At 39.1% G+C, this 72,089-nt stretch overlaps 1 pseudogene; it reads left to right on the forward strand.

Moving 5' to 3' along the window:
• Positions 1 to 41,927: 41,927 nt before the first annotated feature.
• LOC116862903 lies at positions 41,928 to 42,166 on the forward strand (annotated as a pseudogene).
• The last annotated feature ends 29,923 nt before the right edge of the window (positions 42,167 to 72,089 follow it).

Below are 72,089 nucleotides of genomic sequence, written 5' to 3' on the forward strand. Positions count from 1 at the left end.
AAATTGTCTTTCTTTCCAGGTTTCTATTTATATATTGATTAGTCATTACCATTTTTTTCCTGGATAATTCAGTGCAACACTCCAATCAACGATAATTCACAAGAGGGAAAAGGGAAGGCACTTTTGCGTGGTTTGGGTGATCTGAATAATTCATGAGAGACTAAGAGATATGGGGATCAGTTTGGGATGGGTTGCGGTTTCTGAGTTGACATTATGGGAAGGGAACGAACCAGGGATTGAGTACCATTATGTGGTGAGGGTAGCTTAGCAATAGATACACTCAGTAATAGATAGATATAGAAATATAGGTCTGGGATCATCACTGATAACAAAACACTCATCAGTCAAAGAGGGGATTGTTTTAGCATTCTTCAGCTGCAACACAACTTGCCTTTGGGGAAAACAGTATTTCCTGTTAACTTTGCAGCTGGCTTTATCTGTGTGTGTCCTCACAGACTGATTAATTACAGTGCTGCTCTTCTCTCCTTCCTCTCCAACGTGCTCTTTCTCTCTTTCAGTCTGGAGAGTTCTTGACTCTCTCGTGACTAAAATTCTACATGGTGAGGACTGTTGCCAAATATCCTTAGTTCATGGTGCCCGACAATCACCATAGATGTGTTTCTTCATGAATCATGTTCCTTTAAACTCTCCTTAAAGCAGTGTTTGTTTCTGTTTTTAATCCTCTAATGCCTTTTGCTGCTGTTGGTTTGGGTTGGTTTGGGGAAGAGAGTTAAGAAATATGATACTCCTCCATACTTTACTCAAGTGAAGAAATTATTTTTATTTTAAGTCAAATAAGTATATGAAGTGGAATCCTAGTATTTATTCAACACAGAATGAGTCTGATACCGATGCAACTATGCAATGATAATATGGTCATTTAGCAACTACAGTGAAAAAATAAACTGCAGAATGGGTGCCTGGGTGGTTCAATGGGTTAAGCCGCTGCCTTCGGCTCAGGTCATGATCTCAGGGTCCTGGGATCGAGTCCCGCATCAGGCTCTCTGCTTAGCAGGGAGCCTGCTTCCCTCTGCCTACTTGTCATCTCTATCAAGTAAATAAAATCTTTAAAAAAAATGAAAATAAATAAATAAACTGCAGAATGGATAACCTAAGTATTTTGTTGATGTGTGTATGCAATTTCTGATTAACCCAGAAGATTATGTCTAACTACAAACAACACCTTTTTGGAAAATAATCACCTACTCAGTCAATTTTATACAAGTTATTTTACCACAAGTAGGAAAGTTAGTATTATTCCATATATTGCCCTAAGAAGATCCCCCCATTCAAAACTGGAATTTTAAACAAAAACAAATATAAAAAATTATCAGTTGTAGAGGAATGTCAAGGAGATGGATATAGATCATTTTAAGATTTTGGTGGTACATAAAAATATGGAAATTGACTTTATGAAGGACATTTTAAGTACACAGCAGTATGATGCTTTAATAATAATTTTGAAACAATGATTTAAATTTTTTTTAAAAAGGTCTTTAAAGCTAAGTGGAAATTATTAGTATTTGGAAAAATTGAATAATTTTAAAGGGGGGTACAAAAAACCCCACATACCTCTAAAACCATACCTGGCAAGTCAAAACATTTCACTTCATTTATATTTGTGAAATTCACTTTCTGGTACATACATAAAAGAAACATTTTTTTTTTTAATTTAATGAACTTCTTTGAACTGACATCTCGTTTCTGGGAAAGGCTGCGGTTGTCACATACACTTGTCACAAAAGCAATTACTCTGAGCGCATTTTCAAGTAACAAATATTAAAGAAGTACGCAGTCATGATACTGTCTAAATGTTAACTCATACAAAATTAAAACAGCAGTAGCAAGAAGTAAAACAATCCTGTCAATGAAATGAAATTAAGGCCAGTCTGGGGAAGATGCTTAGTGAAGAAACTAGGGGAAAAAAAAAAAAAGTACTCTTAAAAATAGAGGGCCATGGGGCCCCTGGGTGGCTCAATGGGTTAAAGCCTCTGCCTTTGGCTCAGGTCATGGTCCCAGGGTCCTGGGATGGAGCCCTGCATCCGGCTCTCTGCTCAGGAGAGAGCCTGCTTCCTCCTCTCTCTGCCTGCCTCTCTGCCTACTTGTGATCTCTCTCACTCTCTGTCAAATAAATAAAATCTTAAAAAAAAAAAAAAGCTGATGGAATATAATTAAGGACATTTTCAATAATTTTAATTGTAAAAAAAATATTTTCCAGTTTTAAACTATTTTAGTTTAAATTATTTTTTATTTAAACTATTTATTTAAACTAATATTTATTTATACTTATTTATATTATTTATTTATACTAACAAACCATTATTTATTTAAACTATTGTAGCTCATTGTGTTACCAATATTTAAAACAAATTAAACTAAGGTATTTTACGAGGTATGGGTGTCTATTGGGAGAAAATCAGAAAGGTCTCATTACACCATTCGAGGTCAACCAAACATTATTACCTTTGTTCTCCCTTTCATGAAATAAATATTAAACCCCCTTTGGTTTAAAAATCAACAAATTTTTTCATTTTTATAACTTACCTTTTAATACATTTGCAGTTCAGTTTTATGTATTTTGAGTGAGATCTGTCTTTTTTGAAAATGCAGAATTGAGCCGTAAGGCGTATATATGACTAGAAATTTCAGATGCCATGTCCTCTGGCAAAATAAAATAAATCTCTAAATCATTCTAATATTTAATTTAAGCCTGGCACAACTTTTTCTTCCATGGAATGATAAGTCACACAGGTTTTCTAAACTACAAATAAAGTGTATCACCAGAGAACAGTTAATCTAAAGAAAATCATAGTTGCTTCAAAATATTTTTTTTTTCCCTGTCTGTATTCTCTCCATCATTACTGGGCTTTTTACCTTCAGCCTGTCAAGCAAGAACATCAAGAGAGGTAGATGGATCTTGGAGTACAGCTTCTTGAATCTATAAGGAGCATCCACAGGACTGATGAGGCTGTTTACATTCATAGATCGATGGTGGCCTGGAAACAGTCCACAGATGCAGGATACAGCCTAGAACATTCCTTAGGCAAACTCCATTCTAAAACTGTTTTGTCGTTACTAACTCTCTTCAGAAATCAGTTTCATCTTGAATAATGTCAGACAATCTTCTTAATCTGGCCACAGGTTTAGGTAAGACTGAGAAATTACTCACTGCCTATAGAAGGTAAAGCCTAAGGACAGGCTCAGGAATAGGCAACTTTATAGCATTAATGAAGTGGACACTACACCGGTTTGGAGGGCTCTGGCCCATGAATGTTGGTTTACTTCAAGAATTTTGGATATTATGTACGGGTATCACTTCAATAATAAACTTTGTTAGTACAGTGACTTTGCGACTTCCATCACGAAATGTTTTCTAAATGTCATTAGAGTTGTCAATTAACATTACTATTAGTCTTTTAAATCTTTTTAACTTTTCTGCTTACTTCTCAGTTATTGAAAGAAGACTGCTGATGTATCACCAACTATAATTACGAATGTATTTCTTTTTCCACTTTTGCCAATTTTTGCCTCACATATTTGGAAGTTGAATTTTTGACTGAAGATAGATACCTTTATGATGTAACTTTCTGATAAATGCATTCTTTGGTCATTATGAAATGTCCTTCCTCCTGTTAATAGTATTCTTTGTCCTGAATTTTATCATTATCATGTGCTGATAATTTTTTTTTTTTTTTTAACTTTTAACCAAAGTTGTATCTTTAAGGGTGTCTCAGTCTGGGGCATCTGGGTGGTTTAGTCAGTTAAGCGTCTGCTTTTGGTTCAGGTCATGTCCTCGGGGTCTTGGGATACAGTTGGGCTCCCTGCTCAGCAAGAAGTTTGCTTCTCCCTCTCTCTGCTCATGCTCTCTTTCTCTCTCTCTGAATCTCTTAAATAATGAATAAACAAATAAACAAACAAATAAAATCTTTAAAAAAAACCCACAAAGATGACAATCCGAGGATTATCAGGGAGAACTTGGGACTCTGTGTTCTGAGCTGATACGTCATCACGGATCTTCTGGCAGAGTGAGCAGCTTTCAGAAAACTGAGCAACCTGCCCTATTTTTCAGTGAATTCAGTGAATAGCCCTGGATACAGCATAGCCTGTAGTCAGCCTAGTCTCTCAACGCAAACCATGCTTGTTTTTTCAATCACCCTGGGAAAAGAGACAAGTTCTGGACTCCATTTAAAATGGGACTAAAATCTCACTCTCACCCTTGGTGATTCCTTCCATCATTCCACCTCTCCACATGGAACATTCTTCTTCATCATTTCTCCAACAAGGAAAGATGGCACAGAGAGACTAACTGATGTAACTGAGGTAAGAAGCCAGACACTGGTTGAATATCAGACTCCTGCTCTCTGTCCAGCACACTTCCCTCTAAGACCGTTACTTTTCTTGTGTATCCCACCTGAAAAATGTTTCCAGTCTGTTACTAAAACATCCCACTGTCCCTCCCCAAACCATGAAACACACAGAAAACACATCTTTACTCATTCTTACTCTTTTACTTATTCTACTCTTATTTTGCAAGAAGTTCAAGTAAGTCATTCCAGATATAATCACTCTCGGTGAAACTGATCTCCCAGAAACTGATCTCCCAGCTTGTCACTGGTCATGTTTGTTTAGGATGGAGACGAAATTCAGATTTTAATTTGCCTAATGGTTTCACATTAGAAAGTCACAGCTCTGAATTCTTGTGTCAGATAGATAGGACTATGTGTGGGTGTGCGCACACGCATGCACATGTGTGTTTGTATGTGTGTGAGAGAGAGACAGAGAGAGAAAGAAGGAGAGAGAGTTGATTGTCTTCTAATGTATTGCCAAACAGATGTGCATATACTCCTAAAGTGATATATAAGATTTTTTTTTTTTTTTGTCATCACTGTTGGACAGAAAGCACTCTGTTTGTTATTGTTGAAGATACAACATTAGCAATACGTAGTTTCCACAGAGTATAAAATTCAACATTGATATTGCAGTAAAACTACCATGTAAAAATTACAATTCAAAGAAGGGTCTTCCACAGATAAGTGTAAAAAATGAGATGCCTGGGTGGCTTAGTTGGTTGGGCAACCGACTCTTGATTTCAGCTCAGGTCATGATCTCAGGGTCATGAGATCTAGCCCCTTAACTGGCTCTGCACTGAGAGGGGAACCTGCTAGGGATTCTCTTTCTGTCTCTCCCTCTGCCCCTCCCCCCCTTAAAAATATTAAATATTAAAAAAAATTGGGGGTGCCTGGGTGGCTCAGTCCTTAGGCTTCTGCCTTCAGCTCAGATCATGATCATAGGATCCTGGAATCGAGCCCCACATCAGGCTTCCTGCTAAGCGGGAGACAGCCTCTCCCTCTCCCACTCCCTTTGCTTGTTTTCCTTCTCTCACTGTGTCACTCCCTGCCAAATAAATACATAAAATCTTTAAAAAAGAAAATGGTAAACAATGCCAGAAGCATGAAGAATGCCTTCATGAAGAATCTTTATTCCTTGCTTTTCTCCATGCAATCTTGCAAGATCCACACTAGAGAGGTGACTATTATCCTCACTTTACATATGCTCTCAACATCCATTTACTTAGTCCACATTCATCAGGCTAAGAGGTAATAGAATAATTATTCTAACTTAAGTCATCAAAATTCAAACATGCAGGGAACCATGAATTCTACTTTAGGGCACTGCCCTCTATTTCTAACTGGCGAAATGATCGAAACTATCATTTTTTAAAATACACTATGGTCACTGCTCTGTGTGGCGTAAAGCCAGATATTTTAATATTGATGATCTTAAGTCAGTTATCATGTCCTTTAAAGTTGTGACATATGGCATAAACCAAAATAATTTCAGGACTCCCTATTGCCAAATTACAGAGGAAGCAAATAGGAAGTGTAAGTTTCCAGAAAGAATATGTGAAACCCTATTTCCTAGGTAATCTATGACTCAGAAAATCATATTCAAGTAAATCATTCTTGAAAGACCTATATTAGATAAATAATAGCCCACGTGGGAAGGAATCCAAGAGTGGATAAATGGTCATGTGATCTTTTTTTTTCTTTTTCCTTCTTTTAATATAGTGCTTTATTTGGAACTCCTTCTTCCAGTTTGTAATAAGAACTTGATGCTTTGGCTTCATTCCTCCCATGTGTGGGTGATTATGGGGGAGGATGGCTGTCTGTCAAAAAGCGGATGACTCCCACAGAATGTCTGAAGATATAAAACTGCTTATTGCAAAGTGATCACTTGGGTTTATCTGCCACGCACAGACTGTCTGGTTGGTAGACAATGTAATTTGAGGGAGACAGTTGTGTTTACACGTAGTATTGAAAACAACCCTTTAATTCTTAATTAGCAGCATTAACTGAATTTTCTTAATTTTTTGAAGGAGGCGCCTGAAAACCAATCACTAATTACATAACACTGCTTATATTTAACATTATGTCATTATTAGCAAATAAAGCACTTGTCACTCACTTTGTCACTATCTTTAAATATCATAAAACTCCATCTGTGCTTCACTGTAAGACTTTTAAATTCTAAGATGTTAATATTCCCTTTCCTTAGTCGTTTATGCAGACAGATGTTATTGACATTTATTTTTGAAAAATCTGTCCTTCAAAGGCTAGGAGTATTGTGGTAAAATTACATCTAATCACAAAAATTCTAAAATTAATCAATGAAATGTAAACGTTATAATTTAGAGGAACTGCAGAAGAAGATGGATGAATGTGATAAATATATATTCTGGCTAAACTCCATGTAGAATTGATAGGACTACCAAAATTTTCTTTGTAATTCAAATGGTATACGAAATGAACAGAGAAATATAATTAGCACTGACCACCCTCCCTGTATTCCTGTTTAAAAGAGCCTTTAGAAAGATCAGTAAATGAAATGATTAGCTGAAAACAACACAAAGCATGCTCAATTGCTACAATCCACACTAAAATTTTTATTCCCCATTCTTTTCTTAAGTTTTTTTCTTTGGTTTAAAAAAAGAGCTCAATATTTTAGGGAAATTCTCCCAGCCATATGGATTTTTTTCACTTTTGGAAATATATAAGATTAAGGTAATGAATACATTATAGCTAGTTATGCCAGTATTTTCCTTGATAGGATGGATTTTTTAAAACTTGAATTCTTTGGGGGCATGTGGGTGGTGCAGTGCATTAAGCATCCAACTCTTGGTTTGGGCTCAGGTTGTGATCTTGCTCTGAGCAGAGTCTGCTTGGGATCCTCTCCTTCTGCCCTTCTCCCCACCCCACGTGCACCAGCTCGATCTCCCTCTCTCTCTAAAATAAATAAATAAATCTAACAAAACCCACAAAATTTGAACTCCTTCATCTATTCTTCTGCTGAAATGACTAAGAATGTTACTTAAGCTTGCTGGAAGGATCTACATTAACAATGCATTAATCACCTTGTGTTCAATGGCTGAAAAGATTCACAGTACTAAAACACAGGGAAGAGCTCGGTTAGAAGAAGATACAGTGTGACAACAACAGGAGAAACATGAATCCCAAGGCATCCAAGGTCACAGGTGTAGCCTTCTCTGTCCTCTCAGTCCTGGGCCCTATAGGACACACTTGGTCTCTTCCAGTAGAGAAGCACACCTATGTGATTGTAAACATGCTAATATCAAGAAGTGTAGCATCTGCTCATGGTGGAGAGAGGGTCTGTTGTGGTGAGCTGGTCATGACGCATATTCTAGGCACATTCAAGCTATGGGACCATCTGTGATATATTTTCCAACATCAACAACCAATTCTCTAATTCTCCAATACCGGGTAGCTGTCCAACAATTCAATTCTGACACTAACTATCCAGAGCCAGCATAGACGCCACAGGTTAAAGGTACAGTCCCATGAGACTGCCTTAAGATATTAGCTGTATCTTAGGGTACTCAAGCGACCTGCCCATCTCCCTTGCTGACTACAAGTCTGGAGGTTCCCATGACCCCCTCCATTCAGGCTCCATAATTAGCTAGCACAATTTACAGAACTCAGAGATGTGCTATCCTTACAATTTCAGGTTTATTATAAAGGATACAACTCTGGGCACCTGGGAGGCTCAGTTGCTTAGGCATTTGCCTCCAGCTCGGATCATAATCTCAGGGTGTTGGGATCCAGCCCTATATGGGATTTCGCTCAGCAGGGAGTCTGCTTCTCCATCTCCTGTGGTTTCTCTCTCTTTCTCTCTCTCAAATAAAAAAATAAAATCTTTTTAAAAACAAAAAAAGGGTACAACTCAGGAACATCTAAATGGAGGTGATGCATAGTGCAAGGTATGGAGGCAAAAGTGATACAGAACATCCATGGTCTTTCCAGGCCACCATACCTGCATGTAGAGATGGTCAGCAATCTGGAAGTTCTCCAAACCCAAATTGTTTTAGAGTTTGTTTTTTGTCCAAGAGTTTTTATAACCCAATCTCCAACCTCTTTCTCCACCCCAAAAATCAGAGAGTGGGGGAGCTGAAGGATTCAATGCTCTCACTGTATGGTTGTTGCCCTTGGTGACCTATACCCATCTTGAAGGGTCATCTCATTAGTAAAATGAAACAAAACAAACAAAAAACCTCATTACTCAGGAAATTCCAAAGTTTTGACATATATATAATCTTATCCCTTCTCTAACTGCTGAAACCCTTCATACCCCCATGGAAACAAGGTACAAATCAAAAACCCAATCATTATTAGCAAATAATACTGATGGGCTGATACATGCTGTCCCAGAAATGAATTACAAAACCATGGTTATAAAACATCATTTATCTCTAGTTACTTTATTTTATAACGGTGGCCAAACATCACCATCATGCTCTAGGTAACTTTGAAGCCAAGAATGTGATCAACCCAGATGGGGGAGATTAACCTGTACTCTGTGGGATCTGCAATGAGAAGGCTAGCAACAGATGTCCATTTACTCAGAATACATAGACTTAGTATCCTTGGATAATGTTAGAAAGATTCCTCTTTCTATTAGAAGGTACAAACTTTACTCAGTAGATCAAAGCTAAAAGCACAATTCACAGTTCATGTCTGTGACAAAGAACCCTAGGTTAGAATGTATAGTTTCCATGGCATGTCAGCTCGTAGTGTGACTGGGAACTAGAGGCACCTCTGAGGTGAGAAATAGTAAGAAAGGCTATGCTTGCTTTCCCATTTAATTGAATGGAAGTGTGCCCACACAAGGAACTCAGCATATATTGATCGTGTACAAATGAATGGCTGCAAAAAGAACAGTTATTTACATGTGTAGGTCTTGTTCAGTCATATTAACTGAACAGCCACGAAGGGCAGAATACTAGGCTAGAGAATTCAATATTGTGAGAAAGCTTTACAAATTGCTTTAACCTTATCAGAACTAACTGTTTTATAATTGGAAAGCATTTATTTGTTGTGGGTTAAGAGTAAGCTTAGCTACATATGAAAGCCATGGTTTTAAGCAAAATCAGGGACTGTGGAAATTATTTGCAGAAAACTAGGAGACATCCTTTACTCAAAATATCTTCACCATCAGTCTGTTTTATGACCACCAGTTTCTACCATAATTCTCCTCCTCCCTGTCCTCCTCTTCCTCTTTCTTATTTTTTCCCATTAATGTTAAATATGGTTCTTAAATTTCAAACATTAGCTGAGAGAGGTACTTTATTAACCCAAATGAACTCCTTAAAGTACTTCAATACTCCCCTCTAGAAAGGATGAAAATAGTGGCTTGGTATGTTCAGTTATTTTCAGAAGAAAATAGAGAAGGTCAGTAATAGGACATTGCAAAGCCAGAAGCTGGTGATGACAGGAGAGCTAGAGTAAGAAAAAGGGCAAGGGTGGGTGATAGAGATGTAATTTACCCACTTCATTTTATCACCCAAAGGTATATCGTATATTTGAAAAATATGACTCTATCCCAATCAGAGGATTTTCAAATGTGATGGAATGTTCCAAGTCAAGTGAAATCATTGGTTTCCTCCTTGGATTCTTGTGCAAGAGACACTGTGGGTTGCTTCCCTGTCTACCCCTACACCCTCTCTCCTTCTTTAAAGAACTATGATTTTTTCCATGGTTCCACTCTGATCCTGACATTTCTGGGAAGTCTAGAACAATCTGCAGCCCCAAGAAATGGACCCTCAATCTTATAAGTCAGTCTCAGTCACCACATTACCCTTGACAACTGGCTTAGGGTATGATAAATATAAATAAAAAATTTATTGATAATAAATAAAAAAATACATAAGCTTAGATTTGTGATGTGATTCTGGCCAATACAAGCTGAGTGCTAAGACTGGTGTGGGATTCTGGGAAAAGTGTTCTTGTAGAAGCAGATGTCGTCTCTTTCCTTCCACACTACTGTATGGCAGTCTGAGCCCTGGAAGTGTGGCAAATTGGAATCTGGCCTGAAGACAAAGCCCGTATGACAAGAACTGGAGAGGGGAAAGCTGATTATTCCAGGGCACCACTGTCTTACACAGCCTGAACTCAGCTCTGACTGCCCTGAACTTGTGGGGGGAAGAAACCCCACTACTCTTTACAGCCACTTGCAGCCAATGATTTCTCTGCTGTCAAAACCCAGGTTCACCTTGCAGTTCTTCTCTCGAGTAGAATTTATAAAAGCTTTGACACATTTATCGATTTTTCTTCCTTCTTAAAATATTTCACTGAAACTAGAATCTCCTAATTTTTCTTTTCCTTCGGCATCACAAGATGCTTCCAGATCTCCCTCTCCTCTGTGTTAACTGCTAAATTTGGAGTTGCTCAGGGCTTAGACCTTGGGCCTCTTTTCTTTTTTCCTATACTTTCTCCATAGTTGATCTTCTTTTTCCTTGTCTTTTAATATGACCTATACCCTGATTATCCCCACATGTCCATCTCTGCTACAAACCTGCGGTATGTATTTCTGACTACCTTCCTGAGATAGCCACTTCCATATTCCATTTCTCTCATGCTGAGAGAGTTCCAAATTGATTCGTAGATGATTCCAACTAAACTGTTCCCTCTAGAGAGCCCCCAACATGCTGAAACAATGTTTTTAGTTATTGGTCCGTCAATTCAGAAATGGAGGAGTCAGCCTTGACCCATTTTTCACATCCCACCTACCAGCAATGTATCGTTGAGTCCATCTACCTCTGTCTCTCTAACACCGTTACCATCTCCTTCGTTGAGATCAGCAATACCTTTAGTCTACACAATACAACAGCCTCCTACCTGAGGTCCCCACTTTAGGTTTCCTATGGTCCATTTCCTATGCAGCAGCTAGAGTATTCTCTCACTATTTATTTATTTATCTATTTAGAGAAAGAGTGCGAGCTGAAGTGGACGAGGGGGGCAGCAGGAAAGGGAGAGAGAGACTCTTAAGGAGGCTCCACACCCAGCATGGAGCCTGACATGGGCCTGATCTCATGACGCTGAGACCATGACCAGAGGTGAAATCAAGAGTTGGAGCCTTAACTGACTGATCTACCCAGGCGCCTCTCGAGTGTTCTTTTAAAAATGAAATTAATCCATTGTGTGTGTGTGTGTGTGTATCACCTTCTTTGTCCTTAAAAAAGAATGAAATCTTGCCATTTGCAACAAAGTGGATGGATATAGAAGTTATAATACTAAGCGAAATCAATCAGAGAAAAACAATACCATATGATTTTACTCATATGTCGAATTTGAGAAACAAAACAAATGAGCATGGGGAAAAAACGAAAGAATGAGGTAAACCAAGAAACAGATTCTTCACTGTAGAGAACAAACTAATGAATAGCAGAGGAGAGGTGGGTGGGAGGATGGGTGAAATAGGTGATGGAGATTAAGGAGATTAGATTAGATTAGATCAGATTAGATTAATGAGTGCCTGGGGTTGTATGAAAGTGTTGAATCACTATATTGCCCTGAGACTAATATCACACTGTATGTTAACTAACTGGAATTTAAATAAAAACTGAAAAAAAGGAAGATTAAAAAAATGAAATTAGATCATCTGTTAAAAGCCTTTCTTTTCAATGCCACTCTAGTCTACTTACACCTAAATCACCAGTGTTTTTTGTTTTGTTTTGTTTTTTAAAGATTTTATTTATTTAGTTGTCAGAGAGGATGAGCATAGGCAGAGGCAGAGAGAGAATCAGGCTCCCTGCTGAGCAAAGATGTGGGACACGATCCCAGGACACTGGAATCATGACCTGAGCCGAAGGCAGCCGCTTAACCAACTGAGGCACCCAGGTGTCCCAAATCTCCAGTGTTTTAAGGAGCTGAGCTCTAGCACATAATCTAGACCAGTTGACCTCCCCAATATCATGTCATGAGTCCTTGACACATTCACCACAGTCCAGACACAGTGGTTTCTTATAATACTTTCAGAGGCGACTGACCTTTCTCCTCCTTTTTCACTGGGTTAATTCGTGTTCCTTTTTTTTTTCTTTAAGATTTTATTTATTAATTTGACAGAGATCACAAGTAGGCAGAGAGGCAGGCAGAGTGGGGTGGGGAAGCAGGCTCCCTGCTGAGCAGAGAGCCTGATGCAGGGCTCGATTCCAGGACCCTGAGATGGTGACTTGAGACGAAGGCAGAGGCTTAACCCACTGAGCCACCTAGGTACCCTCGTGTTCATCTTTTAAGTTTCACTCTAAATACTACTTCAAAGTGATGAGTGCCAGAACCACCCCATCTAAATTATATCCCCACCTTTTATTCTCTCCCATGGAACTATTTCACTTTAACTTTACTGCACCGATGAACACATCTATACAAATGTGTATATATACACACACACACACACACACACACACACACACACACGTGTCAGGCATCTGGGTGGCTCAGTCGGTTATGCATCTGACTCTTGGTTTCAGACCAAGTCATGAACTCAGGGTGATGAGAAGCAGCCCTGGAGTTCGGCTTCCTGCTCACTGGGGAGCCTGATTCCCCCTCTCCCTCTGTCCTGCCTGTGCACTCTCTCTCTCTCTCTCATTAATAAATAAATAAATAAACATTTTTGGAAATACATATATATGTGCATGTACACATGTACATATAATACACATCCATGTATGTGTGTATGTAAAGAATGCATATGTATACACACAAACAACATCAGTGTATTTAAAATCTGCATCTCCTTCTAGGGAATAAACTTGAAGATGACAAGACATTTTCGATTTTGTCCGTCTAGCACCTAACACTGACTTTGGAACTCAGTCAAGGAGAAGGAGCCCAGTTTTCAAAAAGTTCAAGGCAGGTGCGTGTGGTCACAGATAGGAAAATAAGCAGGTCCTATTAGCTACAGCGAGGCAAGCAGTACTTAGACTGCAAAAATGGTGTTAGTGAACAGGGCTGCCCTATGCTAAAGCTAAGGCAGAGCAAAAAGCTTTTATATTATTTCTATATTGCCTTATTGATATGAATATCCCTTATTCTTCAGTTATAAGATATAATGAGTTACAAGATATAATTCAGTTAGATATCCCCAAACAAAATACATGTCATGTTTCTAATTTTTATTTCTGATGTCTTATAGCTACTATAACATTACAATTAAGTGTACTTTTTAAAGATTTTATTTATATTTTGATTGAGAGAGAGAGAGCAGGAGTGCAGGAGATGAACAAAGAGAGAGGGAGAAGCAGGCTCCCTGCTGAGCCGGGAGCCCAACACGGGACTGGATCCCAGAACCCCAGGATCATGACCTGAGCAGAAGGCAGACGCTTAACTGACTGAGCCATCTAGGCGCCCCAAAATTAAGTGTGTTGTTACTAAATATTGATTTGCTATAAATCAATGGAATGATCGATTCCTATAGACTATTTAAATGATGCTGCTGGGAATAAAAAGTGTAGAAACAATAGCATGACGCAGCCTTTCAGAGCTGCAATTGAAACTCACTTCTGACAATTACTAGTTACAGATTTGGGGGAAGGTTACTTATTTTTTAGTACTTGTTTTCTCATTTATCACAACTAGGCTGGATTTCCTTCTGGCAGGGCTTCTTAGGGAGTTTATAAAAGAATATACATGATGGTAAACATCGCAAATCCCGGCACAGTATCAGGAGCTACAATGCTACAAATGATCAAAAGCTAATGATGTGTATTTTGTAACCTAATTTGTCAACGAAGAAGCCAATGTATGTAATGTTTTCAAGACAGAGCACAGCTAGATATATTGACTAATGAGCTATTTGTGTGGACATGAAATTGGGGCTAAAACAGTAGATGAAATCCATGAAAAAGCCAAAAGAAGAAGGAGAACTTCCAGGCTAATGACTAACTTTCAAGTATGACTATATGATCCATTTGTTGAAAAAATATATTCCCCCCACATTTATGAATATCATTGAATCTATCAATAGCTTATCCAAGTTTATACTGTATTACATTCTCACTTTTTTTATATTGCAATATCCATGAAACAATGTTTTCCTTCCATTACTATAGTCTAATGAGCCATCTAGATGCAAAGTCATGCTCAAATCTATTGGCAAGTTGCTTTACTACCAAAGAATAATGCTATCACTCATCTGTGCATCAGCAAGGATTACCATGCCCTGAAAATTTGTTTCAAAAACCAGGATTGAACAGTAAGACTTTGTTTCATACTGAAGAGCCACGTGGAAAGTGATCTCATCTCTTAGGCTTCTTTAAAGGCTTGTTCGATCTTTGGAGTCAAGCAGCAATAATCTACCCTTGCCATTTCTGATTATTTCCTTCAAAATGGCATAAAACTATCAGTATAAGAAATGCCATCCATGGTACCTATGCAAAAGGAAGCATGACAGTTTAAATACACGTGTTCACTTTCCCAACCATACTCTGGTGCATACATCATTCATGTGCCACTCTGATGCTTACGGAATGTGCTAGGGACAATGGAAAAACAAACCAAATATATCCACTTCTTTACCTACTCTCGGTTCAACTATGAAACCCTCAACGCCAAATCTCAAACTCAAATTATTGCAAATCTTCTTTTTTATGTGCCAAGCTCTGTGTCAATCGGGCTTGCCGTAAATTCTAGCCACCCCATTTTCTATAATACCACCTCCCCCAATCACACTCTCTGGAAAAGTAATTTTTAAAACTCTAAACTTCCTGTTTGCTGGTTTTTTTGCTTCTTTATGAATTCTTAGCCTTGGAAAACAAATCTTTATATAGATAAACCACAGAAAACCCATTAGTCATACATGGAAACAAACCTTCATTCCTTTTATCTTGCTCTGCTGCAACCATTTTATCCTTGGGAATATTTTCAGTAACACTCTCAATATAAAGTTTTTATTTTCCCCTATAAAATGTAATTAAAGATTTGACTCCCTCAAAAATGATTCATCAGATGAATTTTAACCTTTATATAATGGAACATGCAAACATACACACCAGAAGAAAAAAATAGGAAAAGTAAAATATGCTTAATGGTATTTAGGCTAAATCCTTTTAGGCAAATCCTACCATGGCTGGATACAAATCCATACTCTGCGTACTTGGTGGGGATTCAATAATTACGTAGACGATTTTAACTACTAAGCTGCTTAGACCAGCTACTATAAACTTTAAACATCTGTTGCTCCTGCTAACCTACACAGAATACCCTTACTGTTTGCCTTTCTTAAACACAGTTTTAATCCTAATGTCATGCACAATTTTCCTAAACCATTTTAGGTAAAAATTTTGTAAGAATATGCTGCCTCTCCCATTTTCACAAAGCTGCACAATCCCGCACCCAGATCACGTTCAAAACTCAATTGGATTTAAGTAGGAGTTAGCCACAGCTCACCAACCACTTCATCACATTATCTGATTGCATTTAAATTGTTTTTAGGTAATTTAAGGAGCAGATGATTTGAAGGGACTCTGGAAATAACAACACTTTCCCACAACAACAGTCAAATTCCCCTGATCATCTGTTTTTAAAAGTCAAATCCCTCTCATCCCAGTGCGAAATTTTTTTCAACAAAGTCTCATTTGCTGTTAAAGATTGTGCACAATGCTACAAAATTCCCCTTGACACCCAAGCCAGGAAGGAGAGTGGAATGCTAATCTCAGCCCCAGCCCTCCTAGCTCTTTCCAGTCCCTACACAGGAATTTCAGATACCAAAATAGTTTCATAGTCTCCCTCCTCTCATCCTTTAAAATATTCTTTAAAAAGTATGACTAATCATACTTTTTAATCATAACCATTCATTATGCTCATAGCCTCAGGAGTAGATGGCTTCAATCAAACAAAGTGGGGAACGTCTGAGAATTCTTACCCCCAAAGTAAAAGAAGTTCATATTCAACCAACAGCTTTAGTAGCTTTTATGGAAAGGCTGGGTGAAATTTGTCTTTGTTGCTTCATTAAACACCCTTTGGTCAATTGTGACACCATCTGCCATGAAGCACCATTTCACAACACATTCCACAGCATACGAAATTGACAAAAAGTTAATAGATTTTACAAGTGAAAGAGTCATGATGTGGTCAAGTACATTTGGGAAAGCTGAGTTGAGTACAAGGAAACAGGTGTCCTCCCACAATTTCCCTAAGCTTTACATACATCCATTCGAATTAGGAACCCCCAAGAATGAGAGTGTAAACACACAGTTTCTGCAGGCAGATGGAGGAGGAAGGAGGCACACCATAGAAAGAGACAACCTTGGGCACAAACCCAGGTTTATCTGCTTGTCACTCTCCATGTTTAGGTAGTGAAAATCTCTCCAAGCCTGAGCTTCCTCATCTGCCATATGATGCCAAGGATAAGAGACAATCTCTGGAGATGGACTCATGAATGCTCTGATCCCAGGACTGTCCCTTACTTGCCTGAGTTCTCAGGCAACTGAAATTTCGAACTTCCCTTTTGAAAAATAAACATAAGGACTCAGAACCACTGTGTTGCCACCTGGTTACCATGTTCTTTCCCATTTTCCTTTTTTTTTTTTTTTTTGGCCTGGTGGGACATCACAACACATACTTTTTGTCTCCTCATTCAATTTGCAGGTTATTTCCTGAATTGGCCACCTTATTTTGTCAACCGCTAGTATTCCGATAAACTGAACCTTATCGGATTTCACAGGCAACCCCTCCAAGGTCACCTGCTGTTAAGAGAGACCTTAACTAATCATGTAAGAAAATTCAGACACCGCACTAGCCAACAGAGTAAAGGGTGTCCCCAGCAAACTACCAGCTCTGTTTGGTGAGGCTAACCTTGCCCTTGGCTGCTCCTCTGACATTGTGATTTCCTCTGGGAGCAGGTAACTTACATACACCAAGTGCCATCAGAGGAAACAGAATGGAATGAAACTAAGGCATTAAAGCTCTGTTTTGGCTCCACGATGTCAGGCCTCCATCCTTACCTTTGCCAAAATGAAAAGTTAAGCCAAGTTTTCTCCGTGTCATAAAATGTCATCAATGTCTACATATGGTAGACGAAGTGGAAAGAAAGGGTTCTTTTAATGGTAACACATTCGTTTTTTAGAAAGTATCTGGATAAGCTATATCACAACCATTTAAAATCTGCTGAAGCCCAACATCTCCATCACTTCATCTGTTTTATACGCTTGTTATCTGTATATCCCTCCTACATCAAACAGACATACTTTAGCTCTTAGGATTCTTGATCTCTCTGTAACTTTGACAGTTGGTTATTGATTGCTTCCTTGTGACATTCTCTTCTCCTTTAGCAAACATGCCATGCTCCTGGCCTAATTTACTTTTAACCCTCAAGTCATTCCTCTCTCGGTGCAGCCACATACTCTACCTAGCCTGTCCCACCTCTATCTGCAGACTCAACCACCACCAATACATAGATTCATTCATGCATCCAACATCGTTTCAACGCCTGCATATATTTGATGCCCTATGATTGGCCCAGGAAGAAGAACTGAAAGAAATGGGCATAATCTGTGAAATCATAAAACACACTCATACACACACACACATGCTAAATTGCAGTAAATACCAGAAACAAATGGAAATGGCATTGTGTCAAAACTAAGTAGACTGGAATGACATGGAGAGCTAGCTTACACTGATTAGAAAGGCTAATGGAGAAAAACGGGTCGAGGGAAGGATATCATACATCAAAAATTATGAGCCATAAAGCAAGTTTCAAAAGTTTCACATATATAAAATTATATAGACCATGTTCTCTTACTGCAGGATAATTCAGCTACAAATCGATAGCAATAAGTAATGGAAAATAGCCATATATTATTTACACCAAGTACTGAGCTGTCAAATACCCACTAGTCCATTAGTGAAAGAAAAAACCAAAATGGAAATCACAAAACAGTTTGGACCGAATGACACTGGGAAGATAGCATTAAATAATTTCTGATATATAGCAAAAGCTAGGCTTCCAGGGAAATATACAGCATAGACATTATTTGAGGAGGACATGTAGAAAATCCAAAATCTAGGGGAGCCTGGGTACCTCCGTTGGTTAAGCATCTGTTTTCAGCTCAGGTCATGATCTCAGGGTCCTGGGATCCAGCCCCATGTCAGGCTCTCTGCTCAGCCAGGAGTCTATTTCTTCCCCTTCCTCTCACTCTGTGTGCACTCTCTCACTCTCTCTCAAATAACTAAATTAAATTAAATTAAATTAAAAAGAAAATCCAAAATCTAGCTATACCTAAATTATTAGAATTGGGAAGCTAATTAAACTTTCTAAATATAAAAATCAATATAAATAATAAGTACATTTTTCTATGTCAGAACTAATTCTTAGGAAATAAATCTTTAAAAGTAATAACATTTGTGGGGTGTCTGGGTGGCTCAGTCGGCTAAGTGTCTGACTCTTGGTTTCAGCTCAGGTCATGATCTCATGGGTCATGGGATTGAGCCCCCTACCAGCTCCTGGTTCAGTGGAGAATCTGCTTGGAGATTCTCTCTGTTTAACCATAAAATAAATCTTAAAAAAAAAAAAAAAGATAGCATTTATAATAGCATCAAAAAACCAAAATACTAAAGAGTAGATCTGACAACACATATGCAAAACCCCTTGCCCTAGGAAAATGTAAAACTTAATTGAAAAATAAAGAATATCTTAGTAAAAAAATGAAAATTCCATGTCCAGGGATTGGAAGTCTGTCCAAATTGATGTATAGATTCAATGTTATCCCAATAAAAACCCAAGTAGCATTGTTGTGGAAATTGGCAAGCTGATTCTAAAATTAACACAGATATACAAAGGGCCAAAATTTGCCAGAAACAAAGTATGGAAAAACTTAACATACCAAGAATTGTTATAGAACTACAGTAACTGACACAGTATGTATTGGTGCAAGGAGAGATAAGCAAGCCAATGAAACTAAAATTGTCCAGAACTACAACCACATAGGAATGGAGCCCTGATTTTGACAAAACTTTGCACTATGGAACAGTGATGAACAAGCAGTCTTTTTTATAATGATGCTTGATAAATTAACTAACAATGGACTGAATAAGCTAATAACAAAAAGTATAATTCCTACTAGACAACATACACAATTATCAACCCCAAGTGGATGCTCTATATGCAAAAAGTTAAAAATAAAAATGCCAAAAATAAATAAATAAATAAATAAAAATAAAAATGCCAGAGTAAATATAAGTTTGAATTTGTGGCATGGGATGGTCCATTAAATAGGAAAAAAAAATGATCTAACACCAAGAAAACATAAATAAAACCATTAATATTCATAACTCTTTTTATCAAAAAATATACAGAAAGAATGAAAAAGCAAATTGTATTTGCAAGACATATAACTGACAATGGTTCTCATATTAAATAATAAAGACCTTTCATTAACTAAAAAGGCAATTCTTTAAGTAGGTAAGAAATTTGAACCAGCACTTTATAAAAGAAGGGAGCCAAATGGGGAAAAGAAAAAAAAAAAAACTTTGATATTGCTCAAGGAACTACAGATTGAAACTTACAGGATACCACTGTATAACCCATCAACAAGGGTGAAATGTAAATACATACACCAGACAATATTAGATAATGGCAAAGTTGCTGAACAACTGGAAGCTCATTCAGTTAATTAAAGTATAAATGTAAATAGGGACAATCACTTTAAAATCTGTTTGACATAATCCACTGACTTTGAACATGATACTTCTAGATTTGTAACAAACAGAAAAAGATTTACATGACTCAGAAGTTATGTCCAATAATGTTCACAGGAGCATTCTATATTAGCTCCAGATTAGAAAAATGCTTAATGTTTATCAAGAGTTGAAAGGTTATATAAATTGTGGTATAGTACGGAGTGTCACTATATAATAGAATACCAGACAGAAATAAAATTAATGAACAGCTACCATACCAATTGGATAAATCTAAGAAGAAAAGGAAATTTTGAGTGAAAAAAAAAGAGGAAGATGAATACTTGGATGATCCCATTTGTATAACATTTTAAAAATGTACAGCATTTGGGGCACCTGGGTGGCTCAGTGGGTTAAGCCTCTGCCTTTGACTCAGGTCATGATCTCAGGGTCCTGGGATCAAGCCCAGCACTGGGCTCTTTGCTCATCAGGGAATCTGCTTCCCCCTCTCTCTGCCTGCTTCTCTGCCTACTTGTGATTTCTCTCTGTGTGTCAAATAAATAAATAAAATCTTTAGGAAAAAAATATATAGCACTTGAAGTTAAAGTAGTGGGTACCTTGGGGTGGGGGGGGACGGGGTAAGGTTATAAAGGAAAATAAGAAGAGGTTCTAATTTTAAGCTATTATTTTAATGTCTTGACCTGTGTAAAGTTCACTTTGAAGTAATTTACTCACTGAGCTGCTTGGGTCATGATCCCGGTGTCCTGGGATCGAGCCCCACATTGGGGTCTCTGCTCCGCAGAGAGCCTGCTTCCTCCTCTCTCTCTCTGCCTGCCTCCCTGCCTACTTGTGATCTCTGTCAAATAAATAAAATCTTGAAAAAAAATAATTTAAATAATTTGAAGTAATTTACTGGGCTATGATCTTTTGGTACATATACTTCTGTATCTAGTTTTTATACTTCAATAACAAAAAATATCTTGCCTAGAAATTCCAATGCTATCACATCTTCCCACAACATAAAACCTTTTAATGGCTCCTCATGCCTTTGGGATTAAACCAAGAATTCACAAGACACTTCAAACTGTCTTCTTAGTCTCATTTCTCCTCCTTGCCATAGAGATACCCTGTCTTCCAACCACACAAAATTGCTTGTGGTTCCAGGAATAGTCTCTTTTGTGACTTGGCTTTTGGTGTGCTATTTGGAATGTATAAAATGGTCTTTCCTTGCCCATTTAAACAACCCCTCCCCCCATTAATTGCTACTTCCTCCAGAAAGCTGCATATGAACCTGGAGCCTCAGTTAAATTTCTTGACTTTGTATTCTGTTAGGACCTTGTCATGCGACTTGGGAAGAGCTCTTGCAACTACTATGATTACCAGTCTATGTGTCTATCTTTTCTGGAAAATTATGGGTCTCACTCCATTCTATGTTTCCAGTGCCAAGAGCAATTCTTGGCACATACTAGGTGCCTGGTAAATATTGTTGAATGAAATTGTCTGTCAATTGGTTTAAAAAAAAACAAACAAACAGAAAGCTTCAGTTGTAAAAAGAAAGAAGAGTCAGCTTGTTTCTACATCTTCATCACTTGTGCTGTGCTTGGGTAGAAAGGGCTGGAAAGGAGACATTAACTAAAAATTATACTAGAAACACACATCGTATTTACACTATATGGTCACTGAAAATGAGGGCAATTTTTTCTAGTTCACTCAGATCACTTTCTAATCACTCCTTCCCCAGCTAGATCTAAATGGTTTGTAATAAAACCAACATTTTTTGTTGGTAAGGGGATTTAGAGGATATCTTTTTTTTTTTAAGATTCTATTTATTTATTTGACAGAGAGAGAAATCACAAGTAGGCAGAGAGGCAGGCAGTGGGTGGGGTGGGGGGTGTGTGTGTAGCAGGCTCCCCACTGAGCAGAGAGCCGGATGTGGGGCTGGATCCCAGGACCCTGAGATCATGACCTGAGCCAAAGGCAGAGGCTTCAGCCACTGAGCCACCCACGTGCCCCCAGGATATCTTATTACTCACCATAGGCAATATGGGATTTACCTATCTGGAATGCAAATTAATACTACCTGTTTTCTGCAGGATTTCAGAAATCAAATCACAAGTAAATGTGAATCAAATCAGCAGATTTCTTACCATGGTCTTAATTTCTCTCTTTCTCTCTCTCTCTTTTTTTAGAGTTTATTTATTTGTCAGAGTGAGAGAGAGAGAGAGAGCACAGGCAGGAGAAGCAGGAGAGGGAGAGGGAGAAGCAGGCTCCCCACTGAGCAGGAGCCCTATGTGGGGCTTGATCCCAGGACACTGGGATCAAGACCTGAGCTGATGGCAGAGGCTGAGCCACCCAGGCATCCCTCAAGATCTTAATTTCTTAATAATTTTGGTCAGGGCGTTTTTCACATGGCTATTTATACATAATAAACATTAATATCTAGTTTAAAAAGCTCTTGTGTTCTATCTCTGTCAAAGCGAAGTTTCCAAAACGTTCCTTCCATTTTTGGAGAAAAGCCAATTAAGGAGAAAAACCGGGAACAAATCCTCTTACTACAGAGACGGACTCTGGCCGTAAACCTATGGAAACGACAATGCCATAGATTTTACTGAGCCTATCAGAGAGCAATGATCCCCAACAGTTAGTTATCTCTGTGGCTCATTAGAAGCGGCTTTGATGAAAACATTTTCACACTAGTCAGACGTCTTGAAATGTCACGCAAAGCCGAGCACATAAAGCCTTTCTCCCTGGACCCAAAATGCACTCTATTTTCTTTAGCAGAAGCATTCTGAAGCACGTAAAGAGATAAAACATCTTGAGAATAACTCGTTATTTGTCCTTTACGCAATGTTTTTCTTCCCAAATCTGTTAGCTAGGACTCTTTGATTTTATGTAGAGACAGCTCGTACAAAAAAGAAAAGGTCTGTTGAAAGGTTACAAGACTACCTTCTCAGAACGTAATGACTTTCAGGCATGGCAGGGAAGGTAGCAGAGGCTCCGGACTGCACAAATGTCAATCTAAATGCTGCTGGAGACCCAAGAGCAAGAGTCTTACTTCTGCTCCATCACACATCTCCTTCTATTGTATTTCTTCCTGCAGACTGGCTTCTGCTGCACCCCATTCCACGTGATGGAAAATATCTCCTCAAAGCTTCTGACATTATTACAGATACCATTACACAAAGAGGCTGACTCTGTTTCCTTCCCTCTCTGTATAAGTATGTGGGTGTGTGGTGATACATACAATATGCATATAAGACATATATATATACACACACATGCATAAATAGTCTGTAACATGCTTACAATATTATGATTACATTCAAATTTAAATAATTTAAAATTTATATTTAAATTTTAAATATACCAAAAAATTTTAAATAATTCTATTTATATTATTTATATATTTAACATGAAGCATCATTTACTATCTGTATCTGTAATGCTTATCAAGGCACATCTCTTAGGGTACACAGGGGATTTTATTTCAACTCAAAAAGTATGTATGTTTTGTTATGGTGAGTGCTGTGAAGTGTGTAAGCCTGACGATTCACAGACCTGTACCCCTGGGGCAAATAATAACATTACATCTCAATTTTAAAAAGTATATACATTATACATATATATACATATATATATTACACATACACACACACACATATATATAAACTCAAAAAGTATACACACACGTATATAATGAATATCACAGATACATTCATACCCATCTACCACGAGAAAGAAAAGCTAACTTGAACTTGAACTGCTTGCACAGAATGTACAATTTTTTTTTAAAGATTTTATTTATTTATTTGACAGAGAGGGAAATCATAAGTAGGCAGAGAGTCAGGCAGAGAGAGAAGGGGAAGCAGGCTCCCTGCTGAGCAGAGAGCCCGATGCGGGACTCGATCCCAGGACCCTGAGATCATGACCTCAGCCGAAGGCAGCAGCTTAACCCACTGAGCCACCCAGGCACCCCAGCGTATTTCTTTGTCCTGAATATGGGACATTCCTTGTCTTCTTTCATCTTACAGATGACCTTTTGGTTGAGACCAATTCAGCAAGACCTCCAATCACAAACAATGTATTTTCTTTGTCCTAAGAAGGAATTAAATAGCAATTATAATGGGAAGCCTACATTTTAAAATCTATGTTTCACCTGACTGATATCATATCCAGCTTATTTCAAAGAAACTGTATTTTATTCAGAAACAGGACACTCAGTTCCTGCAGTATCAAGAAATTTCAGTAATTCAGAAGTCAGTTTCATAGATTTTTGTAAAATATTTATCTAATTACAGAAAATGACACTAAAATTCTTACACTCTTTCAAGGATAGTGAGAAGAAACTGAAAGCAGTAGCAGTAACAAGAGTTCAGACAAATTTATATCTGCAACAGAAATAATAATAAAGCATTGAAAATAGATATTAATCCCAATAACTTAATATTCAACAGTTAAGTGGCCAAATTTATTAGACAAACTCATCCTATAATTTTAACCTACAGGTTGACAAATCAGTTATTTAAATATCTAGTAAGTTTCATATTATTTATATATGGTAAAATCAAACACCAGTTTGAGCTCCTGAATGAAAAATTGAATATAATAATTGGTTATTAAAGTAGGATATTTGGAAAGCAGTGAGAGAAATTGAAAGGATCTCATGAATAGCTGGTTTGTTTTTTTGTTTTGTTTTGTTTTATTTGAGAGAGAGAGACTGCGAGAGAGCGTGTTAGGGGAGAATGTCAGTGGGAGAAGTAGACTCCCCATGGAGCTGGGAGTCTAATGTAGGACTCCATCCTGGTACTCTGGGATCAGGACCTGAGCTGAAGGCAGCTGTTTAACCAACTGAGCCACCCAGGTGCCCAATAGCTGGTATTTTTTTTTTAAGATTTTATTTATTTATTTGGCAGAGAGAGATCACAAGTAGGCAGAGAGGCAGGCAGAGAGGCAGGCAGAGAGAGAGGAAGGGAAGCAGGCTCCCTGCTGAGCAGAGAGCCTGATGTGGGGCTCAATCCCAGGACACTGAGATCATGACCTGAGCCGAAGGCAGAAGCTTAACCCACTGAGCCACCCAGGTGCCCCAATAGCTGGTATTTTTAACAACATCTATTGAACTTATTAATAGACACAGAGTGAAAGAGTCCAGGTGAGTACAAATATCAAATAACACAAATTGTTTCACTTTGGGAAACTGAAGTTTTGAGTTTATATTACAACAAACAATTTTATTAAGAAAAATAAAATGAGGGCGCTTGGGTGGCTCAGTGGGTTAAGCCGCTGCCTTCGGCTGAGGTCATGATCTCAGGGTCCTGGAATCGAGTCCCGCATCGGGCTCTCTGCTCAGCAGGGAGCCTGCTTCCCTCTCTCTCTCTCTCTCTCTGCCTGCCTCTCTGTCTACTTGTAATCTCTCTCTGTAAAAAAAATAAATAAAATCTTAAAAAAAAAAAGAAAAAAGAAAATGAATAAAATAAAATAAAAAGCAACAACGCCCCCCCAATTTTACGTATTGGACCTGTTGAAATGTCCTAGGATCTATAAGTTTCTTGGTTTATGTCATATTTTTAAAAAAAATAATAAATTTGCAACATTTTCTTTGTTTATATATGGATATAATAATATACATATATATAAGAAAGACTATTAATTGACAAGGAATACATATAAATACATAATAAACAACCATTATGTATATTATTTAGACATTTAACATGATAGATCATTTGATATCTATCTATAATGCTTTGGAGACACATCTTTTCTGGTTTAAAAGAGGACTTACTGCATCTAAAAGTATTCAGGAGTGTTTGAGGGGCTCAGTCGGTTGATTGTCTGCCTTCGGCTCGGGTCATGATCTCGGGATCCTGGGATCAGGTCCCACATCGGGCTCTCTGCTCAATGGGGAGTCTGATTATCCCTCTCACTCTCCCTCTGTACTTTCTTTCTCTCTCTCAAATAAATACAGAAAATCTTTAAAAAAATAAATAAAAGTATTCAAATAACAGAAAATGATTTATTACCATGATTTTTTATTTATTTTTATTTTTTTTCACAGACTTATGAAGTTATATATATATATGAAGAAATTTCTAGAAACAGACGGGTGGGTGAACAGATGGGTGAATGATCATAGGTGTTGCACTGTTTAAAAGTCTATTTGTCTTAGCTAACAGAAGAAGAATCACTACAGACAGAAACATATTTTTAAGTGTTAAAAATTGGAAATAATTATATGAAGAATTTTATGTAAAACAAGATAATAAGTATTTAATACATAATCTCCCATGCATAAAATAGGGCTAATTAAGCAATTTTTTTTTAATAAGGACAACCCTCATCTCCTTGAAACTGTTTTTTTTTTTTTAAATCTGTTTTCTATTTCTTTGGTTCCTTCTATAAGTAAGGAAATAAATGAATTATTGCATTTAACTTTAACAAATTTAAATCCAAACAGACACACATAGTTATTTATATAGTTACAGCATGATCAGTGCAAGATCAGATTATCTCTAGTCTGCAAACCATGCAAGCATCAGAGATATTCTGTCTAGAAATGTACTATACTATGTGTACAAATATGTCCAAGCCTGGCTTGTTGCTCCCTCTCCAATGTTAGATTTCTCCACTTAACTGTGATTTTTTTCTCTCGACATGATTCCTTAACACAAAACAATGAATTACTTATATATACTTATAGCTGTTTAAATGAAAAGAGAAGCGATTTAAAACGTGTGAGCATGCTTCCTGAAATGCTATCTAACATTTATATTAGGAGAGCTAGCTAGAAGTTGGCATTTGCAAAGATTTCCCAGGATGTTATTAACATTAACTATTTCAGATTGGCTTTATATAGTGTTTTTAAAAAGGTGATTTATCTACTCTTTGAGACAAAAAGAAACTGGTCTTACTTAGTAAAAAAAAAAAAACAAGCAAACAAAAAACAACAAAGAGGGCAGGTCTCAAGTCTGCCTCCTCTGCTCTCATCCATCAAAAATAAATAATTCTCATACAGAATTAAATAGCATTTCGTGCAAAGTCTGTCTCCCCACCTGCCCTAAGTGATACCACGGCGTGGAACCAGCCACCAGGATCCCTCCAAGTGCAGGCTGCTTGGGCTAATACGAAGGAGCACTGGTTGCAGACACAGAGGCTGAAGAGGAGAAAGATCTCACCATTTAGTTCTCTGCTCTTCAATCTGCTTTTCTGCTGTGGCACCTTCTTCTTGGCCCACTGCCCTTACTCAGGCCATGGACTCACAAGGGAGTTTGTCTAGGGTGTGACAGAACCGAAGTGCTCTTGGTGGGCGAGGGTGGATCTTGTGGACAGTTGTGCCTTCCCTGGTTCATCTGGAATTTTGTATTTGGAAGGCCAGGTACAATGCTACCATTAACTGTATGGGCCATGGAATTAAACAAGTGGCCTTGGGGGCTTAGATATTTATTTACCATCATCTTGAGTGAATTATTTAAACGTTCTATGTCCAAATTACCCCACTTGTAAAGCCCGAATATTATTAATAGCTGCATTAGGGAATGGTTATTGGTTTTGTTGTTGTTGTTGTTGTTGTTTTTAAGATTTTATTTATTTATTTGACAGAGACAGAGATCCCAAGTAGGCAGAGAGGCAGGCAGAGAGAGGAAGGAAAGCAGGCTCCCCACTGAGCAGAGAGCCCGATGAGGGGCTCGATCCCAGGACCCTGAGATCATGACCCGAGCTGAAGGCAGAGGCTTTAACCCATTGAGCCACCCAGGCGCCCCGGGTTATTGGGAAAAATTAAGTAACACATGTGAATTTGTTCCCTGGTTCCCAAAATGGCCGCAACTACAATTTTTAGAAGGACAAAATTAAGTAAAAGGGTAATTTAATAAGTGATCTTAAGAAGTGTTTATCATTCAGTTTTGCTTTCTGACTCAACATCCTGTATTTGATTCCACTCTCCGTTGACACCGTAAGCCATCTTTATTTTTATTTTTTTAAAGATTTTTGACAGAGAGCGGAAGAGAAAGTGAAAAGAACAACAACAACAACAACACACCAGCAGAGGGAGTATCCTGGGATCATGACCTGAACCGAAGGCACTTAACCAACTGAGCCACCCAGGGGACCTGTAAGCCATGTTTAAACACAAATTACTTTTACCCCACTTTCTCTCTGACTGATTCCTCACTGAAGGAACACCTCAATCTGAACATCACTGCAATTGTCCTTTTTTTCCCCCCCTTCAAATATAACACTACTTCTGGGATTCCCTTTATGGATCAAATACTGGCATTCATTTGTCACTAAAGTAACCTTTCACTCCTCCCTTTCACAGAATCAGTGTCCAATTCACATAAGTTCCACAACATTGACATGTCTTAAATGAAATTTCTTCTTTCCATCCCCATAACTACTACCTTACTAGACACTTAACGTCCCATACTAAAGTCATTCTCATAGTCTTCTAAGGGAGCCCCTCTGCCTTCATTTAAAAACCCTTCAAAGCACCCAACTGACTTTCATACAATGTAATCTGATCATGTCACTCTCTTGCTTGGAGGACCTCAGTGATTTCAATTTTTCTGTTATAAAACTCAAACTTCTCATCATAGCTACAAAACTGTCTATGTCATGGCCCTGTCTTGCTTTTCAGACTCTTCTCTACTGTATTCTACTTTCAAGTTTTACAAAACTACCTAGACACCCTCCAACATCCCGTGTTGTATCCATTTTGGATATGAGCAGCAAAAAGCCACTCAAAACATCGAGAGCCCAAAAAGGCAAGGGATCCCAGTGATAAACACATGAAAAATTCATAGATTGTGATGTGGGTTAGGAGTACAGTTCAGGCCATAGGGAGTGAAATTCTGAATTAGAAAGTCTCTATGAAGTTGCTAGTTATGAGTGGCGTCTAATCTGTGTGTCCCTAAGTCTGCCCCATTCTTTTTTTTTTTTTAAGATTTTATTTATTTATTTGACAGAGAGAGAGATCACAAGTAGGCAAAGAGGCAGGCAGAGAGAGAATGGGAAGCAGGCTCCCCGCTGAGCAGAGAGCCCGATGCGGGGCTCCATCCCAGGACCCAAGGATCATGACCTGAGCCAAAGGCAGAGGCTTAACCCACTGAGTCACCCAGGTGCCCCAGTCTGCCCCATTTTTTACAGGTTCTCAGCATGGTTTCCTTCCAGTTGCCTCCTAGCTCCAAAACCAACAGATGATTCTGCTCTGTATCACTGAGTTAAAAATCTAGCTCAACTTACCACTACTTAGGCAAAACCTTTGATTATCAGACCATAAATTGATTTCTTAAGTTTTTATGTCCTCCACTCACAAACCAGTCTTTCTCTATCGGAAAAAAAATGAACTGAAATATTAAGTATTATTTAAGTACAGGTGGGGTGGAAGGAGTTCTAGCGGTTTAAGACACAAGTGGCAGATGAGTATGGAAAGTACACTGTACTGCCTCTGTATTTCCATTTCCACCTGGGACATAGTTTTGTCCCCCTTGTCTTCTGCTGATTAACTATCCACCTTTAAAAATGCTACCATCTTCCAAAGGACAGGGACTGTGCCTTGCTTCTTGTTTTATTGCCAGCCTGGAAAATACTAGACAACCTATAAATAAATGGCTGTTGAACTAATGAATACATATATTCTTGTCGTTTCCCTTTAAGGTTTTCCTATTATTTGCAAAAAAAAAATTAATTAAATAAGTCCTCTCCCTCCCTTATAGCCCATTATAGCACCTTCGACATACACCTTTATTAGAAACTGTAATACTGATGTTTTTATTTGATTCCCTCCCTTTACTGGACTGCAAGATCCTTGAGGAAACATCATGATTTATTAATTCTAATAGTATTTCTGACCTGTTGTAGTTGCTGAGAAATGCCTGTTGAATGCATGAATGAAAACATGGGGCTAGTATAACAAGCTCATCATAGCTACAAAGCTACATAGCTATATACACCCCAGTATCCTTTCTGATGGATTCGTCCTTTATGACAGCATTGCTTTACAGAAGGTGATGTGGTTCAGCAGGAAGCAGAAATAAGTAAATGTGCGCAAAACTTGTCATTGTGCGGAACATTCCTCACATCCACAAGCAAAAACATTTCAGTCTACTGCTGTTCCTGGGTTGGGTGGCCTCCCACCAAAGAGAATGGTCTTCATAACACCCAGTCTTGGAAGCACACTCGGGAGGCTTTGCTAAAGGTCCTGATACAAAACTTGGACTGATTTTCCCAAGGACCCAATTATAAAAAAGTCCCTGGGGAATATACTAATTGGCTCTGTTTAAATATGCTTTTATCAGGGCATACACAATTCTTTTGTTTGGAGATCATCTAAAGGGTGGCTCACATGCCAAAAATAATCAGATGTATTGTTCTTCCATTTCCCTAATGAACTCTACCACACTTTGTCTTTTCCAGTAAACTGCAAGTGAGTCACAATTTGGAAATTAATTCTAAAAGAAAGCAACTTTCCAAGCAAGGAAATGGTAAGTATTAAGTTGAGTGTAGGACCATCTGTCAGAGTTAATGCCCATTAGGGATTTCTTCCCTAATGATTGGTTTCTGCAGCTAATGAAAAACAGAATTTTTGAACATTGAATAGTGACCAATTCTTTGTATATTTACCAACTTGTTTTCAAAGTTAATTAATGCTCTTCAAGCTATAAACATTGGTATCTTTTTTTTTTTTTAAAAATTGTCCCTATCAAATAAAACAGAAGGTAAAATTCCCTAAATTCCTATTGTCTGGAAGTAACGCTAATGAACACAATTTTTTGAACAACTTGTTTTTAACATCATTTAGCGTTGCCCAACATCTTTAGATTTGCTTGATGTTATTAAGGTTGCCTCAAGGTTTTAAGCAAATTGGGTGAATAAGTTGAAAGTAGTATTTTTCAAAAGTATCAAAATAGTTATCTCTAATCTGCCTGCGTTGATGCAAGGTCATCTTAAATGTCCAGTATAGACAAGAGTTCTCTTACAGTAACTTCAAATAATTATAAAGACTGACCTCTAATTTGTATGAATTTTGTCTTTTCTGCTCTCATATGACACTGAAGTGGCTAATTGCCCTCTAAAGTAGCCAATTACATCCACAGTTAATTAACTGCATTAATTATCTACAAGACTTCTTGTATAATAGAAAGTTTCAGGTATTACAAATGAAATTTGCTTCATCTTTTAAAGTATGTGGGGATATTACATTCAGTAAATATGCAGTATTACTTGTGGTAAATCCACTCTGTTATGATTACCAAACGGAGCCATGGGAGAGAGAGAGAAATCATTTGGGAACAATTTACTAACTTTCCATCGTAACAATAGCCAACTTCATCACATTCTCCTTTGGAAAAGTGGTGTGTACCTACAAGCCATTTTAGTATGAAAGTGAAAAGAAAGAATAGCCAGAACCAGCAGTACAAGTAGAATTTAGTGGCTCCTCTTTGTCTCAGGAGAACCCTGCAGGAGATCAGTGTGGACAGAGCAAAGCCCACCACTGCCTTCAACACCCCCACACATGTAAAAGGCCATTTCCTTTTTTTTTTTATTTTATTTACCTATTTATCTGTCATAGAGAGAGAGCAAGCAGGAGCACAAGCAGCGGGAACAGGCAGAGGGAGAAGCATGTTCCCAGCTGAGCAGGGAGCCTGAGGTAGGACTTGATCCCCAGGACTCTGGGATGATCACCTGAGCCAAAGGCAGACCCTTAACTGACTGAGCCACCCAGGCGTCCCTAAAAGGCCATTTCCAAAGCTAGGATTCCCTCACTTTTCACTTGTGGCCCACCAAATCTGGGTCACATAAATAACCAGAAACAGTCCGATTTCCATTACTACCTTTGTAATCATAGGCGCAGCCTTATCTCGGGCTCTAATTGGTTGAGGTCTGCGTGAAAGAGAAGATATTCAAGAGATATAATTAAAGACATAGAAAAGAGTCATCAGAATAGAAGGAGACAATTTGTCTCCCCTTTCTGGGAGGAATATTAATCTCAATAAGTAGGCAGATCCGTTTCTGACTAAAAGAATAGAGATGTAAAAGATAAGAAGAAAACAGAGAAGAAGAATGGGAGTGGGGGAATCTAAAGATAAAATTGTGCTACCGTTAAATGTCTTTAGAGAAAAGATTGCCTTTCAGAACATCTCAGCACTGAACTACCCACTACCTTACTGAACTTAGTAAAAAGTTTTTGGGAAAAAATGGTAAGGCACTTGAACCTTATTTTAATTAATGTATAGTTTTCAGAAAGGTATGTTTTCTATTTCATGTCATTTGAATGGCACAAAATTATTAATAGATGGCACATAAAAATTAGCCAAATTTGATGAATTGAAGTTTATAAAATTATAATAGTCCTTTGCCCAAATTATTAGTTTAAAAACTTTTTTTTACATATTGCAGCATTAGCCTAGAGATAAGCCTTGAAAGGCTCTAAACTGAATTAATGTATAGATTAAAGGTGTTAAATCATAGGCTAATTTGAGAATATTAAAAACAGGAAGATGGGGCAGCTGGCTGGCTCAGTCGGTGGAGTATACAGCTCTTGATCATGGGATTATAAGTTTGAGCACCACATTGCATGTAAAGATTACTTAAAAACAAAGTCTTAGAAAAATTATTAAAAGAAAAAGACAGGAGGATATATAAATGGCCAACAGCATGTGACTAAATTGTCTACGTTAGTCAATATTAGGAAAATGCAAGTAAAAACCATAGTGAAATATACTGCCCTTACACTAGAGGACTATATAAAAATTTTAAAAAGAAAATGGAAATTTGCAAATATTGGTGAGGATGCGGTAAAGTTAAAACTTTCATACACAATTTAGTAAATTCCACAGACGCTGAAGCATTTTATATTCTTCAGCGTCTGTGGAATTTATTAAATTCTTCAATAAATTAAACTAACAAGTACCATGTGACCTAGGAATTCCATGCCTAGGTTTATACCCAAAAGAAATATAAAGAAGTATTAAAACAAATATCTGGGGGCACCTGGGTGGCTCAGTGAGTTGAGGCCTCTGCCTTCGGCTCAGGTCATGATCCCAGGGTTCTGGGATCGAGCCCCTCATCAGTCTTCCTCTTCTCTCTCTGCCCGCTTCTCTGTCCACTTGTGATCTCCGTCTGTGAAATAAATAAATAAAAATCTTTAAAAACAAAAAACAAAAAACAAAAACAAATATCTGGCAGCAAACATTCACAGCAGTGCTACTCACAAAAGCCAGAAAGTAGAAACAACCAAAATGTCCATCAACTTATGCACAGATAAAGCAAATAAGGTATAGCCATCCAACTGAATATCATTCAACTATAAAAAAATGAAGCAGTGATATATTTTACCAAATGGAGGAATCTTCAAAACGTTATACCAAGTGAAACAAGGCAGACATAAAATGTCACATGTTGTATCATTCCATATCTATGAAACATCCAGAATAGATGATTCATAGAAACCAAAAATCAGATTAGTGGTTGCCAAGGCCACTTATAGAGGGAAAATAGGAAGTAACTATATAATGGCTCCAGGATTTCCTTCCAGGTTGATAAAAATGTTTTGGAACTACATAGAGTTAACAGCTGCACAGCAGTGTAAATTTACTATATGCCCCCGAATTGCACATTTTATTAAAATTGTCAGAATGGTAAATTTTATGTTATATGAACTTTATCACAATTCTTGTAAGTATTAGGAAAAGAAACAGAATGGAGGGAAATGGGTGTCTTCAAATGTAAGTAAATATCTCCAAAAACCAAATTCCATTTATTTTTTCCCCTCTACACTCCACAGCAGTTGCTAAAAACATTTCCCCTTGGAAGTTTACTGATGTTTCTCATCATGAAGTTCCACCAATGTCACACTTTTCATGGTGCCCTTTCAACCCCCAAATCCAGGGCTGGAATCAGCACAAGGTGTGTTAATTTCATGGTGCTTGATAGAGTACATTCCTCACCATATTTGTCATTGACATATGTTATAAAAAAGGCAGCTTTCAAATACTTATTTTCATTTTAATTTATCCATTTAGAAAAAAATAAGTGCTTTGAATTATTGAGAATTATCATCTCTTTGAGCTACTTATAACAGAGGATTAAAAATGATGGTTCCCACAATTCTCCACTCATGACTCCTACTTACCCTTTCCTTGAAGCTAAATGTTACATGTAAGCTTGTTAGTTATAGTTTGTGCCACAGGCAGTGCTATCACATATGACATTTAACATCAATGATAGCCCCTGAGAGGGGGGTCTTGAGTCATCATCTCAAAGAAACAGATATGAACATCATACTCACTGTAAAATTGCTATCCAACTTAAGAAGGAAAAACAAACCATTTCATTGAAATTTATGGATATATGCGCCATTTAAATAAATTAGTTTGATCCAGATAAAATGTCATGCTAGACCACAGTGACATGGAGCCCCCCAAATGTCAGTGCTTGTACTTTAGGCTTCAAGAAATTATTGTTAGTCTGAGATGGAGAGGCATAAAATCACTAGGATCCATACCAAATATGAAGCTCTTAGAATCTGGACGCCAATACAAATTTCCCTATAGCAATCAAAATCTTTTTTTTTTTTTAGGTTTTATTTATTTGACACAGAGATAGAGAGTACAAGTAGGCAGAGCAGCAGGCAGAGGGAGAGGGAGAAGCAGGCTCTCTGTGGAGCAGGGAGCCCTATGTGGGGCTCCATCCCAGGACCTGGGATCATGACCTGAGCCGAAGGCAGCTGCTTAACCAACTGAGCCACCCAGGTGTCCTAGCAATCAAAATCTTGACCAGTTATACAAGTTCAGGCAAAAGGCAAAAAGTAAAAAAAAGAAAAAAGTTTCACTTGTTGCACAAAAACACACCATCTAGCTTTCCAAAACAATTTAGATGGTTAAGATTACTTAGGAAAGAATGATATTTAGATATGACTTTTAAGTGAATGAAATAGGCTATGATAAAGAAAAATGAAGAGCCAGACTCCACAGTACAAAAAAACTAAGTCTAGAGGATGAGTTAAATCTGATTCAGAAGCATTTGAGAAAGTGAGATAAGACTTTGGTTTTAAGGTACAAATAAGAGCAAATATGAAGAGAAGAAAAGGGACATCTTGTCAGGTGACTCAGGTACCCTATACAAAAACCCAGGAGTCAAAATCAGAATAGGGTATGAGAATAATACTAGTCAAGTTTGACAGAAATCGGGTGGCCATATTGTATATAGTAACCAATGATAAAGTGACAAAAGTAAATGAAGCCAGAATACATAGCTCCTTAGATGCTCGGGGAAAGTTTGAATATATGCACAGGAAGGTGAGTTTACTTGGTAAAGTGGACTAACAAAGAAGAGCAATGGGTTTATAGTGTCCAAAGTTCAAAAAAGAACAAACGCCAAAATTTCAACTCTAGCTTAATTAGCTAAGCAAATGTTTTCTCTTCCTTATAGAAGTTAACTTCTGTGTGAATCAGATTCAAAATTTAGACATAATGGACAACCCAATATATTCCAACTTTTCAGCTATGACTTTCCTCATATACACAGATACACCTAGACACAGAGAAAACACAAGCAAACAATAAATAAATAAATAAATAAGACCCCCAAATTAGATCTATAATGGTGTCCCAGCACACAAAGCAAAGGTTTCACCATATTTTAAATCACCCTATATGAAAATAGAGTAATGATTTTATTGAGATTTCATGTGTGTGCCTATGTGTATGTGTGTGTTTTCTGAAGAGAACAGCCATAGTTCTATCAGATGTGTTTCTTTGCAATATATAGTATCCTGTTAGAATAAAAATTACTCTGCTGCTGTGCCTAGTGAAAGGGGAAAGGAAACTGCTAGGGAAATCCCTTAGGTTTGATTAGTAAATTAAAGCAGCTAAATGCTATGGAGCCTGAGATAATCCATTGGATGAGTTAATGGCTATGAAAATCAAAATTCTACAACTTTCCTGTTGGTAACAACAGGAAAGGTTTAATTTAAATTTTATAGCAGAATAAAGTTGTTTTGTACAAAATTCCTCTCAGAAATAGACTGTCGTTCTGAAAAATAATTAGTTCACACTTGTCCTTTCACCGCATCAAGACACATCATAATTAAAATATCAAAAGTTGAGGATACAGAGAGAAGAGTAAAATGCAGCAAGAGAAAAATAACTGGTTACATACAAGGGACTCCTTGTTACAACTGGTTACATACAAGGGAAGACTATTAAACTGATCCTTCAGCAGCAACTCTAACCCGAAGGGAGTGGCATGATTTATTCAAAGTGCTGAAAGGAAAAAACTTCCAACCAAGAATACTCTACCTCACAAGTGTATCATTCAGAAGTAATGGAGAGATAAAGTGTTTTCCAGACAGTAAAAACTAAAGGAATTCATCACCTTTAAGCTAGTTAAGGGACTAGTTAAGCTAGTTAAAGGGACTTATTTAAGCTGAAATGAAAAGGCAACTAGTCACAAAGACATATGGAAAAGCAAAAATCTCAGTAGCAAATGGCAATATATAATAAAGGTAGTAGATTAACCACTTATAAAGCCAATATGAACGTTAAAAGACAAAAGTAGTGAAATTAACTCTAACTACAAAAATTAGCTAAGAGACATGCAAAATAAAAAAAATGTAAAATATGACATAAAAACAACACACAGTGGGAGCGAGAATGAAAATGTAGAGTTTTAGAATGCACTCAAACTTAAAATGCTGTCAATTTAAAACACATTGTTTTACATATGATGTTATATGGGGACTTCATGGTAACCACATAGTAGAAAACCATAGTAGATACATAAAAGGAAATGACAAAGGAAGCTAAATGTAACACTAAAAGAAGGAAGGAAGGAAGGAAGGAAGGAAGGAAGGAAAAAATAACTTACTAAACCACAAGGGAAGATAAAATAAAGAAACAGAAGATAAAAAAACAGTCAAAAAATAAGTAAACAAAATTGTAGTAATTACATACTTATCTATAATTAGTTTAAATATATATGGACTAAAATCTCTAATTAAAAGACAGAGGTACGGAAAGGATAAATAAATAAGACTCATCCATATGTTGCTTATAAGAAGCTCATTTCAGATCCAAGGAAACACAAAACAGAAAGTGAGGGGATGGAAAAAGACATGACATGCACACAGAAGCCAAACAACAACAAAAACAACAACAAAAAAGCTGGTGTAACTATACTTATATCAGACAAAATAAAACTTAAAACAAAGACTGCAATAAAAGACAAAGACGGGCATTACATAATGATAAAGAGGTCAGTACAAGAGGATACAATATTTATAAATTTTTCCACAATTTTCTGATTATTTAACACTCATAGATGAATACATTTATTCTAGATACTACAGTTTTGAAAATACACTATCAAGTCACAAAAATGAGTTCCCTGGGATGTTACTTAGAAATTATGTGGAACACACATACACAAACAGAAATTACTTTTTTGATTTGTAATACGTTCAGTAATGAAAATGTGTTACTTTTAGGATGGAAATGGAAATAAATACCATTATTGATTTGACAAAATAATTTTACCACAATTCAAAAATACAGTAGAATTTAGATGAATTTGGTTATTCTATAAGAACTCAAAGATACAATGCTAATGTGAAGACAGTAAACATTTAAAAAAGAAAACTCTAGGGATGTTTTAAAAATCTTAATTATGTTATGGACATTGGGGAGTGTATGTGCTATGGTGAGTGCGGTGAAGTGTGTAAACCTGGCAATTCACAGATATGTACCCCTAGGGCTAATAATACATTATATGTTAATATAATTAATTAATCAATTATTAAATTAATAAATATTAATAAATATCAGTTATCATTTATATTATATATTATATATTATAATATTACATATTGATAATATTAATAAATATTAAATTATTAAATTAAATCAAAATTAATTAATTAATCTAGCATTCTTTAATAATTAATAAAATTAATTATCATGTTATCAGTAGAACATCATATGTCAGAAACCTGACTTTGGCACATACTCCTAACTATCCCTTAATCTCACTTGACCCATACAGTTATTTTTCTTTTTTCACACCCAATGTCATGTACATGTACGTATCTTGAAATGTAAGATTATCTCTCTCTTCAAGTGCTCAGCATTCTACTCCATTTAACAGCCTTCAGGATTTGCATAGGTCAAATTAGGTCAATCCAGAACCAAAGTCATAACTGACAAAGTGTATACCAGCAGTTCATGGCATTTTATAGAAGATGGAAGCAGAACATAAATGAAGAGAATATCCAGAAAGAATACCAACGGCAGTGCTTGATTGAAATTTAAACCATATTGTATTTGTATATGTCAACCAACACATGTCAAATGCTCAAGGATACAATACGCGTCCTGTTTAGTTTACTATTTTACTCCCTCCTGAACAATGTGATGGAAGTCTTGTTTTGTTGATGTTATTCAACATCTGGATACAAGGCATTAGCCTTGAGGTCAGGGAATTTGTCTCGCTTCTCCAGTATAAGCCTAGCACTTATAAAGGTGCCTGGTGCTTGCACAATTAATATTAGCTGAATGAATGCTTACATAAATACCATTGAATTTTACAGAACTGAAAAATCATATTTCTGAGGCACATGGGTGGTTCAGTTGGTTGAATGTCTGATGCTTGATTTCAGCTCAGGTCACGATATCAGGGTCCTGAAATCGAGTCCTGATCAGTGCTCATTGTGAAGTCTGCTTGGATTCTCTCTCTCTGCCTCTCCCTCTGCCCCTCCTCCTGCTTGTCCTCTCTCTCCCTATCTCTATCTCTCTGTTGAAAATAAATAAATCTTTTTTAAAAAAGAATCATATTTCTTCTTTTTGGGAATATATCCTAATTTGCTAAGTTCCACTGACATTGCAATTTATTTCTGAGTCTCCATTGGCTAAATCACATTAAAGAAAAGTTATCAGATAGCTGCTATGAGAGTAACTAAGAATAAAGAAAAAAAAACAATCTGGACAGTCAACAATTTATATAAATCTTTCTCATAAACCATCTACCTCCACAGTCTGCAGAAAGTCCACCTCCATACCACCTCCAGAGCCCCTACTCTGATCTTGCACCACTGAGAGTCTGACCATGGTGGGGGTGGGGCGGCAGGGTGGTGGGGGAATGGGAACTTGCGAAAATCAGCACATGGATCTAGGCAGAGGTCCAGAAGAACTTCAGAGGTACAGAAGAATAGCTGATGTTATAGAAGAAAAATTGCACTGGACACTTGTTTAAAACAGCAAGGGAGACTTCATACAAATCAACTGCAGTAGAGAGCAAGACTTTGCAATGGGGCAGAGGCAAAGAACTCAACTCCACTGGCACAAAAGACTTTTGTTTTTAAACACCAGGGAGAGCTGTGGGTTAATGGAAAACTACTAGAGAATGTTGGTCAAAGTGATGAGGCTATATCATGTTTGCTAATTGGTTCTTACCAAAGTCAAGCTCCTAGGCTCTCAGAGACTAGAAGGCAGGGCTCCTATCTTCCTTAAGGTTTACATTCCACTGGGAGGGCTCCTAGGGACTCTTGGGCTATATAGTTGGGGAGAAATTTTATGTTTCAAAGAGACAGAGAAAGAATTTATAAGTGAAAGTTTTCTGAGGTAATTGCTCCTAGAAAAAGAGGTCTGGGCCTTATCATCAAGAAGCTGATCTAAAATTTAGTGAAGCTGAGGGGAATAGAAGGCTGTCTGGTCAATGAATTTAGACAGACATTAGAACCAGAATTGTGACATTGGAAAATAGCTTAAAAAAAATCTAGAATGACTTCTTTCAAAGAATGTGTTTTCAGTCCCCAGGTACAAAAATGTGTTTCTCTACACTACCTCAAATTCTTCATTTTGCCTTATTATATTTACTGAAGTTACATCTATAAAAATTCATTTGGGCTATCTAGCATTCTTTAAAAATACAAATAATTTTAATCTCGAACACTCAAGGAAAGTAAAGAGTACTTTATCAATATAAACAGAAAATTATAAATTGGTTTTCAAAAAACTTGGTTGAAGGCAATACAGGAATTCCAAAGCCTTGTTCAAATTCTGACTTTACCCTCTATCACTTAAATGACCTTGTGCAAGTTTTCATACTATGTTCTTTGTTTCCGAGGATGTAAGAAAGAAATACACGGTGTTATTGAAATATTGAAATATATTGACATTAATTGCTTAGAAGTATACCTGAAAGAAAAGTATTATCTATTATAAGTGCTTAAGAAATGGAGTAATTGGGGCACCTGGGTAGCTCAGTGGGTTAAAGCCTCTGCTTTCGGCTCAGGTCATGATCCCAGGGTCCTGGGATTGAGCCCCAAGTCGGGCTCTCTGCTCCGCAGGGAGCCTGCTTCCTCCACTCTCTCTCTCTGCCTGCCTCTCTGCCTACTTGTGATTTCTCTCTCTCTGTCAAATAAATAAAATCTTAAAAAAAAAAAAAAGAAATGGAGTAATTTTTAAATATCTTCCTAAAACTAGATAAATAAAACCTTTTTAAACATGTTTAAAATTAAATTCTGATTCTGAATGATTTGTTGTTTTCAATTTGCTCTTTGGAAGTAGGTCCTATCTTCTGTCATAAATTTTCTAAACTTACCCAATCACAAAAATTCTTACTGAACTAAATTGGTCATATTTTTTTCTGACATTGGTTTTTTTTTTTTTGGTTATTTACCAAACAATTAACCAAAAAAAAATGTATTAAAGGAATATTTCCTTCAAAGCCATAAATGCAATTTTATAATCATGAAACAAGACATATTTGTGACCAAATGGACTGTCAGCAATTTATGCTTAAGAAAGAAGGTTGCCTTCCTCCATTGCCCTTGCCAGAAGGTTAAGTAGTAAATTCTTTTTCATGCACAGAAACACAATACATCATTGTAAGTAGTACAAAAATAATTAGAATTTAAAATTATACATGAGGAGAGTGATATCACTAAGAGGATGACATAGGCTGTTTCTGATCTCACTCCCCCTCACAAGAACAGTTATCATCTCTTCAAGAACAAAACACCAGTGAGAGAATCCTGGAACAGGAGAGTGAGACTGAAGCACTGCCCCAGGACCACACAGATCACATTAGAAGGGTGAGAAAAGTGATTACCTGTTGGCCTCATGGCCCCTCCCCCAAGCAGCACAGCACCACCTGGAGAGGTCTCCCTTGAGACTGGGATCCCTCCAGATGGAAAAGAAAACTCAGAAGGGAAAACCAGCCTTCCCTTTATGGGAACCAGCCATCCCCTTTCTGGGGAGTCCCTGCTTTGATCTTGCACCACTGGGAGTCTGACCCTGGCGGGTTTATGAGATAGTTATTTTTACTTTCCTATAAGGTCTGATGTTTTCTTTTTTCTTTTTTTTTTTTTTTTTTTTAAGATTTTATTTATTTGAGATAGGGCGAACCAGAGAGAGAGCGCCCATGAGCAGTGGGGAAGCAGACTGCCCATCCCAGGACCCTGGGATCACGACCTGAGTTAAAGGCAGATACCCAACCAACAGAGCCACCAGATGCCTCAAGGCACGCTGTTTTCAGCATGTGTGTTTATTTTGCCCACTATCTAATATAACTGCATAATATTCCACAGGGTACACCCACCACACACGCCTGTCCATCCTGAAGTTATGAATGCCTGGAGAGTCTGCAGTTTGCTGATACCACAAGCAACACTGCACCAATTAACCTGTGCGTGTTCCCTCATAGACTTTGGGGTCTATGTCCAGGACTGGAATGGCTGGCCTGTCGAACGTGTGAGTATTTAATTTTACTGAGAACTGCTTCAGTGCTTTCCAGGAGTCCTGCAGTAATCGACAGCTCCCAACAGAATGTCAGGATTCCTGGAGTTCACATTCCACCAAACATGTGGCATTATCCAGGCCCATAATATATCCAAAATGGTGCCTCTTCATATAATTTTTATTTTTCCATTCCAGTGGTGGAGCAATGGATGATCCTGTTCCTGGCAAAATGGAGCAGGAGGTCATGAGCAGATAAACCTGCACAGTGAACCTGGTTGCCTTCCCCCATCTGACCATGGTGCTATTGGCCACTGGCATGTTCTTCACCGCCTGGTTCTTCCGTTAAGAGCTTATTGCCATCAAGAACACTTAGGATTTCTACAAAGAGCTCCTCAGCTCCTTGGTGGCCTTGCTATTCATGGCTTTGTAGTCCTCTTCTTGCTGCTGTGGGTCAGCATCTATATATGACTTTCCAAAGGCTCAAACCAGGTGGCTTAATTGAACCCCTACTTTTGTAAATTAATTTACTATTGCTGGAAGTGTCCCAGCTGCTTTTCGCAATGAAGGCAGATGTGTGGGAAAAAAAAAAATGTTTTTCTATTTACCAAAGAATATGAACCTCTCTCTATAAGATTACCGATTTTTTAGTCTTCTGTAGTTCTTGGTTCAACTTCATGCAATCTTAGGTCGAAATGTTATCTTTCTCTTATTGATTTATAGTAATCTCTTCTCTAGTAAAACCTACATAAACCCACCCACACACACACAGAAACACCTGCATAGAGATCACCTGGGGACCTTGATAAAATACATATTCTTATCCCACAAGGTCTGGGGTGAGTCCCAAGAGTCTTGCATAAATTACCAGATCCCACAATATGATGACAATGATGATGTCTGTCCAAGAATCAAATGTTAAGTGGCAAGGGTTAAGACTATATTTAACTACTTGTTAACCTTTATTCTTCCATTTACATTTTAGAGTAAATTTATCATGGTTCTCAAAAGTATCCAAGTGGGGGGTTTGAATAGAATTGATCAAAGTAACTAATATTAAATATTAGGAGTTTTTAAAAATATATTATCGGGGCGCCTGGGTGGCTCAGTGGGTTAAGCCTCTGCCTTCGGCTCAGTTCATGATCCCAGGGCTCTGGAATCAAGCCCTGCATCGGGCTCTCTGCTCGGCAGGGAGCCTGCTTCGCCCTCTCTCTCTCTCCACCTGCCTCTCTGCCTACTTGTGATCTCTTATCAAATAAATGAACTTAAAAAATCTAAAAAAAAAAAAAAAAAGAAAAACTATATTATCACTGACTAAAGGCCAGCAATGTCTTTCCACTCATCCAGATCACTTTCTACCTTATTACCTTCAGAATTTTTCCATAGATTTCTTATGTGTGGTTAAGCTAAGTCCTAAATACATTTTAGTTTTTGTGAATTTTCTACAAAATGTCTTATTTATAGTTGGTATAACTGGTTTAGAGAAGGATGCTACTGATTTTATTATGTTTGTATTTTACCTGACAACTTTGTGGAAAACTTGTTAGTCCAAATACTTTATGATCCTGATTTACTGCGATCATTGTTTTTTTTAGGTACCTAACCACTAAATTTCCCCCCAAATCACAATTTTATCTTTTTCTCTTCAATTCTTTTTTTTTTTTTTTAAGAGTTTACTTATTTATTTGACACAGAGAAAGAGAGAGATCACAAGTAAGCACAGACGCAGGGAGACAGAGGAGGAAAGAGGCTCCCTGCTTAGCAGAGAGACCAATGCAGGGCTCGATCCTGGGACCCTGAGACCATGACCTCAGCTGAAGGCAGAGGCTTAACCCACTGAGCCACCTAGGCACCCCTCTTTTCTTTTTCAATTCTTAACACTTATTTCTTCTCAGAGCACTGATCAAGAAGACATCAAATGCTGTGTTATTATAGCTGTGTTAGTCAATGTCCTCATCTTGACCCATCTTTTAAAAAGAGTATCTAAATGTTTTCAGTAGGTATAGTTTGTTGTAGAATTTCAGCAATCATCGAACCTAATGGAAAAACATTTATTTCATGTTTTTAGATAAATTCATTAGGAATGTCTGTCTTTATAGGAATATACCTATACATATCATATATAAATATATATATATATATGTCTATCTTACATAACAGAAAAACAAGTACATATAAATGTCAGCTCCCATATATCCCTGATTTGTTGAGTTGTTATCAAAACATTACTAAAGCATTTTTTCTGCATCTGAAGATATCAAATAATTTTTCCCTAGAAATCATTAATACATAAATGGAGTTACATAAAATATATTGATAAATTTCTGATGAATCATGTTCTAACTTATATAACTATTACTTAACAATTACGTATTATAAAATACATTTTCATTTTATTTAGCCCTTACCTTATTTCTGATTTTCCTTACATAATCATAAGAAGAGCTGATATTTTTCCTCTTTATTGGGATTAGAATTGCACTAGTCTCCTTAAATGAGTTTAGAAGGTTCGATTTTTCTCTTTTCTTCAACATTTTATGCAGGCACTTTAATTAGTCTTAAAAAATAGAATTCCTGTGAAAACAGCAGGAACTTGGAATTATTTTATCTCATTTCAAAATTATATCATCCTTTTATTAATCTTTTCTATGAAATAGCTATTAACTTCATAATCTTTAGCAATCTTTATAATTTCTTTTTATTATAAATTATTTAAGAATGCATCATTTGATTTCTAAACATATTGAATTTTTAATAAGGCTTTGGATTATTAATTCTTTTTTTTTAATTTTAAAAAGATTTTATTTATTTGTCAGAAAGAGAGAGAGAGCACAAGCAGGGGGAGCAGCAGGCAGAGGGAGAAGCGGACTCCCTGCTGAGCAAAAAGCCCGATGCAAGATTTGATCCCAGGACCCTAGGAACACAACCTGAGCTGAAGGCAGGCACTTTTACCAACTGAACCACCCAGGTGCCCCTCGGTTATTAAGTCTTAACTGGAGAATTTCTTCTGTATAATATTGACACCATGGGTAACTTTGGTTTTTAGTGACATAATCCATAGTCTGGTTTTGAAAATGTTCTGGTTCATACCTTTATAATTAGTAGTCCAAGCAATATTCATTCTTTTGCTTTTAACTCAGATACCTCTCATTATTTCTTACTTGATTTGTCAGTCCCTGAGAAGTGTGTGTTAAAATGGCCAACTTATCAACTCTCTTCAGCAATCCGCAGTTTCAGTTTTCTTAAGCTCTGGATTTACATACATACATATTTATACATATCCACTGTTATATTATCTTCTATATTATTCCTTTTTAGATGATAAATTATTAACTGTCATTCCTCAGAGAAATTAAATCACTGGTTTGCATACAATAAACCTCTAGTAATCTTTTTAATTGAATTAGGTTAGAACTGAATCAGATAATGTAACCGGTTTTTAAGAGTGGGCAAGGAGGGAACAGGGAAGTCGGAGGACTACAAATGAATTAGAATTATCGGTACATCCTTCTGCTCTTGAAATTTTACTGAGATTGAATGTCCCCAAGAGTTTCAAAAGCCAATTTATTCTGAGCTATAACCTAAGATATTACTGAGTTTATCAAACTGGGACTAGAAACTAGATCTTCTAATTCAGTTTGAAAAGGTAAGGAAAAGGAAGTCAGAGAGAAAGAGGCATACACACACTTAAGAGACCAAGGAATGAGAAAAACCAGAAATGGAGCCAGCAAGGGAAAGAGAGAGAGAGAGACCAAAAGAGATAAAAAGAGAGACAGAGACATAAAGACAGGGGGGAGAACTCCCACACTCTCTGAACAATTACTGTGGTGCAGGCACTGGGGTTATGTTCTTTACTATTTTGCTGAAATGCACAAATATACTCCACAGAATCATTTTTAACAAACAAGAAGACCATTTCCAAGAGAAAACACAGATCAGACTTTTCCCAACACAGCTGAAATATTTATGATTTGTCTTCAGAGTCAATTTAATTCAGATTTAAGGAGATGACTTTTCATAATCCATGGGCATGATCTATTTTTAGCACATTTTAGCAAATATTTTACTATAATTTTAGCAGAAATAACAAGGCCAAAATTTATGCCACTGGCTAGCTTATTTTTCTGATATTTCTACTCTAATACTCTCCAAACCCCATTATATAACTACATCTAAATATATAACCAATAACCACATTTGAAAGAAATATACTTAGGATATAATTCATTTATGTTAGTAACAGAAGTAATCAATACTTTCTAACATCATTCAATCTAAAAATCATATAATCGTAGCTGTCTAAAATATGAACAATGTTAAAAATTGTTTTCTTATGTATATATAGTGTCTACCATGTTACAATTTTTACACTTTGGCTTTCAGTTTCCTAATAAGGAATCCACATAAACTTAGGTTTTCAAGTGGCATGTTTTTACCTGATCTTCTCAATTTCTTATTAAAATCAGCTTAAATTGGCTTAATATTACTTCCACTGGGATAGTTGCAAATAATAAACTGGATTCTAATGAGTAATGCTTGGGGTCTACAAAAACTCTAAAATTATTTGCAAATGCTGTATGTGTGTGTAAAATCCTAACTGTAAGGGAATTAATAATGGTAATATCTGCATTGATGAATGACTCATCAAGCCATGTTTTTTTGTTGTTGTTGTTGTTAATATTTTTAAAACTTTGAAGATGCTAAGTCAAAACTAATTAGAAGTAATTTAACTATTAACACATACCAACTCATTATTTGTTATAAATTCATCTGATTGTTTGTAGGAAGACAAATGTCAGGAAAGTTGTTCAACACTCAATAACCATGGTTGAATGAAAATGTTTATTACTAAACCTTTATCCTCTGAATATGGATTCCATCACAACTATGCAAATAATTTATTACATTGACTTGATTTAGGATAGGTAAGTATTTCCTGAGTTCAATTTATCTATGGTATAAAAAATTCATATTAAAAGATAAACATAAAACCTATGCATTGGTTCATAAAAGAGTGTCTAATAGTTTGTAAATGAGCCATCTATTAAGACTGTCAGCTGGAGATAAGAAATTAATAAGCCTCTTGAGGGTAGTAAATTGTTGTAGTCACTTAAAAATAAGTTGGCCCCGCAAGGGACATTGGATCCAAGTTTTAGGGTTGTATATCTTGAAACTGTGAATAATTGTTACACACACACATAAGAATTAGATATCTGAAAAAGCAATAAAATCTTAACATTTATTGGAAAATAAAAGTGAAGATGAAACTTACCCTTTGAAAAGCTTTATGAAGCTGTTTTTTCATAGATATAAATGTCTTTACAGCTGGACTTTAATATTCATATGTGTAAGAATCAGCTATTGCTTCTTGACAGTTATAAAGAAACAACAAGTTCAAAACAGTGAAAATAATCTACACTATGCCCTTTATAATAAGATACAATTAAGGCTGTTATAAAATTTGTCATCCAAAGTGAAAACTTTGAGACTGAGAGGGAATACTAACAACAATTACACTGGGCTGAAAAAGAGGCTTTCCAGGACAAACTGAAAAATAGGATTACCTTCACTACAAGGAACTTTGAATCCTTCCAATTTACTTCTTTTTCCTAGAAGAACCGTGTCAGTACATGAAGCACTGAGATGCTGTCCTGAACAGGTTTAGGATGGCAAACTGGTTTCAAGGATCACCTGCCCTGGACTGATCTTGGAGCACTGTACTAAGTGAAAGGCTGTGCTGGGACTCAGGGGAAGATCAGTTCTCAGGGAAAGAGGTGGTGCTATAGGTATGGAGTATTTTCTGATTTTGATGGAGTCTGCTGTTTTACTAGTTTTAACACTTTATTCTTCTGCCTTCCTTGTTTATTGACAGAATTAACAATAGCTACCCACACAATCTACATTAACAATCTTCAAAAAAAAACTCTACCTGATTCCTTAGAACTATTGTGCCCATTTTAATGTTATGGAAGCCAAGATACTGAGCATTTTAAAAATTACCCAAACTGTTAAGTGGCAGGGCTGGGATCCAAAGAGGGGAATTCTAGCTCTAGATACTGTATATTTAACCAGTTTGCTAGAATTCCTTTTGGGTAGTGCTTGAGATTTGTGGAACTCTTAGTTAATAATGTCCAAAATGAATTAAAAATCCAAGTTGAATATTTTATGACTACTTACAAATAACATATATACCAGTTCACTCTAAAACTAACAAATTCCTATGATCAGGAAAAAAAAATGAAAGAAAATATTTAAGTATGAATAAGACTAGGGTCCACATAAGAGGTCTTAAAATCACCTAAAATTTTTTTATCCAGTTTGCTTGGAACAATCACTTTTGTATCCACAGCAACTAGAAGGCCCTATTTGGCATATTTATGGTGCTTACTGAATCACTGTAAAATGAGTGAATGAATAGTTACAGATAAACCTGTGAGCTTTTTTCCTATCCTTTACTCCAATTGCTGTCCTTAAAAGCCAAGAAGGATAGGAGTAAGGGAAGAGTGAGGATGCTCAACAAGCCATTGGTATATTTCTTTGGAAACAGCCAAGTGAAATGCCATGGGTGGTGGCTGGAAAAACCTTGCCCTAAGATGGGAGTCATTAAATAGTCTCAGTAAATATTGCTATGAATAATGTCTGAAAAGCCAATTGATATCTATAGAAGGATTATAATGAATCATTTATATCCAAGAAAACATTTGTACTAAAATTTAGAACATCATGGAACTGAAACAAACTGGCTTGAATTCAAATAAAATTGGAGGCTAATCCTGCTCTTTTAAATATCCTACTCATTCCAGCTCTTTCAAAGGATCTGGTTAAAAGATTAAGGAGGGAAGAAGCAATCCTGTGGAAATAAAAGTATTCAGTCATATAAGAAAACATTACATGGTAAGTGTGGATTAGTAAAACTCAAAACAAAACAAAAAAAGAAATAATGCTAGAAACAGAAAAGAAATAATGCTTGTGGAATACATTTAAACTAACTTGATTTGTTAAATTATTGTTTTGTTTCTACTGTGGTAAGAATACTTAACATGAAATCTAACCTCTTCAATTTTTTTAAAGATTTTATTTATTTGAGAGAGGGAAATCCGAGAGTGAGTAAGAAAGCATGAGCAAGGGAGAGGGAAAAGCAGATTCCCCATTGAGCAGGAAGTGAGAGCCATGTGGGACTCCATCCCAGGACTCTGGGATCATGACCTGAGCCAAAAGCAAACACTTAACTGAATCAGCCACCCAGGTGCCCTTCAATTTTTAAGTGCAAAAGACATATGGTTAAGAATAGGTGTGGTGTTGTACGGATATCTGGACTCACTCATCTGGCCTGACACCACCTATTGAACAGAAACTTCCCATTTCCCCCTTCCCTCAGTCATTCTGCTCTCTGCTTCTATGATTTTGACTGTCTTAGATATTTGATATAAGTGGAGTCAAGTAGTATTTGCTTCTGTTACTGTTTATTTCATTTAGTATAACGTCCTCCAGATCCATCCATGTTGCCACCTATGGCAGAATTTCCTTCTTGTTTGAGGCTTCATGAATAATACTCCATATTCCGTTTTATGTATATACCACATTTTCTTTATCTGTACATCTGCAGATAGCCATTTACATTGTTTCCATGTCTTGGTTATTGTGAATAATGCTGCAATAAACATGGGAGTACAGACGTCTCTTTGAGATCCTCATTTCAACACTTTTGAATAAATATCCAGACATGCAATTGCTGGATCAAATGGCAGTTCTATTTTTCCTTTTTGGCGGGGGGGGATGGGAGGCAGGGGCAGAGGAACAGGTAGAGAATCTTAATCAGGCTCCATGTCCAGTGCAGAATTTAATGAGGGGCTCAGTCTCATGACCTTGATATCATGACCCGAGTCAAAATCAAGAGCTTGATGCTTAACCAGATGAACTACCCAGGTACCCAAGTAGTTCTATTTTTAATTTTTTCAGTAAACCCCACAATGTTATCCATAGATAACATTATATTATATGTTATCTATGGATAACATTATCATAACATTATGGATAATGTTATCCATAGAGATTGTACCTTTTTAAATTTTTACCAAAAACATACAAAAGTTCCAATTTCTCTACATCTTTCCCAACACCTGCTATTTTTTCTTTAATAATAGCCATCATAACAGGTGCAAGGTAATATCCCACTGTGCTTTTGAATTGCATTTCCCTGCTGATTAAATGATGTTAAACATCTTTTTATACACTTGTTGGTCATTCCTATATCTTCTTTGGAGAAATGTCCATTCAAGTTCTTTAACTATTTATTTATTCACTGTTATTTTTTAAAGGAGATTGAACAACATATTTTATTAGGATTTTTTCCCCATTATGAAATCTGTAATTGAGATAGTCCCTCATGGGTTGAGGGTAACTCCTGGAAAAGAACACCAGGGAATCAGGATAAAAACACAATGAGAGGAGAAATGAAGAGGCAGGATCAAAACTATTGCCATGCATCCATGAAAAAACAATCTTGTTTCCGGAACAGCTACAAACAAGCCAAATTTGGGACAGTGAAGCATGTCAGGGCACCAAGTTTAGCTGGTTTATCAAATAAATGTTGATATAACATTGTCTTAGCCTAGTGTGCATCATCTTTTTTTTTCTCTTTTTTAATTTTTTTAATTAACATATAATGTATTATTAGCCCCAGGGGTATAGGTCTGTGAATCGCCAGGTTTACACACTTCACAGCACATATCTTCCTCAACGTCCATAACCCCATCACCCTCTCCCTAACCCCCTCCCCGCTGCAATCCTGTTTGTTCTGTGAGATTGAGTCTCTTATGGTTTGTCTCCCTCCCGATCCCATCTGTTTCATTTATTCTATTCCTACCTCCAAACCCCCCATGTTGCCTCTCAACTTCCTCATATCAGGGAAATATGATAATTGTCTTTCTCTGATTGACTTATTTCACTAAGCATAGCACCCTCTAATTCCATCCGCGTCGTCGCAAATGGCAAGATTTCATTTCTTTTGATGGCTGCATAGTATTTCTTTGTGTATATATATACCACCTCTTCTTTATCCATTCATCTACTGATGGACATCTAGGTTCTTTCCCTAGTTTGGCTATTGTGGACATTGCTGCTATAAACATTCGGGTGCATGTGCCCCTTCAGATCACTACATTTGTATCTTTAGGGTAAATACGCAGTAGTGAGATTGCTGGGTCATAGGGTAGCTCTATTTTCAACTTTCTGAGGAACTTCCATGCTATTTTCCAGAGTGGGTGCACCAGCCTCCGTTCCCACCAACAGTGTAGGAGGTTTACCCTTTCTCGGCATCCTGGCCAGCATCTGTCATTTCCTGACTTGTTAATTTTAGCCATTCTGATTGCTGTGAGGTGGTATCTCATTGTCGTTTTGATTTGTATTTCCCTGATGCCGAGTGATGTGGAGCACTTTTTCATGTGTCTGTTGGCCATCTTTGCAGAAATGTCTGTTCATGTCCTCTGCCCATTTCTTGATTGGATTATTTGTTCTTAGGGTGTTGAGTTTGATAAGTTCTTTATAGATTTTGGATACTAGCCCTTTATCTGATGTGTCGTTTGCAAATATCTTCATCCACTGAGTCAGTTGTCTTTTGGTTTTGATGACTGTTTCCTTTGCTGTGTAAAAGCTTTTGATATTGATGAAGTCCCAATAGTTCATTTTTGCCCTTGCTTCCCTTGACTTTGGCAATGTTCCTAGGAAGAAGTTGCTGCGGCTGGGACAGAAGAGGTTGCTGCCTGTGTTCTCCTCAAGGATTTTGATGGATTCCTTACTCACATTGAGGTCCTTCATCCATTTTGAGTCTATTTTCGTGTGTGGTGTAAGGAAATGGTCCAGTTTCATTTTTCTGCATGTGGCTGGCTGATTTTCCCAACACCATTTGTTGAAGAGACTGTCTTTTTTCCATTGGACATTCTTTCCTATTTTGTCAAAGATTAGTTGACCACAGAGTTGGGGGTCTATTTCTGGGCTCTCCATTCTGTTCCATTGATCTATGTGTCTGTTTTTGTTCCAGTACCATACCGTCTTGATGATGACAGCTTTGTAATAGAGCTTGAAGTCCGGAATTGTGATGCCACCAACTTTGGCTTTCTTTTTCAATATTCCTCCGGCTATTCAAGGACTTTTTGGTTCCATATACATTTTAGGATTATTTGTTCCATTTCTTGGAAAAAATGGATGGTATTTTGATAGGAATTGCATTCAAAGTGTAGATTGCTTTAGGTAGCATAGATATTTTCACAATATTTGTTCTTCTAATCCATAAGCATGGAACATTTTTCCATTTCATTATGTCTTCCTCAACTTCATGAGTACTTTATTGTTTTCTGAGTATAGATTCTTTCCCTCTTTGGTTAGATTTATTCCTAGGTATCTTATGGTTTTCGGTGCAATTATAAATGTGATTGACTCCTTAATTTCTCTGTCTTCTATCTAGTTGTTGGTGTATAGAAATGCAATTGATTTCTGTGCACTGATTTTATATCCTGACACATTATTGAATTCCTGTTCACGTTCTAGCCGATTTGGAGTGGAGTCTTTGGAGTTTTCCACATATAGTATCATATCATCTGCAGAGAGTGATAGTTTGACTTGTTCTTTGCCGATTTGGATGCCCTTAATTTCTTTTTGTTGTCTGATTGCTGAGGCTAGGACTTCTAGTACTATGCTGAATAGCAGCGGTGATAATGGACATCCCTGCCATGCTCCTGACCTTAGCGGAAAAGCTCTCAGTTTTTCTCCATTGAGAATGATATTCACTGTGGGTTTTTCATGGATGGCTTTGATGATATTGAGGTATGTACCCTCTATCCCTACACTTTGAAGAGTTTTGATCAAGAAAGGATGGTGTACTTTGTCAAAAGCTTTTTTAGCATCTGTTGAGGGTATCATATGATTCTTGTTCTTTCTTTTATGAATGTATTGTATCATATTGATTGATTTGTGGATGCTGAACCAACCTTGCAGTCCTGGAATAAATCCTGCTAGGTCATGGTGAATAATCCTTTTAATATACTGTTGGATCCTATTGGCTAGTATTTTGGTAAGAATTTTTGCATCTGTGTTCATTAAGAATATTGGTCTGTAATTCTCTTTTTTGATGGGATCTTTGTCTGGTTTTGGGATCAAGGTGATGCTGGCCTCATAAAATGAGTCTGGAAGTTTCCCTTCCATTTCTATTTTTTGGAACAGTTTCAGGAGAATAGGAATTAATTCTTCTTTAAATATTTGGTAGAGTTCCCCTGGGAAGCCATTTGCCCCTAGGCTCTTGTTTGTTGAGAGATTTTTGATGACTGCTTCAATCTCCTTACTGGTTATGGGTCTGTTCAAATTTTCTATTTCTTCCTGGTTCAGTTGTGGTAGTTTATATGTCTCTAGGAATGCATCCATTTCTTCTAGATTGTCAAATTTGCTGGCGTACAGTTGCTCATAATATGTTCTTATAATTGTTTGTATTTCTTTGGTGTTGGTTGTGATCTCTCCTCTTTCATTCATGATTTTATTTGTTTGGGTCCTTTCTCTTTTCTTTTTGATAAGTTTGGCCAGGGGTTTATCAATCTTATTAATTCTTTCAAAGAACGAGCTCCTAGTTTCTTTGATTTGTTCTATTGTTTTTTTGGTTTCTATTTCATTGATTTCTGCTCTGATCTTTATAATTTCTTTTCTCCTGCTGGGTTTAGGCTTTCTTTGTTGTTCTTTCTCCAGCTCTTTTAGGTGTAGGGTTAGGTTGTTTATTTGCGACCTTTCTTGTTTCTTGAGAAAGGCTTGTATTGCTATATATTTTCCTCTCAGGACTGCCTTTGCTGTGTCCCAGATTTTGAGCTGTTGTGTTTTCATTATCATTTGTTTCCATGAATTTTTTTCAATTCTACTTTAATTTCCTGGTCGGCCCCTTCATTTTTTAGAAAGATGCTCTTTAGTCTCCATGTATTTGGGTTCTTTCCAAATTTCCTCTTGTGATTGAGTTCTAGCTTCAGAGCATTGTGGTCTGAAAATATGCAGGGAATGATCCCAATCTTTTGATACCGGTTGAGACCTGATTTACGACCCAGGATGTGGTCTATTTTGGAGAATGTTCCATGTGCACTACTACAGAAGAATGTATATTCTGTTGCTTTGGTTATTCATTGATATTTAATCACAGGAGAACCTTAAACATTCTGGATATTAACTCTTTATCAAATGCATAGTTTCAAATATTTTTTCCCATTCCACAGGTTGCCTTTAATTTGTGGATTGTTTGCTTTGCAGCATAGAAGCTTTTCAGTTTGAAATATTCCTACTTGCCACTTTACTTTTGTTGCTTATGCTTTTGGCATTTTAGCTAATAAATCATGGCTAATACTATGGTGAAGAAGCTTTACTTCTGTTTTCTTATAGGATTTATACAGTTTCCAAACTTTTACTGAATTCTATAATGTATTTTGAGTTGATTTTTTATGTGTGGTATAATATAAGGGTTTAATTTAATAAATACATAAACAGAGTAGAAAAATTTAAAAATCAACAAAGCTAAGAGTTAATTTTTTGAAGAGAGAAAAAAACTAACAAATTTTAGCTAGGCTAACTAAGAAAAAAGAGCACTCAAATAAGTAAAATCATAAATCGAAGAGAAGACATCACAACTGGTGCCAGAGAGATAACAAGGATAAGAGGCTGCTATTGTTTTCTTTTAAAGATTTTATTTATTTATTTGACAGAGAGAGAGAGAGAGATCACAAGTAGGCAGAGAGAGGCAGAGAGAGGAAGGGAAGCAGGCTCCCTGCCTAGCAGAGAGCCCGATGTGGGGCTCATTCCCAGGACCCAGGGATCATGACCTGAGCTGAAGGCAGAGACTTTAACCTACTGAGCCACCCAGGTGTCCCAAGAGGCTGCTATCAACAATTACACGTTAACAAACTCGATGTCCTAGAAGAAATGTGTAAATTCTAGAAATATACAACCTACCAAGATTGGATCCAAAAGAAACTGAAAATCTCAAAGAATTAATAAGTAAGGAGATCAAATCAGTAATCAAAACTTCCAGGGGAAAAAAAAAAAAAAAAGCCCTAGGGGCATTTGGGTGGCTCAGTGTGGTTAAGCCTCTGCCTTAGGTCATGATCTCAGGTTCCTGGGATCAAGTCCCACATTGGGCTCTCTGCAAGCAGGGAGCCTGCTTCCCTCTCATTCTCTCTGCCTGCCTCTTTGTCTACTTGTGATCTCTGTCTGTCAAATAAATAAATAAAATCTTAAAAAAAAAAAATACCACGAAAAAACCCAGGACCAGATGTTTTCCCTAGTAAATGTGGCCAAATTAAAAAAAAATAAATAAATAAGGCCAAAACGTTTCAAACTTTCCAAAAATTAGAGGAATGAGCACTGCAAAACTCATCTTACGACGCCAGCATTACCCTATTACCAAAGCCAGGTAAAGATACCACAAAAAAGTTATAAGTCAAGATCCCCAATAAATAAAGATACAAAATCCCTTGAAAGTATTAACAAACTGAATTCAACAACACATTAAAAGGACCATGTGCCACGAGTAAGTAGAATTTATACCTGGATAAAGGATGGTTCAAGATACATCCATTAATGTGAAATATCACATTAAAGAATAAAGAGTAAAAATCATGTGATCATCTCAATAAATGCAAAAAAAAAAAAATTTGAGAAAATTCAATATCCTTTCTGAAAAAACCTTCATCATCCTAGGTATACAAGGAATTTATTTTAACATAGTGAAGAACATATATAACAAGCCCACAGGTAACATCACAATCGACATTTAAAAGCTGAAAGCTTTTCCTCTAAAGATCAACAATAAGGAAAGGATTCTCATTCTTGCTGCTTTAATTCAGTATAGAACTATAAGTTATAGCCAATGCAATTAGGCAAGAAAAAGAAATAAAGGGCATCCAAGTCACAGAGGAAAAAGTAAAAATTATGTTTGCTGATGACATGTTCTTACATGTAGAAAAACCTAAATAATCCACAAAAATCCAAGAGAATAATAAATAAGTATAAAAAATTTCCAGGATAAAAAAAACAACAACAACAAAAAAGGAAATCAGTTATGTTTCTGTATCTTAGCAATAAACTATGCAAAAAGGGAATTAAGAAAATAATCCCACGTACAGTAGCATCACAAAACAAAACCAAACAAAACTTTGGAACAAACTTAACCAAGGATGCTGAAACTACGCTGAAAACTATGATAAATTGATGAAAGATATTTTATTTTTTTTTAAAGACTTTATTTATTTATTTGACAGAGAGAGATCACAAGTAGGCAGAACAGAAGGCAGATGGAGAGGGGGGAAGCAGGCTCCCTGCTGAGCAGAGAGCCTGATGCAGGGCTTGATCCCAGGACCCTGAGATCAAAACCTGAGCCAAAGGCAGAGGCTTAACCCACTGAGACACGTAGGCGCCCCAATGAAAGACATTTTAAAGACACCGAAGCCTTTTTTAAAATATCAACATTTCACCAGTAATAATTGAAGCTGTTGTTAAAAACAAATGCCTTTTATTTTATATGCTTATTATTATACTTAATGACTAGTTTAATATTACGTAAACGATGATTCTAGGAAAAGAGTAAAATTAATTTACATTAAAAGTAAAATAATGAAGGGGCACCTGGGTTCAGTCCTTAAGGCTCAGTCCTTAAGTGCTTGCCTTCGGCTCGGGTCATGATCCCCGGGGTCCTCATGCATTGGGCTCCCTCCTCCGTGGGAAGCCTGCTTCTCTTTCTCCCATTCCCCCTGCTTGTGTTCATGCTCTCGTTATCCCTCTCTCTGTGAAATAAATATATAAAATCTTAAAAAAAAAAAAAAAAGTAAAATAATGAAGAGTCTAAAGATAGAGAAACAGAAAAGGAACTAATAAAGATAACCTTTAGGGGCACCTGGGTGGCTCAGTGGGTTAAAGCCTCTACCTTCAGCTCAGGTCATGATCCTAGGGTCCTGGAATCAAGCCCCGCATCAGACTCTCTGCTTGGCGGGGAGTCTGCTTCTACTTCTCTCTCTACCTCCCTCTCTGCCTACTTGTGATCTCTCTCTCTGTCAAATAAATAAATAAAATCTTAAAAAAAAAAAAAGATAACCTTTAAATAGGCTCCAGTTACAAAGTGTATTTAAAATTATCAACTCTGAAAACCCAAATGTCAAAATATAATTAGACTATAGTTTATTTGCAGAAACAGAATTAAACAGCTCTAAGAATAGACTTCAAGCAGGTTTTCTTTTTGTATATAATTAAACATTTTCAGAAGATTAATGACAAATCTGCAGAAGCAGGTCATGTTGCTAGGTGTTTTCTTTGCAATGTAAACTACAACTGAATCATTTCAATAAAATGTCAGTTACAAGAGCATGGACGAGTCACCTAAAGTACTATATATCCACTATTTTAGAAGTTCACATATATCAATGATCTTTAATTATAATAAGCATCACAACTGTCCCAAAATGCTCATGAGAAAGTCATCTGAGAGAAAGTTACTCAAGATAAGACAGCAAGTGAGCAACAGAGGCAGCATTCAAACTCATCTCTGAGGTCAGAAGGCACTAGAACATATGCATGTACATGGGCTTTAAATTTAGACACATGAGATGTGGAATTTATACCATTAAAATTTTATTTCAAATTTCATTTAATCCAAAATTCCTATGGTTCTGTACCCTAATCTTAATTCCCAGTTTTATTTCTAGACTTTTTTTTTTTCCCTTGGTCAGTCTCTAACCCCATGCAAACTAATGAAGCTTCAAATTTCCTCCTGAGAAAGGGATAGTTAAAATATTTGACCATTTTCAGGGCCTCACTGCTACCCAATCAGAACTGCATCAGGTACAAGAAGCCAGACCCAGTGAACAGACATTTGGTGGATGAATTCAGAATTGCTCCAAGGCATTTGGGTCCTGGCTTTTCCTATTTCCTGCATACATATTTCCCATTATAGCCACTCTGTTTACCTACCAGGCTGAACCTCCTCTACCGTATACACTCTGGGGACAGGGAATGCCAAGAACGATTGTCAGCTTTAAAATAACACCTTAAAGGACAAAAAACAAAAGATAAATGGGGGCGCCTGACTGCCTCTTGGAAAAGCATGCAAATCCTGACCCCCGGGATTTTGAGTTTGATCCCCACATTGAGTATAGAGATAGCTAAAAAAAGAAAGATTTTTTTTTTGATATGTGTCTCCAATTTAGAAAATTAACAGAAGTAGACACTTAATTGAAAAACTAAGATAAAAGAGAGTATGACAACTAAAAATATCTCAGAGTAGACTCAATCAAAAATATGTAAGTAGAACTATACTTGGTAAAGACAGATATGTTTATTTGCCATGTAAGTTTAAACAACTGAATTTAGCATCTTAAGATGCTAGTTCAAAGTTAATACTGAAATTAGAGGTGAAGCTTCCAAAAGGTAAGACATTTACATAATATACTACATAATACACTATGTGGGGTAAATGTATTGGGGTTTTTATACCCAGAATATACAAACTGAAATTTTTTAATCTGACCAGCATTCTGTGCACTATACCAGGTGTTCTTCATGTGCTATTTACATTCTTCTCTTGGTAACCATGTATTAAGGTTATTACTAGTCCTCACTTCACAGCTGAAGAAACTGAAGTCCAGAGAGTCTAAATAACTTCCCTAGAGATTTAAGCAGCACATACAGGGCATGTTTTTTTCTTTATATTCTGCATTGCGGGAGAAATGTTCCTAAGCAGGAACTATTGTTCATATCGCAAGGGAGTGGGAAGAAAAGAACAATTACTACTGGAAGATATAACTGCAGATATATCTAATTTCCGAGGGTTTCATCTGGCTAAAACAGTGAGTCCCCGAAAGAATAAACATGGAAATGTCTTCACCTACAAATAAATTTTATGTTAGACTATTTCCTTAATAAGTGAACCATTTTCTTTAGGATCCAAAGCCTTCCCTCTTCCTCATCCCAACATGTTATTGAAATTGATGGCAATAAAATCACTGCATTCCAAAGGCTGAAAAATTTAATGACTTGTCAGTATAAAATAACATATTTATATGCTGAAAAAGAGCTGAAGAGAGTGGTATACACGTGCTTCTGGGAACTGTGGTGTCTATGGGAAATCCCATGTTTTATAGTATGTGGTTAATGACACACACAGTGCCTCCAGAGCAAAATGGGCCACTTCCAAAGGTAAGATTGCTCCATCTTCATCCCATTCCTCCCTTGGGTTTTTTTTTTTTTTAAGTTTACAGACCTCTAGTAATTAAAAATATTATCAGCCTCATTGGCCAAATCTTTGAGCCACAACTTTCTCTGGGTTCATTCCCTCTAAGCCCAAAATCTCATGAATGCAGCCAAAGGCCTTCAGATAAAGTTATACTTGAAATGCCTCTGGTGTGTTCTGGAGAGTAACGTCATTTCTAAGCTATACCTATGTCGCATGTCAAAACTACTGGTCTTTTGATCTTCTTAGAGCAGATCACGTACTGTAAACTGAAATATGAGGGCAGTGCTTTTCAGTCTCCATTTAACTGTCATTCTTTGAAATATTTTATGTCACCTGCCCAACTTCCTTCTACCCTTCTGAATGCTGGGTGACAGAGCCAGAGAGTGGCTGAGCAAATGAATGACCTTGGGTTCTGCCAGCCAAGGTCTGGAGTCATGGGCTATCACCTGAATAGAGCCGGACTGCCAGGATCAATATGAGGAGCAGACTGGAAATCTGAGAGCAAAGACCGGAGCTTCACCTGCTGGGCAGGACCTATCTAAAAGGAACAGAGAATAATGGTCATACATCACAGAGCCAAGAGGTTAGTGATCGGGAAAACAAATCAAAGTGAAAGAAGTTAAGGAATAACTTAGATTAGTTCCATGTAATTTCACCAGAAAAATGACTGGACTTAGCAACTCCCCTTTTGGGATTCTCAGGGGATTTCAACTCAAGTGAAGGGTCCAGTTTTGTTTGAACACCCTCTTCCTTGGCATGTGTTCCAGAGCTTTCTTGAATCTCCCTGGAAGGAATGTGAGGTATGTGTAGAGCTTGCAGAGTTATCATGGCTGCCTTCAAGGCATGTCTTTCCAGTATTGAGACTGGTTTTGGTGCAGATGGGGCCCAATATGTTCTCCACTATGGATTCTGGTTCCTGTCACGGGCTACTGGAGATGGATTAATGGCATGGAAACATGAAGCCACATGCATTTCAACATAGATGTTAAAGAGCCAGTAGTGTGTACCAACAATTTGGTCTGGTTTATACAAAAGAGTCATTTTTTTCTACTAATATGGAGCAGGTCATATAATATAGAAGTAAGCAGTCTACAGAGCCTGAACCTTGTATGAATTGAAAGGTTTTAAGTTTCTCCAAAGCATCCTGATGCTTTCAAATCTATGACAGTACAAAAGCCAAAAATCCAATGACAACTATACATAATTTCCAAATCATACATCCATTCTTCTCTTCCTTTACACACACAATTTACCAGTGAGTGTTCAATAGATGATAGACAAGACTGAGTCAACCCTCCGCTCATTTACACCCAAGTTGACAATAATGGACCTCACTACTGGGGCGGTGATTACAGCTTACAGGTAGTGGCTACATAATCATTAAGATTATCATCAATCTTAAGAATTGTAGGTAGGCTGGTTTCTATTAATGGAATTGGAAATACTGGGGTTAGGGAACAAAGAAGGCTCATGGAAGCCAATTGCTCTCTGAGGGTATGATCTAAAAGCCAGAGGGGATTTAAGTTTTTAAGGAGATTCTCATCTTTTGAAGTACTGAATATGCTGCAAATCAGACCAAGATATTAAAGTCACAACAAAACTGCACAGGGGATGAATTTCAATAAGTTTCAATAAGTCATTTGTCAAATTCAGATCCTTGATAGAAAAAGGAGAAAATGAAGAAATCCAAGATGGGAATATTTATTAGATGAGCATGAAAATCTTGAACCCCGAAATTCTCTATATCTTATGCCTCAATAGGAGTAGCCTCACCTCATCCCCGATCATCATGTTCCTGACTAGAAATCGTGCAATGTCTTCAGATGACACTGCTGCCTCTGATGACAGTACCTGTTTTTCTCTAGATCTGCCCCAGCTCTCCTCATTGCCTCTGGTCAAATAATGTCATATCTTTGCCTAACTGAAGTGGTAAGTAACATAAAGTCCCTTGTCCAGGAAAAACTAGCTTACATGCCAAAGAAATCTGAGTACTTGAGTAAGTCACACAGGCAGGAACCAGGGGAATACACATTTGAGTGGATCTTAGAGAGCTGGACTGAACTGTGAAGMGGATTATCAGATAGGACAAGGAAGTAGCTATCTCGAGTCCCSTCACTCACAAACTGATACTCAATGTCTGACAACATCTGGAGCAAATCCTGTCTGCTTGTATGACTCCTTGAAGCTGTATACAACACTGACGCTGTATACAACACTGAGTAGAGATGTTAGACTTCCTCAGTACAGCTGTGAGAAAGGGGGTTAGCAGACAGATGTGGCAACGAAGGCTAAGATATGGTATGAACTTAGAAGAGATAATCTCTCTGGTTTAATCTTTACATATTTGAAAAAGAGAAATAACAATACCCTAGATTAGACTTTACATCTCTTGACAGTAGAGCCTGTTGTAATTCACTCTTATATTTCTTGCTCCTTACAAGAGATCACAAACATCTCTGGACTCAGAAAATAAAGAAAGGCTTTACTGTGGGGATTCAAGTGGCACAATGTAAAAATATACCTCAAATATCTGACACGTACGAGGTGCTCACTACATCTAAGATTTCCCTGCTCCATATGCTTTCTTTTAAATCTGCTTTGTATCTCTCCATTCTACTCTCTGCAGAGAGAATCACATGTTCTGCCCTCTGATAATAACTGTAGGACAGTTATTATCTTCTGCCATGTCTATTAGAAGGGCCTTTTATCTGTTAATCCCTATCTGTTCCTCCCCCATTATCCACAGAGCTGGCTGTTACAATTTGTCACTCAATCAAAGAACTAATCATGCTAGCACTTGCTTTCCACTTACTTGAGGACAAAGCCAAAATTCTTTCTCCTAGAAAACACTGTCCTTTACTAGTATGGCAGAAACTGTATGGGCTAAGAGTTAGCAAATGCTTAGGGAATGGCTGCTAACAAGTGAGTATTTGTTAAATTTAATCTCTTAAACTCGTTCCTTTGTCTGTAGAAGTTGTATACAAATACTTAAGGTAGAGATATGCTGTAGTGTAGAACAGAAGAGATAAAATGTGGGAAGCACCTGGGACAGGATGGGTGCCAGATTAGCTTTAAGTATAAAAGTACTGTTCTCTCTAGCTATATCTCCTGCCATCTGCCCTTCAACTCAAGGTTGGAATCACCCAAGTATTTCATTTTGAGAAACTCAGTTAATGATGAGACCAGCCAAACCAATTCCCCATTAGTATTTATAAAAGAAATGCTACTAGGTGTTGTCCCTGTTGCCTTTCTTTTAGACTCTCCCCAAACCCAGAAGATTTTTCCATCTTATCTGAGCTCACTCCCCAAATGTTATATGCAAAAGCAGTAGTTTCTCTTCCTGATTCTGGAAAATGTGCCACTTTCACTTCATTATACTACAGATCCCACTGTAAAGTTACTGCCTGTGCCACTGCCACCTGCCACTAGACACTGTGCTCTTGGGGACAGATTCCACTGAGTCCTTCCTGAATCCCTCCCCAATCTAAGCAGATTCTGGCTGCCACGCTCATGCCCGGCAGACATATGTCAGTGACTGAACGAACTGATGAAAAATTTCAGATTTCATCAATTAAAAAAAAAAGTTTTATATACTTAATGACAAAGATCTTTTCGGGTAACACCTCGCTGTAAAACCTCAAGAATTCTCTATAAAATAATCAACAGAAATGAATACTATGAAATAGGAGAGCATCATATTTAAAGATACTGTAAATAAATTGTTTGGTTACGTTGTCCAGGAACTAATGAGAATCTCCTCGTGGAAAGCTCAGCATTCCACAAAAGTGAAGAAATGCATAATGGCAAAATGGAGAAAACAATAGTAGATGGGAAGCTTTAAAATGTTTTATTTTAAAATATTTTACCACATTCTAACCTGAGAGCTGCTGTCTGTTGTTATACCAGTGCCTCTAGTCCATATGTTTGTATTTTGGTTAACAGGAAGTAAGGAAGTAAGAGGAAAAGCGGGAGATGAAGACTGGGAGTTCCTGTCTGTGCTGAGTCCCAGTCCAGAAGGAATAAAGTGGGAAAATAATAATAAGAGAAAGAGCAAGGATCAACTGAAATGATACACATCATTATCCCATAAAGTTTTTGCTGTCATGTGCTCAGCAAGCTTTTGTGGAGTTTGACAGTTGTGAAAACAATTCTTAAAAAAACAAACAAAAATGCTTCACTTGGCAGGTGGGATAAATTCAGTGCCTGAGTTATTATGTGGGGCTGTCAATATGAAGAAAGTAAATGGTAAAAAGGCACTTTGGGGATTCAGTTAGATGTGAGCTTATTAAAAATTAAACAAAGGATCGCAATACAGAGAAAGTCAGTGGGCCTCTTCAGATCAAGGCATCATAAAGAATGTATAAGATGTAAAGAAAAATGTAGTTCAAAGTAAAAGAAGCAGATTTCAAGAGATTGAAATGTTACCCATTTAAAAAAAATATACCAAAAGAGCCTTCTGTAATGGCCTGCCCCTCCCAGAGGAACTAGCTTGTGGACCCCGGACGTAGGGGCAGGGTAGGCCGGGTGGAGATGTCCAATCGGTGGGGCGTGGGTATATCCACTGGGTAAATTGGGATTCAATTGGCTACCTGTGTAGGGGCGGGGCTCAACCACCCCCATAAAGGTTGGTCTGCGAGGCTGGTGAGAGGGGAGAAGAAGGAGAGCTGTCAGAGGAAGAAGGAGAAGAAGAAGGAGAGTTGGCAGGAGCAGAAGGAGAGTTGGCGGGAGCAGAAGAAAGAGAGCTGTAACAGCTCTTGTAAGAGCTGTAGGAGCTGTAACAGCTCTTGTAAGAGCTGTGAGAGTTGTAACAGCTCTTGTCAGAGCTAGAAGAGCCGCCAGCGGTCCCGAGCCCCGGCAGCCCCGACGCCAGCAGCCCCGCCCACACCATGGCTTCGGCAGCGGCGTTGCGGGGAGCAACAGAGCCACCAGCAGACATGAGCTGCCAGGGGACCCGAGCCGCTGGCGGCCCCGACGCCAGACCCGATGCCAGGAGCCACGCCCACACCGGCTTTGGCAGTGGTGCCGCGGGGAACAGCGGAGCCACCAGGAGCCAAGCCGCCTGCAGACCCGAGCTGCCAGTGGTCCCGACGCCAGCAGCCCCTCCCACACCGCGGCTTCGGAAGCTGCGGCGTGGAGAGCAATGGAGCCATCAGCAGCCGAGCCGCCAGTGGTCCCGAGCCGCCAGGGCCCCGATGCCAGCAGCCCCGCCCACACCGTGGCTTCGGCAACAGCACCACACGGAGCAGCGGAGCCATCAGCAGACCCGAGCCGCCAGCGGACCCAAGCCACCAGCAGCCCCGCCCACACACCGTGGTCCTCAGCAGTGGATACGGGGAACAGCCTAGACGCCAGCAACCTTGCTGTGAATGGCCTCGCCGCTAGGAGTGGCCTTGATACCCTGAGCCGCAGGCTCGCCGGGGTTGCGCCATTCCAGGGAGCAGCTTCATCTGGAAAGAGGCTTCCTCGGTTAGCAGCCCTGCGGGAAGCAGCATCATCAGGGAAGAGGCTTCCTCCAGAGTGGCCTCTTTTTGTGAGCAGCCTTGTCTGAGGAGCTGCCTCGCTGGAGCAGCCCCTGTCCGGGGAGCAGCCCTGTCCGAGGAGCGACCTCATCAGTTGTGGCCTCGTCCTGGGAGTGGCCTCGTCCAGACTGGCCTCATCTGCAGAAAGGCCTCGTCCAGAGCAGCCACGTTGGGAGCGGACTTGCCAGGGTCATCGTCGTCACCTTTTCTTAAGAGACAGCCTGACCGGTCAGTTTGATTTTTGATGCTTGGCGTGAAATAAAGCTTTGTTTGATTTTCGCTTTATATCAGTCTCATTCCTTTGATCACGGACCCTAACATTGGGGGCTCATCTGGGATCAAATGACGAGAACTGAGCCAGCATCGGAATTTTTAGGAAAAGCCTCTGGAGGTATTGGGATCTTGGGTACTGGGATCCTATCTGTCTGGTTGGAGCTCCAGGGTATAGCCCACCGGAGAGAAGCTGGACGCAGCCATGCTCTCCAGGGCTGGAGTGGATGCGGGGACGCCCCATCCCTCTGCTGATTGATCGACAGGGGGTTCGAGTACCCCTGGGTGGTCGGGGGGTTCGAGTCCCCCTGGGCGGTCAGGGGGTTCAAGTCCCTCTAGACGGTCGGGGGGTACGAGTTCCCCGCCACGGTCAGGGGGTTCGAGTCCCCCTGGGCGGTCGGGGGGTTCGAGTCCCCCTAGGTGGTCGGGGGGTATGAGTCCCCTGCCTCCCCCTAGACAGTTGAGGGGTTCGAGTCCCCCTAGGCGGTTGGGGGATAAAGAAAGCCCCCACCAGTGGCAGGTTCTGGGTAAGAATCACTGGGTCTGCAGTTGTCTTTGCCTGGTTCTTTTGTTGTCTATCGTGTGGTTTGTTGTGTTTGTAGGGGACCAAGAAAGTCCCCACCAGCAGCAGGCTCTGGATGAGAATCGCTGGGTCTGTGGTTGTCTTTGCCTTGTTTTTTTGATGACTGTTGTGCTGTTTGTTGTATTTGGAAAAATGGGACAAACAGGGAGTGAGGGGCCTGTTGTGACACCCCTAGGTCTTGTTCTTGAACATTTCAAGGATTTTCAAGGTAAAGCCACCCAGTTCGTTGACAAGGTTTACCCGGGAAAACTAAAAACACTCTGCCAATTAGAGTGGCCCACTTTCTCCACAGGGTGGCCGCCGGAAGGAACGTTTGCCTTGACTCAGATTTACTCCACACTGGGTAAGGTCTTTGATCTACATCGAGACCAAATACCGTATATTGTGGCCTGGCGATATCTGATAGAAGAGCCGCCGTCATGGCTCAAGTCCCACCTTCCCCCTGTTAATGAAAACATTTCTCTCCCTCTAAGGCAGGTCAGAGCACCAAAACCAGAACAGACAGATGAGGGGGATCCAGGGAAGAAGACCGTTCTACCTCCATCGGATATGGAGGATTTGGAAACCCCCCCCCCTTATTTGTCCTCTAAATCTGACTCTCAGTCCCAAAATGCCTTTACCAGTCCACCTCATACACGGTCGGGGTCCACCTATGGGACCACCAAGCGGAGAGACCGCCCTGATCCTTCCCCTTTCCTCTATCCCCCTCAGCCTTCCTTTACCCCACTGGTACTGTCCGCGCCGAGGCTGCCTCTTTGTGAGGTTGCTCTACCAGACGGAAGAGGGTGGCCCTACCTAAGTTATATCCCTTTCTCCTCTTCTGACATCTATAATTGGAAGACCCAACACAAATCCTTTTCTGACCACCCATAGGATTTAATTAGCCTCTTGGAGACTGCCTTTCTTACTCATCAACCTACCTGGGTAGATGTTCAACAGCTCCTTATGGCTCTCTTTAACGGGGAAGAACGGGATCACATCATGCAAGAAATCCATAAGGTGATAAGCTAGAGACTTGGCACAGACCTCGATCTCCGCCGAATGGAGGACTACTGCCTGAGGGAGCCCCCCCGACTGGGATCCAAACTCTGATGAAGGTAAGGAGAGCTTACGTTTCTACCGCCAGGCTCTACTGGGAGGCCTCCGTGCAGCTGCAAGGAGACCCATAAATTTATCCAAAATTAGTACAGTGACTCAGGGTAAGAATGAGTCTCCAGGAGCTTTCCTAGAAAGGCTAATTGAAGCCTATAAAATGTATAGCCTGATCAATCCTGAGGCACCCGAAAATCAGAGGGCAATGAATCTTGCTTTTGCCAGTCAGTCAGCCCCAGATATAAGGAGGAAACTTCAGAAAATTGAAGGATTTGAAGGGAAGAATCTGACTCAGTTAGTGGGAATAGCAGAAAAGGTGTTTAACAACAGGGATGCGCAAGAGGATGAAAAACAGACAAAAAAACTGGTTAAGGTTTTGGCATTACATGAGGCGGAGAGGAGACGAATAGGGGATAGTAAATGAAAGGAAAAGCCTAAGCACAGAGAAGGCAGGCGGGAAGACTTAGATTCAGATCAGTGTGCTTACTGTAAGGAAAAAGGACATTGGGCCAGGAAGTACCCTAAAAAGAAGACAGCAATGCTTGCCACTAGAGACAAGGGGCCATGGTTCGGAGCCCCTCCCCGAACCTCAGGTAAAAATTGAAGAGGAGGGGAAATCAGTTGATTTTTTGGTGGACACAGACAGGAGCCCAGTTTTCATCATTACTTAAACCTATGGGAAAACTATCTGGAGAGGAAGTGTGGGTACAAGGAGCAAATGGCACAGAGAGACATAAATGGACAACAGAAAGGACTTTAAATTTGGCCTTGGGAGTAGTTAAACATCGATTTTTGGTCCTCCCTAATGCCCCATATAACTTGATGGGAAGAGATCGCCTCCACAAGTTAAGAGCTGGCATTCAGTTCTCGGAAGGGGACATGACTGTAACCTTGGGACAACCCACTGTACAAGTGCTTATGGCAGCAGTAAATGAATACCTCCTTTATGAGCCAGTCTTAAAACCAGAGGAGACAAAGAGGGGGAGCCTTCTCCAAATCCTACAGGACGGGTTTCCCGAGGTCTGGGCAGAAGGGAAGCCCCCTGGCTTGGCCAAGGAACAACCTCCAGTGGTGGTACAATTAAAGGCGACAGCTACGGCTATTCGCGTTCGGCAGTACTCCCTCCACTGGGAAGCAAAGGAAGGGATCAGGAAACACATTAACCACCTCCGAGGAGACGGGATCCTAGTTCCTTGCAAATCTCCATGGAACACACCTTTGCTGCCCATCAAGAAGGCTGAGACTGGGGAGTACCGACCCATTCAGGACTTGCAGGAAGTTAACAAACGGGTTGAAGATATCCACCCGACAGTGCCTAACCCCTATACCCTACTCTCCCTCCTGGGCCCAAAAGCACTGTATATACTGTCTTAGATCTCAAGGATGCATTTTTCTGTATACCTTTAACAAGGGAATCTCAGCCCCTTTTTGCTTTTGAGTGGTCTGACCCACAGGAAGGGTTTCAAGGCCAGCTCACCTGGACAAGACTTCCCCAAGGATTCAAGAATTCACCCATTTTTGATGAGGCCCTACATGAGGATTTGTGTGAGTACAGAACCTCCAACACAGGAGTCACTGTGTTACAGAACATTGATGACTTGCCAGTAGCCGCTGAGGACTCTGAGTCATATTTGCGGGGGACGAGAGCTCTCTTACAGACTGCAGGAAAAAGGGTATCGCTGTCAGTGAAGAAAGCACAGCTCTGTCAGAGCCATGCTACTTATCTAGACTTTGATCTCCACGAGGGAGTGCATTCACTGTCTGAATCCAGGAAAACAGGTGATCACCCGATACCCCGCCCCACCACGTTCCAACAAGTGAGGGAGTTTCTCAGGACGGTGGGCTACTGTAGGCTGTGGATACCACGGTTTGCGGAGATTACCCGACCTCTCTACGAACTGACAAAAGGAGGGTTCACTATGATAGAGTGGACTGCTGAGGCAGAAGGAGCATTTCGGGAATTACAAACAGCCTTACTGAGTGCCCCAGCATTGGCCATCCCAGATGTTACCAAGCCCTTCCAATTGTATGTGGATGAAAAAGCAGTTTTAACTCAGACTCTGGTACCCTGGCGAAGGCCAGTGGCCTATCTTAGCAAGAAACTAGATCCAGTAGCAGCTGGGTTCCCCCCTTGCCTCCGCATCATTGCTGCAACGGCCCTCCTGGTCAGGGATGTGAGTAAGTTGACTTTGGGTCAAAATCTTATCGTAACCACCACACACGCTATTGAGGGCCTCCTCCGGACTCCACCAGACCGATGGATGACGAACGCCCGAGTAACGGGGTATCAGGCCCTTCTCCTCAATGAACCAAAAGTGACCTTCCGACCCCCAGTGGTGCTAAATCCAGCCACACTGCTGCCAGAGGAGCTAGCTGACCATCCACACGACTGTGGCGAGGTCCTAACCCAAGTCACAGGAATAAGGCCGGATCTCAGAGACATTCCCCTCCCCGATGCCGAGATGACTCTGTTCACAGACGGGAGTAGCTACATGGCCAATGGAAAGAGGTATGCAGGGGCTGCGGTGGTTTCTCCTCAGCTGGAACTCTGGAGAGCAGCCCTGACACATGGAACTTCGGCACAAAGAGCGGAACTGATTGCACTCACTAAGGCACTGCAGATGGCCAAAGGTAAAACCGCCAACATCTATACAGACAGCAGGTATGCCTCTGCTACTCTCCATATACATGGGGCTATTTATAAAGAAAGGGGCCTATTAACAGAAGGAAAAGGAATTAAAAACAGAGAAATATTGGCTCTCCTCCAGGCTATTTGGGACCCAAAAGAGGTGGCTGTTATGCATTGCCCGGGATACCAAAAGGGGACTGATCTGATTTCAAAAGGAAACCACTTAGCAGATCAAGCCACAAAGCAAGAGCTCGAGAAACAGTGCAAGAACTGGTTACACTCCCGGCTCCAGCCCTACCAGAAAAACCAAACTATTCAGAAGAAGATTTAAAGTATTTGCAAAAATGGGTTAAATTGGACTATGAAGGGGACTGGGCTAAGACTAAAACAGGAAAAATAATTCTTCCTCAAAGACTAGGTAAGAAGTTACTAGACCAGATACATCAGGGTACTCATTTGGGGACATGCAAACTCAAGGAGCTTAAAGGCAAGCAGTTCCAGGTTTCTAAATTAGGGCGTATGGTTTAGGATGTAGTTGATAGATGTGCTCAATGCCAGGCAGTTAATGTGGGAAGAACTAAGATGGGAAGAGGGAAACAAGAAAGAAGTAAGGAACCAGGAATTTATTGGGAAATAGATTTTACGAAAATGAAACCCTGAAAATATGGGCACAAGTATATGTTGGTTTTCGTGGATACCTTTCCAGGCTGGGTGGAGGCTTTTTCCACCAAACATGAGACAGCAGGAGTGGTAGCCAAAAAGCTACTAGAAGAGATAATTCCTAGGTTTGGGCTGCCTCTTGCAATCAGGTCAGACAATGGCCCTGCATTCGTGCTTTCAGTCTCACAGGCATTGGCCAAGGCCGTGGGCACAAATTGGAAACGACATTGTGCCTATCGGTCCCAGAGTTCTGGGCAAGTAGAGAGAATGAACCGGACTCTTAAAGAGACTTTGACAAAACTAATTCTGGAGACTGGCGGTGGATGGGTAGATCTCCTTCCTTTCGTCCTCCTCAGGGCCCGATGTACACCCTATTTAAACAAGGTGACCCCATTTGAAATAATGTTTGGGAGACCCCCCCCACTCTGTCCTTGGCTACAGGAGGTTGTCCTAGCAGAAATGACTGATCAGTCTGTACTTCAGTCACTGCAGGCATTACAGTCTGTCTTAAAAAAAGCCCACGCAGGGATCCAAACTGCCCACACTGGGACGGAGACAGTGGTGGAACCACATCCTTACCAACCCGGGGACTTGGTTTGGATACGTCGCTATCAAGTGGGGAACTTGGAGTCTCGCTGGAAGGGACCGTTTACTGTTATCCTAACGACCCCCACAGCAGTAAAAGTAGAAGGCATTAGGGTCTGGGTTCATGCGGGTCACATTAAACGAGCCAAGAGTAGGGAAGCCCCCCAGAGATGGAAGCTGCAGGCGACAGACCCCGCTGACCATGGACTAAAACTAAGACTAAAAAAACTATAAATTTATTGTTGCTGTACTAAAGAAAATTGGAGCGATAAAATGTTAGAACTAGCTGAAAAGTCAAGGACTTGACTAATCTCCAAAGAAAAGGGGGGAATGTAAGGGCCTGCCCCTCCCAGAGGAACTAGCTTGTGGACCCCAGACGTAGGGGCGGGGCAGGCCGGGTGGAGACGTCCAATTGGTGGGGCGTGGGTATATCCACTGGCCCAATTGGGATTCAACTGGGGCTACCTGTGTAGGGGCGGGGCTCAACCACCCCCATAAAGGTTGGTCTGCGAGGCTGGCGAGAGGGAGAAGGAGAGCTGTCAAAAGAAGAAGGAGCAGAAGAAGAAGAGTAGGCGGGAGCAGAAGAAGGAGAGTCAGCAGGAGCAGAAGAAGGAGAGTCGGCGGGAGCAGAAGAAGGAGAGTCGGCGGGAGCAGAAGAAAGAGAGCTGTAACAGCTCTTATAAGAGCTGTGAGAGTTGTAACAGCTCTTGTCAGAGGTAGAAGAGCCACCAGTGATCCCAAGCCGCCAGCGGCCCTGCCCACACCGCGGCTTCAGCAGCAGCACCGCGGGGAACAGCGGAGCCACCAGCAGACCCGAGCCGCCGGTGGCCCCAACGCCAGCAGCCCCACCCACACCGCAGCTTCGGCAACGGCGCCACGGGGAACAGCGGAGCCACCAGCAGCCAGGCCGCCTGCGGACCCAAGCCGCCGGCAGCCCTGACGCCAGCAAACCTGCCCACACCGCGGTTTCGGCAGCGGCGCCGTGGGGAGCAGTGGAGCCAATAGCAGCCAAGCAGCCAGCAGACCAGAGCCGCAAGCGGCCCGGAGCCGCCAGTGGTCCCAGCACGCCAGCAGCCCAGCACTCCAGCAGCCCCGAGACGCCAGCGGCTCCGACACCAGCGGCCCCACCCACACACCGCGGTCTTCGGCAGTGGATACGGGGAACGGGCTAGACGCCAGCAACCTCGCCGCGAATGGCCTCGCCGCCAGGAGCGGCCTTGATACCCTGAGCCATAGCCTCGCCGGAGCTGCGCCATTCTGGGGAGCGGCTTCGTCTGGAAAGAGGCTTCCTCGGTGAGCAGCCCTGCGGGAGGCAGCATCATCAGGGAAGAGGCTCCCTCCAGAGTGGCCTCTTTGTGAGCAGCCTTGTCCGAAGAGCTGCCTCGCTGGAGCAGCCCCTGTACGGGGAGCAGCCTTGTCCAGGGAGCAGCCCTGTCCGAGGAGCGACCTCATCAGCTGCGGCCTCGTCCTGGGAATGGCCTCGTCCAGAGTGGCCTCATCTGCAGAAAGACCTCGTCCAGAGCAGCCACGTTGGGAGCGGACTTGCCGGGGTCATCGTCGTCACCTTTTCGTAAGAGACAGCCCTGACTGGTCCGTTTGATTTTTGATGCTTGACGTGAAATAAAGCTTTGATTTTTGCTTTTTATCAGTCTCATTCCTTTGATCACAGACCCTAACACCTTCCAGGCTGTTAAATGGTTAACTCCTGCAAGTCGGGGCACTTTGTCTGGTAGACCAGAGTTGGCTTTGCACAGCACCACCAGAAAATAAACTTAATGAAATATTTTAAGTAATATAAAGAACAGTAGCATAAG

Source organism: Lontra canadensis, unplaced genomic scaffold, assembly GCF_010015895.1.
Source record: "Lontra canadensis isolate GAN:19392208 unplaced genomic scaffold, GSC_riverotter_1.0 scaffold372, whole genome shotgun sequence".
NCBI lineage: Eukaryota > Metazoa > Chordata > Mammalia > Carnivora > Mustelidae > Lontra > Lontra canadensis.